Source organism: Mizuhopecten yessoensis, unplaced genomic scaffold, assembly GCF_002113885.1.
Source record: "Mizuhopecten yessoensis strain PY_sf001 unplaced genomic scaffold, ASM211388v2 scaffold7225, whole genome shotgun sequence".
In the NCBI taxonomy this organism is placed as follows: domain Eukaryota; kingdom Metazoa; phylum Mollusca; class Bivalvia; order Pectinida; family Pectinidae; genus Mizuhopecten; species Mizuhopecten yessoensis.
In genome coordinates, this window is record NW_018406942.1 from 12,057 (window position 1) to 84,145 (window position 72,089).

General features: G+C 34.8%; 5 protein-coding genes across 5 annotated transcripts in view; 4 read left to right on the forward strand and 1 right to left on the reverse strand.

The window, feature by feature from the left end:
- The first annotated feature begins 616 nt into the window (after positions 1–616).
- Positions 617–4,539, forward strand: LOC110453275 (M-phase inducer phosphatase-like). Its single transcript, XM_021502163.1, has 9 exons — positions 617–950; positions 1,201–1,347; positions 1,652–1,723; positions 1,865–1,996; positions 2,243–2,392; positions 2,710–2,808; positions 3,104–3,231; positions 3,558–3,675; positions 4,084–4,539. The coding sequence occupies exons 2-9, from the start codon at positions 1,201–1,203 to the stop codon at positions 4,216–4,218; spliced, it is 981 nt and encodes a 326-aa protein (XP_021357838.1). The 5' UTR covers positions 617–950; the 3' UTR covers positions 4,219–4,539.
- A 10,687-nt stretch (positions 4,540–15,226) lies between these two features.
- On the forward strand, positions 15,227–19,203 carry LOC110453265 (M-phase inducer phosphatase-like). Its single transcript, XM_021502147.1, has 9 exons — positions 15,227–15,262; positions 15,759–15,905; positions 16,233–16,304; positions 16,452–16,616; positions 16,849–16,998; positions 17,328–17,426; positions 17,870–17,997; positions 18,370–18,487; positions 18,757–19,203. The coding sequence occupies exons 1-9, from the start codon at positions 15,227–15,229 to the stop codon at positions 18,889–18,891; spliced, it is 1,050 nt and encodes a 349-aa protein (XP_021357822.1). The 3' UTR covers positions 18,892–19,203.
- A 21,875-nt stretch (positions 19,204–41,078) lies between these two features.
- LOC110453280 lies at positions 41,079–45,463 on the forward strand. The gene is made up of 6 exons (XM_021502167.1): positions 41,079–41,152; positions 42,559–42,771; positions 42,929–43,090; positions 43,806–43,881; positions 44,273–44,323; positions 45,242–45,463. The coding sequence occupies exons 1-6, from the start codon at positions 41,113–41,115 to the stop codon at positions 45,273–45,275; spliced, it is 576 nt and encodes a 191-aa protein (XP_021357842.1). The 5' UTR covers positions 41,079–41,112; the 3' UTR covers positions 45,276–45,463.
- Positions 45,464–49,330: 3,867 nt separating this feature from the next.
- Positions 49,331–51,829, reverse strand: LOC110453273 (cytochrome P450 26B1-like). Its single transcript, XM_021502161.1, has 4 exons — positions 51,606–51,829; positions 50,678–51,172; positions 49,846–50,235; positions 49,331–49,585 (listed from the first exon to the last, which is right to left on the reverse strand). Exons 1-3 carry the CDS (start codon positions 51,759–51,761, stop codon positions 49,846–49,848), a joined length of 1,041 nt encoding a protein of 346 aa, XP_021357836.1. The 5' UTR covers positions 51,762–51,829; the 3' UTR covers positions 49,331–49,585.
- A 15,606-nt stretch (positions 51,830–67,435) lies between these two features.
- The window catches only part of LOC110453277, a 23,232-nt gene continuing 18,578 nt past the window's right edge, over positions 67,436–72,089 (forward strand). The window contains exons 1-6 of the mRNA XM_021502165.1: positions 67,436–67,489; positions 68,483–68,568; positions 69,842–70,049; positions 70,664–70,752; positions 71,160–71,266; positions 71,843–72,075. Of these exons, the coding sequence (XP_021357840.1) occupies positions 68,484–68,568; positions 69,842–70,049; positions 70,664–70,752; positions 71,160–71,266; positions 71,843–72,075 (722 nt within the window). The 5' untranslated portion in view covers positions 67,436–67,489; position 68,483. The remainder of the gene's footprint in view (positions 67,490–68,482; positions 68,569–69,841; positions 70,050–70,663; positions 70,753–71,159; positions 71,267–71,842; positions 72,076–72,089) is intronic.

A 72,089-nucleotide genomic window follows, 5' to 3' on the forward strand; every position in this document is an offset into this window, starting at 1 on the left:
ATTAAATAAATTAGGAAAATTCCTGTTTTTAAGTTTAAAACGTCGTAATAACACTGTATAATATTTATCTCATTTTTCCTGTAAATGTTCATTTCAGTATACCATATTTGATGAGATATTTGTATTATGTGTATATTGTGTAAAAAAAAAAGGTGATTGTGCCCGTTCATTTCCTTTCCTATGTGATATAAATTATATGGTAAATTAATCATAATTAACAACTTCGAAACATCGACGAGTATTTTCTATATCGTAATATCACTGTCACTAACGTCAGGTGTAACATCGTATTTATTACACTATGGCAGTGTATTTTATTGGGGTTTTTTACTGTTCTACTAGAGATTATTTATTCGTGACATATTCGTGTATGTAACTATTAATCCAGTTATCATTACCTGTAACGTACGTCGTTGAAAGTTACACTTTTGTTATGATTGCACTGTATCGGAACCTTACGATGTTGGTGTATTGCAGTGTAAAATGCTGTCTCTTATTATCTGTCATTTTGAAGTACTGCACGATTTATGAATATTATTGTATACATGTATCATTGTAAATTTGTAATATACTGTACTATTTGTATGTCTACTCTCTGATGTGTGTTACACAAGGAATAAAACAATCTGAACTAGGCTCTATAGGTATCGATATTGTAAAAACATAAACTGTTGTGTATATATAATCTGAGGTGATGGAGTACCTCTCCCCCGGGGCCCCGGGACGGCTTGGGTGTGACCAGAGTGAGGGGAGTACAGACACCTTGAGGACGTTAATACAAGTAGATGTCGATTTCTCCGTGACGTATAAATATATGTGATTTACCTGTAGTCCATATCACAACTTTATCTTTCATATCATCACCGAATCATCCGTACTCCAGCTAGTTGATAACGAGATCCAGATTTACTTGACTCCACGCTACAGATTTAATCTCTCGACCTATTATTGTAAGTATATACTCGGTTTACCTGGTGTTTTACCTCAGTGTTGATCCAAAGTTTTTTCTATATGACCAAATTATCTATAGACTGAGAAAATCAATGTGTTATATTTTCCAGAATTTAATGTAAAGATTGAAATAAATATCTTTATCATGAAATTTGTTTTGTTTCATCACAATTATGAAATAATGTTTATATAATTATTCTTCAATCAGCCGTTTTCACACAATGATTATTATCGTTCTTTTGTTCCCAGATGACATCCCCTTTGACCTTCACCCCGTGGCGCAACCTTGACTTTGATGACGATGAGATCAAATCCTTGATGACCCCGGAAGTGAAGAAGAATCTCCGTCAGCTGTTCGATGATGAGGATTCTGGACTTGGAATGGATGATGGTGTGGTGAGTATTTGATATTAACAAAGAAAACTATTATTAAATTATATAGTGTAAATCTTCCTAATTCAAAACCTTTACAACGAGTATAATTTGTTTTTATCTTTTACAAAACATCCACCATTTAGATATTTGTTCGTTTATCAAGTAATAATCTTTTATTAGTTTAAGGCATATCATATGTATTTAGTTGAGTAAACGCATATAAATGTTGTGAAAATTAGATAAAATAAAAGAATGAAAATGGTCTCCCTTGTTCCTAACATCTGATCATAAACGTGACTAATTTGTTTCCCTGATTGTGTTTCAGTTCGGGAGTCCAATAGACTACAAAGTTTCTACAAGATTGGATTTCAGCAACGTGTTTGATTCACCAGTACAGGTAAGTACACAAACTTTGTCAAATAATGAGATATACACAATCACTGTTATTTAATTGAGTAAATGAATAAGTATATAACGAAAACTAATGTTGCATGTAAAGGAATAAACGAATTACATTACATAACGTTTTTACTTTTAGGCAGCCAATGGACGTGATACTAGCTTCAGACGATCTCTCCTCTCAGACAAGCGTCCACGTGATGACGATGAAGATTCCTGTTCACCCCCACCGAAGTCACAGAGGAGGGACGAGAGGGCACTGTCTTTTGAGGTAAATAATATAACTCTATCCATTACTCATGTTATATATTTAGAACTAATTTGTATTTTCTTTTTATTTATATTTGACTTTCGAAACTATCCAGATCAACTTAATATATAAAGTAATTTGAAATATCTGAACTCACTACAAAAGTGCGCTGTTTTTAATGTCAACTCTGTGATTTGAAAAGAATAATTTATATCGAATCAATAAAGAACGAGAATACTTTTTATGTACATTTTCATCATTTTGTAGGGCGACCAAACGTCGAGGTCACGTGACGTTAAGACTGCCGTTAACCGATTGGTGGAGGAGGATGATTTAGTGGGGGACGGGACTGACACGTTTTGTCTGCCGACCATCAGGGGCAATCACCAGGACCTCAAGTCTATCTCTGCACACACGGTAAGTTGTTATTGGGTAATGTCTGTTTAAAATGAGATCAAAAGACTCCGCTGATGTCTATTTGTTATTAGATAAGGATATTCAAATTAGGGTAAAACTATGTCATTAACTAATTGAAGACAGGTTTTTATAGCACAACCTGGAAACTATTTGTATATGACACTTCAATGACTAGTGGGATATGTTTTGAAATAAGGGGCTTATGATTTTGCTCATTTGTTTTTAATTTAATATTTCTTGGATGTCTTTTTATTTTTATGTCGTAACTGTTTTCATCTAAAAATTGAATAAATAAATATATATACTTGTATTGACAGATGGCAGATATCCTGACCGGAAGGTATGATGACGTCATCAATGACTACAGAATCATCGACTGTCGGTACCCATACGAGTTCGAGGGAGGTCATATACAGGTGTGTACCACGTACAAGATATTGATAGTTTTTGTCTACTAAATTGTTTATATCGAGTTTATTATAATGTTAACGAACATCGAGCTTAATTTCTGTAGTTAAACACTTTGGTCTGGCAATGTGAGTGCACGAGCTGTGTTAATTTACGCACGTGGTAGGGAAGCCAATCTCATTGCTTGCATGTCTGGTCGAAATGTCTCGAGGGTTATTTTCAGTAAACCATCGTTTAAATGCTGTCCCAAGTTGTTTTAAAAGTATAAGTACTTAAAATTAAATATTTTGTATCTTTCCTCAGAATGCCGAGAACAAGTACACACGTGACCAGGTTCAGCAGCTGCTTCATGAGAGACGGAGTGATGTTACTGGGAAGAGAAACATCCTCATCTTCCACTGTGAATTTTCCTCAGAGAGGGGGCCCAAAATGTAAGTTTCACGTACTTCATGAAATAAACGTTTTTTCAAAAATGTTAGTTTCGCTGCATTTCATGAAGATAGCATTTTTCAAAACCAATAACCTTTTAAAAGGTGTTCGAAGTTAGTGAGTCATAAATAATTCATTTGAAACTCATGTCAAATTAAACACTTCCAAAACTTGATTAGTTGTAATAAGCATATACTACTATAATTATTAGCACTGGTTGCAAGACAATGCTTATACTATTACAATAAATAATATATATGTATATCAGTGTCGACGTTCAATTGCTACCATCTAGGTTTATTCTAATCTGATTTATTTACCTTGATAGGATGCGATTGTTGAGGACCCATGACCGTGCCCAGAACGAGGCTAACTACCCGGCCTTGACCTTCCCCGAGGTGTATCTCCTGGACGGCGGGTTCAAGGCTTTCTATCACACGGACAAGGTAAGTTATATAAAAAAAACATTAGATGTATAATCAAAATATGTTATATATTATACAGTAATTTGTATAAGGTTAGATCCGATAATACTTTCTTGTAAATATAAATGTATTCAATTTTAACCTGCGATATATATATATATATAAAAACTATGATAACACGCCACACTGTAAAAGTTAGAAATTTTATCAGGGATAAATACAGACACAAGTACCATACCGATACTGTATACTGTAATATTACATCAGTGTGTCGGCTAACACACTAACTCATTGGGGACATACAATCACACAGAATGAAACAAGTAATATAATCCAGACGATCAATTCTTACATGTATACTGTTTGAACTTTTTACAAATCAAATAAAGGTAGATCATTTGTTCATCAATTATACAATTATTTTTGTAGACTCTGTGTCAGCCCATGGAATATAAGCCCATGTTACATCCTGGGCACTGTGACGACCTGCGTCACTTCCGGTCGAAATCCAAATCCTGGTCTTGTGGAGACAAGAAGAAATCTGTGTGCCGACGTCATGTTTGAAATTTTATTTCACTCATAACCCGAACGAGATTATGTCAAATATGCCGTGATTTGGACACGATGAACGGAAATTTCCAGTTTTATTGACACCAACTTATTGAAATGACGTAACACCAACCTTGAATTCACAAACATGTTGATGAATGACAAATTGTGATGAAAGTTGTATGCGACGATACGCCAAGTCTACCAGTACAAGTGGCGGTATTACTGGACTATTTTTGAAGTGCTATCTTTAAACTCAAGTGCTATACTGTAGTATGTGATCATTTGTCGTGGTCACCAGTAGGCCGATATTACTTGGCTATTGTGAAGTGATGTGATGCCATTGAAGTGCTTATATCCTGTTATATTTATGCTTTATACATTGTTCAATATTTAATAAATACAAATATCATAATAACAAAGCGTTTCTCTTCTTTTCATTTGCTGCACATACAGTATAATACTAATGTGAGGTAATAATATTATGCTAGAAGGATCTGCTCTTCTGAAGGTGAATTCACGTTCAAATCTTGTTTTGATTTAGTTCAACAGGATTTAATCAAATTTACAGAGTAAGATAAATTTTAATAAAAACGTGCATCTGAAAAATACATAAAAAAAACTAGATACCTATTGTATACTAAACATTTTTTTACAAGTTTTAAAAACAATTACCAACATGGCGGCCATTCTGAACATGTGAATTACTTACGCTCTACTCAACGTCAAAATTTCATCTATGAAGATACTCGATTAATCACTTAATTTGTTATTGTGTCGCCATTAATTTAAGGTACCCTCGCTATACCAGATTTTATCCTACGTTTTATCGGGGAAAATTTGAATTGAAGATATAATTTATACGATTTTATTGTTGCATTCGCAATGCCATTGTCGCCAAATTTCTGGGTACCTGTAGGAGGTGGGAGAAAAGAGTCAACTATCGTGTATATGTATGTAGGATGGGACATTCTTCCATTTGGTGTAGACAGGCAAGGTTCTGATCCCAAAATCTGCACCATAGGGTAGAATTTCCCTACCGCACATACCTACATTTAATAGACTTTATTAATCTACTAATCTTATGACTTACCTTAGACAACGTCAATGGTGTTAATGACAATATGTTAGTGACGTCAGTACCCCGCCTGACCTCGGAGAGTCATGAAATCAATTATTACATATAGTGACGTCACAAACCCTGAAGGTCCTGGCGTCAATTTTCCCCGGCAGAGTGACGCTGATTTTGAAGGAAACGCTCAAAAACATCTTAAACTCGTCGTTTCTTTCGGTAGCTTCAGCATATATGAATTAGATTGGGGATATACATTGGCTTACTGCATACTGCCGCAAATTGAGTTTTACTGGCGATATTGTGGCAGTATTATCAAGATTTATCAGCGCAAATATCAAATACACTGGTGTTATCCCCTAATTAACCTTACGGCATAAATTAACGACATCAGAGGATTCCGAAAAATACGAGATGGAAGCTGCAATAAGATTGTACATGAAGATTTGTTGCAACAGTTTTTTTAATTTTATTTGCCCGTTTTCTGCCTCCAGGTGATGGCAGTTCCACAACTGGTGACGCATTAAGTTAGAATCATTACCTTTTCCTTTTATAAACAGCAGATCAGGTTAGCTAACAATGTGCTATTCTCAGTTCGTAATATTATCTTGGTGAGTTTTATTACAACACAAGTTAAGCACCTGAATCACAAAATAACTAAACCATGGAGTCTAGGATATACACTGTACCTGTTCGATTGTGGAACTACCATCACCATGGCACAAACGGGATTTTAAAATGACCATTCTCTATATTTAAATTCAGACTATACCACAACGTAACTCTGCTAAAATGTTCCGTTATAGTCTATTTATCAGCATTGGTTAGGTAGGCCAGTTAGAAATTTGTCTTTTTAAACTTTCTAAATGTTCTTATGTTGTGTGTACCATTATTGTCTGTTCACATCGTAATAAACCAATGATTGATCGAGTTGGTGTAGTTTAGATTAAATGTTCCAATTTGATACTGACTGCCAGTTTCATGGCGCTAGTATCCCTTGCATTTCCTCTTCTAGCTGACCATCTATGTACTCCATATAGGGGTTGTCGGGTAGCGCAGTGGATAAAGGACTCGCCTTTCATCAAGGCGGCCGGAGTTCGACTTCCCGATCGGACGTGAAAGGTATTCGTATGGGGTCACCTGCCCGACCACAGGGTTTGGCTGCGGGAACTCCGGTTTCCTCTTAAATTAAAAACCCCGCACGCTAACATCCGGGCCAACAAGAATGTTTAATATAAGTTGAAATAATCATGATGTCCATCCCGTATCTCCAATTTTCTTAAACACCGCGTAAGATCTTCAACTCGCATCAATGAACTTTGCTGTTAGGGCACTTAATTAAAGCACGGCTAACCGATTTCATGAGTTCCTTCATTACTCATTTCATAATCAAGTTTTCGTCCAACCACATGCCTATAGATACTTGTTTTAATCACTGCGGTGAATCGGCAATCATAAACAGTTTGTTTTGAACACAAACAAGATTAGAAAAATATTTTGCGAGCTTTCGAAAACGTGTTTCCTTTGTCAAGCACAGAGTGCAAATGACCGGTTGTCGTCTCTAAACCCCTGAAAACAACTCACTGAGCCACAGTGTGCCAAATCAGTAAGGTCAGATGTCAAAAATCAAAGCCCATTCCGTCCCTTATTAGTGGATCTTATTCCAAATGGGCAACCGTTGTAAGTAAGATTGAAGTCGGTGTACTGTAGAAACAGACCGGAAGTGTACAACATTTATTGTACTATGATTTTGTGAAATTCTCCATTCGAAGCACCACCTTTCTACAGTGTCTAACATGCTTTGTAGCTTTTTCTCTGGCGGCGCCATTAACGCAATGTCATCAACATAGAATAATGAATAAATATTGAGTTCATCCATATCGATACCCAAACGCAAACTGTTTAAATCGTCAATTAATTAGTTACTTTATAGGTCAAAAAGAGTCGATGACATTAGCCAGTCTTGTTTTAAGCCCCTTTGTACGGCAAACCAATCATGAACCTCCACACAACATTTGACGTCATTGAATAGAGACACAATGGCATTATATATGCGGCCATGTATAGCAGCGCGTCGGAGTTTAAACCACAGTTAGTTTCTATCCACGGTGTCAAACGGATTGCACAAGTCAATAAAGCACGTGTAGGTGGTTGTTTCGTGGCACCTTAGGGATTTCTGGGGATCTGTTCTTTTTGGTTTTACCATTGATTCATCCTCGATATCTAGGGGTTATGCTCACTTTTGTGCAGAGAGCGAAAATGAGTGTAACCGCTGGATATCGAGGATGTCATTGATTCGGAATAATACCAAACTCAAAACATCGGCCGGTGTTGAAGGGTGATTTCTCTAAGAACTTATTACCAAGCATTTCAGCGTGAATACTGTCGGAACCGGCGCCCTTTTGAATCGCACTGTGAACTTCATCCCTTGTTATAATTGGTATATTTACCTGTTATTCATAATCAGGAGCATCTTTTCAGTTATCATACACATTTTTTTTATCATTCAAAGACAAATGGATATATAGGGGCATATAACTAGACGGGCGCAGCATAGCACGCGCGCGGGGATTTAAAACACGCGACATTTGATTGATCAACATAAAATCATTACGCAATTTATACAAAATACTTTTTATGTTGTAAATGAAAATGACACAAATATTCAGTGCAATTTAAGTGTTTTGTGTAATCCTAGAGTTAAATGATAAGGATGTGACAAGATTTGAAATTGGTATTTCAATGTATTGACCTTAAACCCAAGTGCGCTCTTCGCATAACAGCGTAAACTGAAGTGTACTCTGCAACTCAATTTGCATAATCACGATATACCGCAACAAATTTCAAAATACAGTAGGATTATCCCCTGGAAAGCTATATACCTATCATACGACGGCACTAAAGAGATTGATGAACGCAGCATAACTCGTAAACGTGGTCCAACAAGTTCAAGTTCAAGTTCTTTATTAACTTTGAGTCTTGCGACTCATCAGTGTAACACATATACATGATATATATATATATATATATATTCTCTCATAACATTGACAAATATCGAAAATACTAATAAATACACAGACGAGACAAAACACTCGGAGAGCATAACTACTTATGTTAATAAAGCTCTTCTTGAATTTGCAGCTTTAATGTATTTGGCCAATTTTGCTAATTCATTTGTGTTTTGTCCGTTAAATAACTGAATTAATTTAAACATGCTCGGTTTTTTACAATAGTACTTTTTTAAAAATTTCTCACGTAAATCAGAATAACAGGGGCATTTAAGAATAAAATGAAATTCATCTTCGACATCATCTATATCACAAGCGGTACAGATTCTTAAAAGTCGCGGAATATTTTGATAACGACCTTTCTCTACATTTAAATTATGGGCTGAAAGCCGAATTTTTGTTATTTCTTTTAAGTAACCTTTCATAAACGATTTTCTTAAATAACCCTGTATACCAACTTCTTTGTTAAGACATGTATAAAAAAATCCTTTTGATGATGTTCTAATTTGTTCTATACAATCTTGTCTATAAATATCTAAAAGTCTTTCTTTAATTATAATCAAACAGCTATTATCAATGTTATCTGTTTGCCATATGTAACCTAGACCTATTCTATATAATTCATTCTTGATATTAATTACCCATTTGTCGTTACGCACTAACATGTCTTCATAACATGATTTTAAAATGCAATTATCGGTATTTATAATCTTTATCCAATACTTAAAAATTCTGAATTTCCTCAGCAGTGATAATGGATATCTACCAAGCTCTAAATAAACCATAGCATTACAAGTATTTTTACGCACACCGAGTAATTTTTTACAAAACATAATATGTATTTTTTCAACATCCGGGGCTTTATGAAAACCCCATATTTCTGAACCGTAACACAAAATACTGTTTACATATGTATCAAATACTGATAGTTGGGTTTCAATATTAAAATAATTATTACGACATACATTCATAACTGAAAATAAAGCTTTCCTTCCTTGATCTGCTATTTTTTGCTGTGTTTTTCTGAAAGTGCCGTTGTAATTTAACAACATACCTAGATAATTAAATTCATTTACGATTTCCAAAGGACATCCGTTATATGTCCAATTTCCATTGTTTCTTAAAATACCACCATTTCTAAAAACCAGCACTTTTGTTTTATCTGTATTGACCGTTAGATCCCACTTTTTTGTAAATGCTTCTAAAGAATTTAACATGTCTTGCAAGCCTTCTGGTGTTTCCGAAAAAATTACCATGTCATCTGCGTACATCAGCAGGAACAGATTTAAAGTTTGAATTTCTATCGATGGACAGTTGTCAATTAAAAATTGCATCTCACAGTCATTTACATATAATGAAAACAATAATGGAGACAAAATTTCCCCTTGAAACAATCCGTTTACACAATTGAAGAAGTCAGATAATGAACCATTATACTTAACACAACATTTTACGTTATTATACAAAGACCTTATTAACACTAATAACTTTCCATCAATTCCTTCCCTTATTAATTTGAACCACATATTTTGTCGATTAATAAAATCAAATGCTTTTGTATAATCAATAAAACAACAATACAATCGTTTCTTATGTTTAAGACTCCGATTAATTATGGCCTGTAATGCAAATATAGCGTCTATAGTTGAAAGATTTTTTCTAAATCCAAATTGAGCGTCAGTTATCTTACTGTATTTCTTATCAAATGACATCAGTCTATTATTAATGATTGACGTAAAAAGTTTTCCCAAACAGCTAACTAGAGTAATACCTCTGTAATTATTAGTATTATTTGCATCTCCCTTCTTAAAGACAGGCACAATATTACCTTTAGACCATGTTTCCGGAAAGTGCCCGGATGTGAGTATATTGTTGAATAGAATAACTAAGCATGGCAATAAAACAGTCTTAAATTTAATCATGTATTCGTTTAAAATGCCATCAGGACCACATGCCTTATTTGTATTTAATTTCTTTATTGCACACAATATCTCAGACTCTGTTATATTAACGTCTAACTCTTCAAATGTAACATTTGGACCGTTAGTGTCATGTTCAAGCAAAAAATCGTTAACGTCATCGTTATTGGTTGGGCTGGATATAGCTAACTTTTGGAAATGATCGAAAAAATCGGTTGCATTCAGTTCACTTTTTACATTCTTTTTTCGATTTTTAAAGTGTTTATAGAATGCCCTAGGATTATGTTTTCTCATATAGTTTAACATGTTACCTTGATGGCATTTGTATTCTTTTTTAAGTTTATATTCCAACTTTTTATACATTTTTTTCTTATTAGTAAGACTAATACGATTTTCATCGTTTTTACAATTATTAAACGTGTAAAGGGCGTTTTTATACTCTCTATATAATCGTTTACAATGTACGTTAAACCATGGTTTATCATCAACTCTGTCTGAGTTTCTCACATTATTACGTATAACATTATTACTACTAGTACAAAAAGGTAAAATAAGATTATTAAGTTCACATGCGAACGTATCTACACTCATATCAATACTAGCTTTGCTGAGATCAGATACATTACAGATATCTATTAAACTATCAATATTTCTCTCTAGTACTCTCGTAACTTCCTCTGTATTCGCATCCTTCCATTTCACATTCACGCGCTGTAATCTCTCATGCTGACTCACGGAACACTCATCAGCCACGTTATCTGACATACCTTTATTTACACAAATGGAAAAAATGACCGGACAATGGTCAGAATATATGTTAAAAACTCCAACTTCAATACTTTTAACAATTTCAAAACATGACTCGTGTGTTAATACATAATCTATGACACTCGAACCTCTTGCATTATAAAAAGTAACATTTCCTATAGCATCATCGGTGTGTCTTCCATTTATAATACGTAAACCGGTTGTTTTACACAGAGAGATTAATTGTCTCCCAAATTGGTTAACAGTCTTATCCATGCTTGTACGTTTTTTCATGTTATTATCAGGTAAATAGCTCACGATATTAGATAGGATGTTACAAGATATATTACCAATTCGATCAGATGTAATAAAATCATCAACTTCTCCGGTTCGACTATTAAAATCTCCGATAGCTAATATATTACATGTGTAAGGGTTACACTGTGTGGAAATACTTTCTTCTAGTTTTACAAAAAGATCTACATCATGGTTTTCATAGTAAGTACTATTCGCTGGAGGAAAATAATTGATAAATAGATACGTATCTTTGTCATCAAGTGATAATACACGGGATATTTTAAAAACTACAATACTATCCGTTACATTTTCAACAATATTACAGTAATCTTTTAGCTCATTTTTATAAAATATAACGATTCCTCCCCCCTTTCCATTTAATCTCGGCACGACATGCGCCGTATAATCAGTTAACTCTATGACATCCTCTTTCTTAACCCAGCATTCGTATAAACATATGATATCATGCTTGCAAACTATGTCCAGAAAACCATCCTCCCTTAGCTTGTCAGTAAGAGATCTGCAAACATTCCAAGATATTACTGTCACACTCCCCCCGTTTTCCTATCTCCCGCGTCGATTACCGAATCCTCTATCGAACCTGCCGTTGTGATCATGCCTACTTCCGTTTGGCGGTATCGTGGGTCGCTGTCCTGATACATGACCGTCTGGTGTACGCGGACTGTGGCGTTGTGACGCGGTAAAATCCTCTGCTGGAAGTCGCGGTGATCGAACGCGCTCATATCCAGCTAGTGACTGTCGCGCACTTGGTAGATCCCTATCCCTGGTGAACATGGGAGACTGGACAAGAGGCGAAGATGTCCTGGCGCGAGCTTGTGGTCTCTCGGAACCATCCCCATTCGGCGTCGATGAGGTCCTCCCGCGTTTCTCCCCGCGCGGTGTTTCTGTGTTCGCGCCTTGTTGTAACGCCTGACTGTACGTTACCTGGTCACTTTGTTCCGTTTGTTGGTATAACTCATCACCTGGGAAGTATGGTTCTCCGTAAATATACAGCCTATCTCTGACCATTTGAACACTGTGTCCATTTGCCTTGTGGTGCTTCATAACGCGATACAGCTTTTTGCGTCGCTCCTCCACGGCATCAGGGAACTGTTCCCGAATCCCAAAGTGAGTTCCTTTCAACATATAGCCACTTTTTTCACCATTTGTCTGTCGTTGTTGAAAAGGAATCTTGCTACAATAGGTCTGGTCTTTCCCCTTACGTACCGCTGGAACCGGTGTACATTACCAAAAGGGATGTCTCTTTCAATTCCTAGTTCCCATCGTATGAAATCTTTTAGTTTTTCCTCGGTGTTCTCGTATTTCTGTTCCTGTAGTCCAGTAAATATAAGGTTGTTCTTCATCGATCGACATTGAAGATCCTCAGTCACACAATTCAGGTCATTACATTCCTTTCTCAACATCAGCAGCTCATTCTCGACTTTGGCTCTGGAGTCACAAAGATCACGTGTAGATTCCTTCAGGTCGTCTGCCTCACTTCGTACCCTCTCTATTTCTTTTTCGTTTTGTCCAACTTTCGTTTTGACGCTCTCATAGAACTCGCTTATTGCTTCCGTGCTGACTTCAATATCAGTGTTCTTCTTCCGAATATCTTCAGCATCCTTGTTTAATTTATCAACCTTACAAGCGAGTGATGCTTGAACACTTCCTAATTTCTGAACTTGCGTTTCAATAGTTCCCAGCCTCTCATTTACTCTCTTCATCATATCCACCATTTGGCTCAGTGTCTTACTGATATCAGCCTCTGTATCCGCCATTGCCTCGGTAGTATGTAACAATGTATATTGATAATATATGGTCTGGTCTAAGGATTATACAAAAGTTTGTACATGTGCACGTGTTTCCAGTCGCTAATCTTGAGCAAAGTACATATATGCAGTAGACCGTGACGAATCATCGGTCAGCAATCCACCTTACGCCTTACATCGGTTATATATATATAGCACAGCTCAGGTAAGTACACACATATATATAATATAAATATAGAAGGCATACACGTAGAGTTCAATCAATCTCGATACACGGGTAAATATTCACATATGGTGGCCAGCATGCCTCGTACAGACCTGAAAAACTGTCCGCCACAGATTGGCTATTCACTGGTCCAACAACATTCGTTTAAATTATCAAATCATTTTTTTTCCATTTCTAATGGAATACCGTGGAAATAGGCGTGGTTGTTATTCTCGCGGCAGCATTGTTTTCTTTTCTTTTGATTTAATGTGCATACAACATGATACTAAAAATTTAGCATTCAGACTGCGTCGTATGAGTCAAATGAAGTGATAAATCCCAAAACGACTTTATAAGGCTCTGCCGAAACACACACATACATCGGGCACGGCTGTTACGGCACGATTTCTCACCCGGGTGAGAAGTCGTGTAAGGAGTAGGCATATTACCCGTTGTCATGAGTACGAACACTGAAATTGATTTTTGGGGATTGTGCTATATTTCAAACTTGTTGGAACTTCAATTTTTAGCCCACCCGGTCCAAAGGACCATTGTTAGCGTCGGGGTGAGAAATCGTGCCGTAACATACGGCTGGTACTCTAGACCGCTCAATCTATAATAAGGAGAATATATCGATTTCAAATGGCCGACATGGTCATTTTTTTTTAAACTTGTAAAAAATGGTTTTGTTAACAATTGGTTTCTATTTCGTTGACAGGTTTTTCAGATTCATGTTTGCTTTTAAAGTTGTTCATAATATGTTAAATATGCTGAAAAAAAGTCTTACTACACTAGATCAAAACAAGAATTGAAAGTGTATTAATCTTCAGAAGAGCAGATCCATTATTCAATTCTGGACATCCGACGAAGTTCGGGACGAAACATGTTACTAATCACCTTCCAAATATATACCATAAAAATTAAAAAAATACGTGATGACATTTTTAACTTGGCTCAAAATGAATTACTTTTACAAATGTTGATATAGAGGAAACTTCCAAAGAATTGCGCCAAGCTTGAAATAGGCGATTCCTCATTACTGTTTGTTTGTATCTCTTTTAAAACTGAAATAATATCCTTATTTAACAGACCAGCTATCTTATAACATAACTAACACTCACTGCTTTTAACCTGTTTTTATCCTATAGCAAATAAAAACAAAACAATAAAAGCACTGTACATAACATCGCACTTCATCACAAGACCAAAATTACGTAATCGTCAATATTGACGAAGGAAGGTTTATAGATGAAGATGAAGAAATGTCGAAACACACACACGCACATACACACTTCGGAGACGGCTTAGGATCTTAAATCAGAAGAATATATCAATTTCAAAATGACCGCCAATTTATTTAAAATTTGTTAAAGATGTTTTGTAATCAATAGGTATCTCTTTTTTTGGACAGATTTTCAGATACATAGTTATTTAAAAAAAATCCTTGATCAAAACGAGATTTGAAAGTGTATTAAACTTCAGAAGAGCAAATCCCTTAATCGGGAGAATATATCAATACGTGGGGGACGAACCATGTTACTAATGACCTACCAAATATATACCATAAAAAGATCATCGTGACGATTTATGTAACCTGCCTCGAAATAAATAACTGTACAAATGTTGATATAGAGGAAACTTTCAATTGTATCAAGAATTTTGTCAAGCTATAAAAAAAATCTTTCCACATTAGTATTTTTTGTGTATTTTAAAACTGAAACAATATCCTGAAACAGACCGTTTATCTTATCTATTGTATGCAGCTTATATCTGAAAAGAGAAAATCGCCTTTTTCATTCTTTTATTTGACTTGCTAATGTGATACTGTTGAGTAGGTGATTGAAACCATCCAATAAAAAAACAATTACTTAACTCATTATCACGTAATCATCGAACAATTGAAACGCCTAGACTAATTGTTTATATAAGTAATTATCTACATTTCTGTATGCGCGATAGGTTCCGGTAATGCCGTAAAAACAATTGTGTATGTAAAATCTGAGGTGATGCAGTACCTCTCCCGGGGGCCCGGGACGGCTTGGGTGTGACCAGACTGAGGTGAGTACAGACACCTTGAGGACGTTAATACAAGTAGATTTCGATTTCTCCGTGACGTATATATATATATATATATACACGTGATTTACCTCTAGTCCATATCACAACTTTATCTTCCATACCATCACCGAATCATCCGTACTCCAGCTAGTTTATAACGAGATCCAGATTAACTTGACTCCACACTTCAGATTTATTATCTCGACCTATCATTGTAAGTTTATACTCTATTTACCTGGTGTGTTACCTCAGTGTACACCCAAGGATTTCATTTAAACCAAAATTCTTATAGAGTGGAAAATATGTGATATGTTTTACAGTTTATAACGTTTTGTTGTTGACTTTTATTATATCTTAGTTTATTATAAACTTTACTTATTTCACAAAATACGAAACAAGTTTAATAACTTATATTTATCACTCTGTTATCTTTATTTTCAATAAATCATTTTACATATCAATTTTTATTCTCTTTCACAGATGACATCCTCTTTGACCTTCACCCCTTGTCGCAACCTTGACTTTGATGACGATGAGGTCAAATCATTGATGATCCCGGAAGTGAAGAAGAACCTCTGTCAGCTGTTCGATGATGAGGATTCTGGACTAGGGATGGATGATGATGTGGTGAGTATTTGATATAAACAAGGTTTTTAGAAAAAAAACATTATCTAACTATTCAGTATAAATCTTACTAATTCAATAGCTTTACATCACCTTTGGTTTGTTTGCTATCTTTTAGATAATATCCACAAGTAAGAGATTTTATCATCTTTAATGTAATTATCTCTATTTAGTTAAAATGACATTATATTTATTAAGTAACACAAGAAAATTGTAATGCTTTTGTCTAATCCGTCTATTTCTGAAGTAACGAATATACTGTTGCCAATACGGGTTGTCTCCCTTGTTCCTTACATGTGTGACTAATTTGTTTCCCTGATTGTGTTTCAGTTCGGGAGTCCAACAGACTACAAATTATCTACAAGATTGGATTTCAGCAGCGTGTTTGATTCCCCCGTACAGGTAAGAATGCCAAACTTGTCAAATAATTAGATATTAACAATTACTGTTTCTAATTAAGTTTATGAATAAATATATAAAATCAACAACAGGGTTTTTTTCAGAAAATGCAATAAACGTTTTACATTTCTGTACGTTTTTTACTTTTAGGAAAAAGTAGCCAATGAAAAATTAGCCAATGGACGTGATACAAGCTTCAGACGATCTCTCCTCTCAGGCAAGCGTCCACGTGATGACGATGAAGATTCCTGTTCACCCCCACCGAAGTCACAGAGGAGGGGCGATGGTGTGTCCAGGAGGGCACTGTCTTTTGGGGTAAGTAATTAAAACATTTACTTGTAATGTATCATAAAAATCAAATCGGACAATATATTTTACGGGTAACCAATGTTGAACTGTAATTAGACGGCTACTTAATATAAATAATAGTTAGAAATGTATCCATTCTCTACTGGTTAACGACAACTCTGTGATTTGAAAGACAATGTTTATTATGAATCATTCATCAACAAGAGCATTTTTCATGTAATTCTTATTCTTTCCACAGGACAACTTGATGTTGGAGTCACGTGACGTTAAGACAGCCGTGAACCGATTGGTGGAGGAGGAGGATTTGGTGGGGGACGGGACTGACACGTTTTGTCTGCCGACCATCAGGGGCAAACACCAGGACCTCAAGTCTATCTCTACACACACGGTAAGTTGTTATTGAGTAAGGTTTCTTAAGAATGAAATAGAGGTACTCCTCGAACATTTTTCATTAAAAAGGAATATTCCATTTCAGGAAGATCGATCGAATTATTAATATAGATATGGATACCTCAGAGATAAGTAGCTAATTCTATATAGGTTCATATAGCACAAGCAGTGAAATGTTTATGTGTGACGATGACTAGTAACATGTGTTCTCTGTCACATACATAAGACATGTTTCGAAATAGGAAGCTAACGTTAATATTTATTTTTTTATTTGTTGGTCGGAATTATTTGTATTCTAAAATAAAATATGTTTGCTTTTATTGACAGATGGCAGATATCCTGACCGGAAGATACGATGACGTCATCAATGACTACAGAATCATCGACTGTCGATACCCGTACGAGTTCGAGGGAGGTCATATACAGGTGTGTACCACGTACAAAATATTGATACTTTTGTCTACTCAATTGACTCCAATTATCATTCTATTAATCATAGCGAGTTTGTCATAATGCTAATGAAAATCGAGCGAACTTTCTTTCGTTAACGACTTTTGTCCGGCAATGTGAGTGCACGAGCTGGATTAATTAACTCGCATTGTAGGGGAGTTAATCTCATTGTAGGGGAGACAATCTCATTGTGGGGAGACAATCTCATTGCCCGAGTGGCTTTTCGATATGACTGGAGAGTTATTTCCCCTAGCACAAGCGTTTATAAAACTACCGAATCGCCCTTACACAGACCTGAATAGATTCTCAATATAAGAACGTTAACGTGCAGTCAAACTATTAAGCATTTATTTACAGTTGTCAGGAAATTATTTTGATAAAACCATCGTTCAAATGAAATGTTTTCTATCTTTCCTCAGAATGCGGAGAACAGGTATACACGTGACCAGGTCCAGCAGCTGCTTCAGGAACGACGGATTGACGTCACTGGGAAGAGAAACATCCTCATCTTTCACTGTGAATTCTCCTCGGAGAGGGGGCCCAAAATGTAAGTTTCACGATACCCATTGATTTTTTTTCAACAACGCATTTCATGAAGATTCCATTTATTTAAAACTATTAGGCCACTTCAAAGGTTCCCGGAGTCAGACATAATTAAACCATGTCATTTGAAACTCTTGTCAAATTAAACACCTCCAAAAATGAACATCAGCTGTAAAACATCATATTAGATGATCTAAGTCCATGGTTATAATTAAACATATACTACAAAAGTAATAGCACTGGTGGCGAGACAGTACTTACACTGTTAACAATAGATTATTTATCAATGATGGTGTACAATTACCGTATTGTCACTACTTCAACACCGTCACATTTGGATGTGTCCATTCTAATCCTTTTCATTTACTTTTGATAGGATGCGATTCTTGAGAACCCATGACCGTGCCCAGAACGAGGCTAACTACCCGGCCTTGACCTTCCCCGAGGTGTACCTCCTTGACGGCGGGTTCAAGGCTTTCTATCACAATGACAGGGTAAGTTTTATATATATAACTTATGAACATTAGAGATAGTATCAAAATTTGTTATACATTTTCTTGTTTATACGAATAAATAGTATTCTTAGTTTTGATATTTAATTTCTAGTGCACAAATTATAAAGAAAGAAAAAACATGATAGCATGACACTTTGTAAGTTTAATAGCATGGAATAAAATAAGCACGATCAGTATACTATATTAACATTTCCGGATCAAATTATGATTGGTCACTTGTTTATAAATTCAACATTTTCTTTTTGTAGACTCTGTGTCAGCCTATGGAATACATGCCCATGCTACATCCTGGTCACTGTGAGGACTTGCGTCACTTCCGGTCGAAATCCAAATCCTGGTCTGCCGGAGACAAGAAGAAAACTGTATGCGGACGGCACGTTTGAAGTTTCGTTATACTCATATTAGAAACCGACAATGGTAGATATGGTAAAGATCAGCTGGAAACGTCCTGCTTTATTGACACGAACTTATCGGGTCACATAGAAGCAGTAGACAAACACTGCAAGATATATTAGTTGGATGATTATGTGACAGGGCAAGGTCACTAACAGACCTGACGTTGTTACTGGACTGTTTTGAAGAGCTGTTTTTAATCTCAAGTTCTATACTGTTATATTTGTGGTATGTTACAGTGTATCGTGATTACCAGTTCACAGAACCGACATTACTTGTTTTACTGTAGAGTGCTATACTGTTATTTTACCTGTATTTTTATATCTAATAAATTTATATAACTTTACCATTAATTTTGTTTTGTGTTTATTAATGTACAATAATTTAGACGGAATAACAATGTAAGGTGACAGTCTTGTGCTTATCTTGCCTATTTCACTTTTATTAAATAATTAATATTATATTCATAACGACGTAAAGATAGGCGCAATCTCAAAAGGCTAAAGAATTCGTATTAAACCCGATGATTTTATCGATGTGATTTGGCCAAGTCTCTTTTCATAAATACATATAGTTTTCTGTATATGTCATGTGTAACTCCCGTGTATCACAAGCCCTACTGGTCGGCTTATAAAAGAAAATGAGCCCTACTGGTAGACTTAGAAAAGCAAATGAGCCCTATTGGTAGGTTTATCAAAGACAATGGGCCCTACTGGTAAGCTTATTGAAGAAAATGAGCCTTGCTCGTATGCTTATAAAAGTAAAAGAGCGCTAATTTTAGGCTTTCAAAGAAAATGAGCCCTACTGGTAGGCTTACAAAACAAAATAAACCAAGCACTGCTGGTATGCTAATCAAAGAAAGTGAGCCCTACTGGTAGGCTTATAAAAGATAATGAGCCCTACTGGTAGGCTTATCATAGAAAGTTAGCTCTACTGGAAGGCTTACAAAACAAAATAAACCAAGCACTGCTGGTATGCTAGTTAAAGAAAATGAGCCCTACTGGTAGGCTTACAAAACAAAAACCAAGCACTGCTGGTATGCTCATCAAAGAAAATGAGCCCTACTGGTAGGCTTATAAACGAAAATGAGCTCTACTGGGAGGCTTATAAAAGATAATGAGCTTTACTGATAGGCTTATCATAGAAAGTTAGATCTACTGGTAGGCTTACAAAACAAAATAAACCATGCACTGCTGGTATGCTAATTAAAGAAAATGAGCCCTACTGGTAGACTTATAAAATAAAATAAGCTCTTCTGGTAGGCTTATAAACGAAAATGAGCTCTACTGGGAGGCTTATAAAAGATAATGATCTCTACTGGTAGGTTTATCATAGAAAGTTAGCTCTACTGGTAGGCTTATAAAAGATAATGAGCTCTACTGGTAGGCTTACAAAACAAAATAAACCAAGCACTGCTGGTATGCTCATCAAAGAAAATGAGCCCTACTGGTAGGCTTACAAAACAAAAACCAAGCACTGCTGGTATGCTCATCAAAGAAAATGAGCCCTACTGGTAGGCTTATAAAATAAAATAAGCCCTTCTGGTAGGCTTATAAACGAAAATGAGCTCTACTGGTAGGCTTACAAAACAAAAACCAAGCACTGCTGGTATGCTAGTTAAAGAAAATGAGCCCTACTGGTAGACTTATAAAATAAAATAAGCTCTTCTGGTAGGCTTATAAACGAAAATGAGCTCTACTGGTAGGCTTATCATAGTAAGTTAGCTCTACTGGTAGGCTTACAAAACAAAATAAACCATGCACTGCTGGTATGCTAATTAAAGAAAATCAGCCCTTCTTGTAGACTTATAAAATAAAATAAGCTCTTCTGGTAGGCTTATAAACGAAAATGAGCTCTACTCCTAGGCTTATAAACGAAAATGAGCTCTACTCCTAGGCTTATAAACGAAAATGAGCTCTACTCCTAGGCTTATAAACGAAAATGAGCTCTACTGGTAGGCTTATAAAGCAAAATAAACCAAGCACTGCTGGTATGCTCATCAAAGAAAATGAGCCCTACTGGTAGGCTTACAAAACAAAAACCAAGCACTGCTGGTATGCTAATCAAAGAAAATGAGCCCTACTGGTAGACTTATAAAAGATAATAAGCCCTACTCGTATGTGATGAAAGAAAATGAGCCCTACTGGTAGGCTTACAAAACAAAAACCAAGCACTGCTGGTATGCTAGTTAAAGAAAATGAGCCCTACTGGTAGGCTTATCATAGAAAGTTAGCTCTACTGGAAGGCTTACAAAATAAAATAAACCAAGCACTGCTGGTATGCTAATCAAAGAAAATGAGCCCTACTGGTAGACTTATAAAAGATAATGAGCCCTACTGGTAGGCTTATCATAGAAAGTTAGCTCTACTGGTAGGCTTATAAAAGAAAATGAGCCTACTAGATTGTTGTTTATATCAAAAGGAGCCCTACTTATAGATTTGTATAGTGCAATGATCCCTACAACAGGGTTTGTAAAATAATGGGCCGTATAAGTAGGCTTCTTTATCAAACTGAGATTTACTAGTAGGTTTGTATATCTAACCGAGTCTTACTAATAAGATTGTATATCAAATGTAGATTTGTGTGTTAAAATCAGCTTTATTAACAGGTTTGTGTATCAAAATAACCCCTTCTAGAAGGTTTGTGTATCAAAATAATTCCTACTGGTAGGTTTGTGTATACAATTAAGCATCACTAGTAGGTTTGTGTATCAAAATAATTCCTACTGGTTGGTTTGTGTATACAAATAGGCATCACTAGTAGGTTTGTGTATACAATTAGGCATCACTTGAGGTTTGTGTATACAATTAGGCATCACTCGTAGGTTTGTGCATACAATTAGGCATCACTAGTAGGTTTGTGCATACAATTAGGCATCACTAGTAGGTTTGTGCATACAATTAGGCATCACTAGTAGGTTTGTGTATACAAGTAAGCATTACTAGTAGGTTTGTACATACAATTAGGCATCAGTAGTAGGTTTGTGCATACAATTAGGCATCACTAGTAGGTTTGTGCATACAATTAGGCATTACTAGTAGGTTTGTGCATTCAATTAGGCATCACTAGTAGGTTTGTGCATACAATTAGGCATCACTAGTAGGTTTGTGTATACATTTAGGCATTACTAGTAGGTTTGTGTATACAATTATGCATCACTAGTAGGTTTGTGTATACAATTAGGCATTACTAGTAGGTTTGTGTCTAAAATTAGGCATCACTAGTAGGTTTGTGTATACATTTAGGCATTACTAGTAGGTTTGTGTATACAATTAGGCATCACTAGTAGGTTTATGTATACAATTAGGCATCACTTGTAGGTTTGTGTATACAATTAGGCATCACTATTAGGTTTGTGCATACAATTAGGCATTACTAGTAGGTTTGTGTATACAAATAAGCATTACTAGTAGGTTTGTGTATACAATTAGGCATCACTAGAAGGTTTGTGTATACAATTAGGCATCACTAGTAGGTTTGTGCATTCAATTAGGCATCACTAGTAGGTTTGTGTATACAATTAAGCATCACTAGTAGGTTTGTGTATACAATTAGGCATTACTAGTAGGTTTGTGTATAAATTTAGGCATCACTAGTAGGTTTGTGTATACAATTAGGCATTACTAGTAGGTTTGTGTATAAATTTAGGCATCACTAGTAGGTTTGTGTATACAATTAGGCATTACTAGTAGGTTTGTGCATTCAATTAGGCATCACTAGTAGGTTTGTGCATACAATTAGGCATTACTAGTAGGTTTGTGTATAAAATTAGTCATCACTAGTAGGTTTGTGTATACAATTAGGCATTACTAGTAGGTTTGTGTATAAAATTAGTCATCACTAGTAGGTTTGTGTATACAATTAGGCATTACTAGTAGGTTTGTGCATACAATTAGGCATTACTAGTAGGTTTGTGCTTTCAATTAGGCATCACTAGTAGGTTTGTGCATACAATTAGGCATCACTAGTAGGTTTGTTTTTACAATTAGGCATTACTAGTAGGTTTGTGTATACAATTAGTCATCACTAGTAGGTTTGTGTATACAAATTAGCATTACTAGTAGGTTTGTGTATACAATTAGGCATCACTAGTAGGTTTGTGCATACAATTAGGCATCACTAGTAGGTTTGTTTTTACAATTAGGCATTACTAGTAGGTTTGTGTATACAATTAGGCATCACTAGAAGGTTTGTGTATACAATTAGGCATCACTAGTAGGTCTGTGTATACAATTAGGCATTACTAGTAGGTTTGTGTATACAATTAGGCATCACTAGAAGGTTTGTGTATACAATTAGGCATCCCTAGTAGGTTTGTGTATACAATTAGGCATTACTTGTAGGTTTGTGTATACAATTAGGCATCACTAGTAGGTCTGTGTATACAATTAGGCATTACTAGTAGGCTTGTGTATACAATTAGGCATTACTAGTAGGTTTGTGTATACAATTAGGCATCACTAGTAGGTTTGAGTATACAATTAGGCATCACTAGTAGGTTTGTGTATACAATTAAGCATCACTAGTAGGTTTGTGTATACAATTAGGCATCACTAGTAGGTTTGTGCATACAATTAGGCATCACTAGTAGGTTTGAGTATACAATTAGGCATCACTAGAAGGTTTGTGTATACAATTAGGCATCACTAGTAGGTTTGTGTATACAATTAGGCATTACTCGTAGGTTTGTGCATACAATTAGGCATCACTAGTGGGTTTGTGCATACAATTATGCATCACTAGTAGGTTTGTGTATACAATTAGGCATCACTAGTAGGTCTGTGTATACAATTAGGCATTACTAGTAGGTTTGTGTATACAAATAAGCATTACTAGTAGGTTTGTGTATTCAATTAGGCATCACTAGTAGGTTTGTGTAACAAAATACGCCCCACTAGTAGGTATGTGTATCAAAATAATTCCTACTGGTAGGTTTGTGTATCAAAAATAAGCCTAAATTGTAGGTTTATGTATCATAATAACTTCAATAAGCCCTACTTGTAGATTTGTATAATAAAACGAGCCCTACAACAGGGTTTGTACAAAAAAGGGCCTTGCTAGTAGTTTTGTGTATCTAAATGAGAATTCATAGTAGTTTTATGTATCAAAATAAGAATTAATAGTAGTTTTGTGTATCAAAATGAGAATTAATAGTAGTTTTTTGTATCAAAATGGGAATAAATAGTAGTTTTATGTGTCAAAATGAGAAATAATAATAGTTTTGTGTATCAAAATGAGAAATAATAGTAGTTTTATGTGTCAAAAAGAGAATAAATAGTAGTTTTATGTGTCAAAATGAGAAATAATAGTAGTTTTATGTATCAAACTAAGCCTTACTAAATATAAACTTTATTTATTTTACAACAATTATGAAACAAGTTTCATATCAACTTATATTAATCACTCTTGTTGGCCCGGATGTTAGCGCGCGGAGGATCTTAGTGTGGGAGGAAACAGGAGTACCCGGAGAAAACCCACGTGGTCGGGCAGGTGACCCCATACATTTTCACGTCCGATCGGGGAATTGAACCCCGGTCGCCTTGGTTAAAGGCAAGTGCGTTACCCACTGAGCTACCTGACCACCCAAAGCCCTACTAGTAGGTTTATTTATCACAATAAATCCTACAAAAATAATTGCGTATACTAAGTAACCTACCTCCGATACTTGTATGACGGAAACCTCTTCCGAGAGGTTTGCTTTTCTATTCAAAACTATTTATTAAAGCCTTAGTCATGCCCTTGAATAAGTTTCCAATCGAAGTTACAGCCTTTCGCTGTGGTACGGCAAACCTTCAACAACACATTGTCTATCAATTCTACTGTAGTTATTTATGTAAACTTCGTAACAAAATATATTTTATATTCTCTTCTTCCTGTCTTATACACAAAAAATGATACTGGAGACGAAATTAGTTTTTATTCTACTTTGACCAGTTTATTCTACTTGTTAAAGAAAGGAACATAAATTCATCTCCTATGTCAAAGTGTCTATAAATTATTTGAAATGTTGACAGGTAAAAGTGTCAAAAATGTAAGACAATCAGAAAAATGGTTACTCATGTTGCCACCAAAACAATAGCCCTCGTTCCACAGCAATATCATATACAGTATTGGTGAAGCATGTGTACGGTCTATGTATGAGGAATTATCCTGCAAAATCTGGTATCTTGTATTTTATTATTATTTCTGTTTAATATATGCTGTATTTGCATTTTGAAAATAATTATTAAAAAATATATTCTCCGTGCAATAATTTGTTACTTTGAATCTTTGTATGTGATCTGTGACAGTGACGGAAAAGTGATCATAGATTTCTCGTATATTTATGTTTATACAGTGTTCTGACACCTGCCTTACAATTGTTTAACTCTCGTCATATTTTGTTTTGCTATACGTCTACACGTGACTGTCAGCTCCACAGATATACATGTCACAACACGTCGCATTAAACTAAACTATCAGCTAAAAAAACAAATCTGATGATTGACGAGGATTAAACAAACAATGGCATTATCTACGAGTCATTGTCTCGCGTTAGTATGCGCTGCTTGACCCGTGATTTGTGCTGACCACAACACGCGCTCGGCTTGGACTGTTTAGATGGGTTCTTATTTCGGTATAAAAGCATGCCCCTTTACACCGTTAGCATAATTAGTAGTTTGTAACTTACAGTACTGAAGTGGCTAATTAGAAAACTCTCTACCGTTCTGTGGTGTCTTAACATTTTGGAGATATTTTTAATTATACGTATTCTAAATACATCAATATGCCAAAATACGTAACGGACCAGACAAATGTTGATTGTATGTCCAAATCAGGAATCAAGTTCGAAAGGAAGGAAAACGCTAGCCCCGGAGGACATACGTCATCGTCGGATTTGGAGTCGGTACCAGATGTGGTGGACGCTGAATTGCCAATCATTGAAAGGAACTATAACGGTCGTAACTTCCACATGCAGATGTCAGACAGGAACCTCGCTCTGATACGACGAAGGACTGAAAATCTGCGAAAGAAGGATATAGAGATTCGTGAGCGTTTGGAGAAAGTCCGCCAGAAAGCTAAAATGGTTGCGGAAGGTTCTCCTGCCAAACAAGACGTCAAGTGTTGTTTTGAAACCGGGAGTGAAAAGTATATGAAACAGCCTAAACTCTTTCCTGTTGTAATTTCTCACAATGAGACCGCTTTGGATTCTGGACGGAGTATAGACTCATTTGTTAAATATGAAACCCCTAATGTGATGCATGGAATCAAAGCGAATCACAAAGTGGCAAATGACGTCGTTTCCTCGGATAACTGCGTGACGTCACAGACTGAAACCGGAAGTTTAAATCATGGTAAACAATTAAATCACAATAAAATAGGTGATACCGTTCTAGTGGAAAACAGCGTAAAGTCATGCCAAAAAATCACGAGTGAATTGTGTGGAAATCAACAAAATAACAAAACGGTACACGACGCTGTCTCCACAGAGGAAGACAACATGACGAGCGAGAGTAGACTTGGAAGAGGAGAGCGACCGGTACCAGCTAAACGTCGTATTAGGATGTCGTTGATATCCACAAACGAACAGGAAAAGGTGAAGTCGAAAAAATCATTGAAAAGGATTACAAACGAGCTTGTAGACGAGGAGCCTATCAGGGGTCCTCCAGCAAAGCTGAAGTCGTTTGTCGGAGAAAGGTTTGCTTTTGATAAAATTAAAACAATGTCCACAACTTGTAACTGTGTAAAAGAAGCAAACGCTTTTACCCCAAAGCGTAAAAGCCGGACAGAGTCTTCCATACACCAAAACAGTAGCCTTGTCCAGATGGCTTCACCCACGAGTCTCGGGGTAAGCCCAATGAGGCTTCAACTTCACAGGTCGGCTAAAAAAACACGGATGATTTCAATGCTGGCGTCACCTCTTATTGGAAATATGAAGATGACAATAACGAAAACGATACTAAATAAGTTGAAGAAAGACAGATGTAGCAGCAAAGTATTCTGACGTGTTAGTTGGAGTGATATTGTGTAATGTGACAGGACATTTATGTTATAGTACACTGTGCCAAATGACAATTGTTGTGGAAATAGAATATCCATTCAATCATATGACGTGAATCTTAAGCTACAGAACTGTGCTAATTGTACATACGAATTATAAATTTCTATATATTTTCACTTGAATTTTATTAAAGTATTATTTTATTTACACAAACATCTTTACAAATCTTTTTTTTTTTTTATCTTGGAAGCGTGAGTCCCGACCGTTTACAGCCTGTATAGGTCATGCAAACTTCTGCTGTAATATCTTTTATCATTTAACGTGACGATTTATGGAACCTATAGTGTAGTATCAGAAACATGTTCCACGTGTAGCATGTGGAACGTCACCAGTAACAATCTTATGTCGTCACACATTCACGTCGAAAGGAAACATGGATGTATTCTAGAAGATTTTTTTTTATACACAGGGTTGAGTTGTTTCCATCCACTGTATATATAGCAGGACCTCGTTTGATGTGATAATTGTCTAGAGACACGGTCGGGAACGTTACTTCATGTAGTAGGTGGGTCTTAGACCTATCGCATACATGACTAAAGTAACCGAGATGTTCGACAAAACCTGCAATTTTACCTAGTTAATTCTCTTCTTAACCATAAATGGTCAGTATAGTAATAAATCTCCAGTTCTATCAGGATTTAAATCACTTTTCGAAGACAGTTAGATTTGTTTAAATTATCTTTTAAGAGTAAATTTGTAGTACACACTTACTTAAACAAAATTCAAGTTAGATATCTTCATTATAATTACATGTATTATTGGGAGACACACGGTCGAGAAAGGTCAAATATTCACTAGTGTGATACATTGTAGACACATGGACACGAGAGTGATAAATTGTAGACACGTGGACACTAGAGCGAAACATTGTAGACACAAGGACACTAGAGTGATAAATTGTTGACACATGGACACCAGATTGATACATTGTAGACTCGTGGACACAAGAGTGATACATTATAGACACGTGGACACTAGAGAGAAACATTGTAGACACAAGGACAATAGAGTGATACATTGTTGACACATGGACACCAGATTGATACATTGTAGACACGGGGACACTAGAGTGATACATTGGTGACACATGGACACTAGATTAATACATTGTAGACACATGGACACTGGAGTGATACATTGTAGACACAGGGACACTAGATTTATACAGTGTAGACACATGGAAACTAGAGTGATACATTGTAGACACAGGGACACTAGATTTATACAGTGTAGACACATGGAAACTAGAGTGATACATTGTAGACACAGGGACACTAGAGTGATACATTATAGACACATGGACACTAGAGTGATACATTGTAGACACATGGACACTAGATTGATACATTGTAGACACGTGGACACAAGAGTGATACATTGTAGACACATGGACACTAGATTTATACAGTGTAGACACATGGACACTAGAGTGATACATTGTAGACACGTGGACACTAGAGTGATACATTGTCGACACGTGGTCACTAGTGTGATACATTGTAGACACATGGACACTAGTGTGATACATTGTAGACACATGGACACTATATTGATACATTGTAGACACATAGACACTAGAGGTATACATTTTAGACACATGGACACTAGAGTGATACATTGTAGACACGTGGACACTAGAGTGATACATTGTAGACACGTGGACACTAGATTGATACATTGTCGACACGTGGTAACTAGTGTGAAACATTGTAGACACATGCACACTAGATTGATACATTGTCGACACGTGGACACTAGAGTGATACATTGTAGACACGTGGACACTAGATTGATACATTGTCGACACGTGGACACTAGAGTGATACATTGTAGACACATGGACACTAGATTGATACATTGTAGACACATGGACACTAGATTTATACATTTTGGACACATATATAAAGACAGATAAATACATTTACAGTAACATGTTAATAACAGAACTCTAAACACATATTCATCTGTCACTGAATGCATATTTGAGGAGGACACCGATGAGACGAATACAATATAGTCACATGTACACTTCAAAGATATATAGATTATAGACACATGTACACTTCAAAGATATGTGTATATATATTATAGATAAAGGGATACTTCAAAGATGTATATATATATATATTATAGATAAAGGGATACTTCAAAGACATACACGGATAGATACATGGACGAATAGGTTATAGACACATGGAACTTCAGAGATATATACATTATAGACACATGGAACATCGGAGATATATACATTATAGACACATGGAACTTCAGAGATATATAAATTATAGACACATGGAACTTCAGATATATATAAATTATAGAGATCATGGAACTTCAGAGATATATACATTATAGACACATGGAACTTCAGTGATATATACATTATAGACATATGGAACTTCAGATATATATAAATTATAGACACATGGAACTTCAGATATATATAAATTATAGACACATGGAACTTCAGATATATATACATTATAGACACATGGAACTTCAGATATATATAAATTATAGACACATGGAACTTCAGATATATATAAATTATAGACACATGGAACTTCAGATAGATATATATAAATATAGACAGATTGAACTTCAGAGATATATTAATTATAGACGCATGGAACTTCAGATATATATACATTATAGACGTATAGAACTTCAGATATATATAAATTATAGACACATGGAACTTCAGATATATATAAATTATAGACACATGGAACTTCAGATATATATAAATTATTAGATTAGATTATTTTATTAACCTCGAGTCAACTGACTCATGGGTATAATACATATATTACAAGATAAGTACAACATGTTATGCAATACAATACAGAATAACATATGGACATATGTTAAGAGGAGAGTGACTCTTTACGTACACTTGTTGCCAAATGTAAATATTTTCCAAGATAAAAAAGTTCCTTTACATTATTGGTACTTAATAGTTGAGTTACTTTAAACACACTCGGACTTAAACGATAATATTTCTTTGTGTACTTTAACCTTAGATTTTCATGAAATGGACATTTGAGAATAAAATGAAACTCATCTTCAATGTCGCCTAAATTACATCTAGTACACAGTCGATTATGACGGTTTATATTATTCCGCCTCCCGACCTCAATATTTAAACTGTGAGAGGACAGTCTATAGCGAGTAATTTGACGCTTGAATTTTGATTGGATTGGCTTACGCAAATAAAACTGTAAGTCGACATTGTCTATCAGGTGTTGATATAAATACCCCTTTGAAGAATTTGAAATATTTGTTAACATACTTTGTCGTGAAACATCGAGCAATCTTTGTTCTATAATCTTTGCCGCAATATTAATAGGTAAGTTTTCCTCAAAGATATACTCCAAACCCATACTAGCTAATTCTTGCCTAATATTAATTAACCAGTCATCATTACCACTTATACGCTCGTCATAGCAAGCTTTTAATATACAGTTATCGCTACATTTCACTTTTAACCAGTATTTAAAAATCCTCAGTTTCCTTTGGACTATATGGGGGAATCTACCAAGTTCACAATAAACCAGATCATTATTAGTGCATTGTCTGACTCCTAGAATTTTTTTACAAAAATTTAAATGAACTTTATTTACATCAGGTGCTTTGTGAAATCCCCAGATTTCTGAGGCATAGCACAAAATACTGTTTACATAAGAGTCAAAAATAGTACACTGAGTTTCAATATTAAAACAATAATTGCGTAACGAAGATGCTAAGGCGAACAGTGCCTTTCTTCCTTGATCAGCCACATGCTTCTGTGTTTTAAGAAATTTTCCATTATAATGAAAAAGCATACCTAGATATTTGAATTCATCCACGATATCAATGTTTGTATCTTTATAAGACCACGTTTCATTATTTCGTAAGTTACCACCATTTCTAAAAACAACTATTTTGGTTTTAGATATGTTGACTTCCAGATCCCATGTGTTACAATAATCCTGTAGGGAGTCCAGCATAGATTGGAGACCTTCTGGTGTTTCTGATAGCAGCACCATGTCATCTGCATACATTATCAAAAATAGGTTTATAAGTTGCAGTTCTACACTTGGACAATTGTCTTTTATGAAATTGATCTCAAAATCATTAACATATAAGGAAAATAAAACTGGTGACAGTACTTCGCCCTGTAAAAGTCCAATCTTGTTGCAAAAACTATCACTTAGGACTCCATTATACTTTACACATGATTTAACATTATTATATAGGTCAATCAAAATTTGAAGGAATTTACCTCTGATACCACAATTGATCATTTTACACCATAACTTGCTTCTATTAACAAAATCAAAAGCTTTTTTAAAGTCTACAAAACAGCAGTACAAACGCTTTTTCTTTTTTAGGGACTTATTTATAAGGGTTGTTAAAACAAAAATGGCGTCAGTGGTTGACATTCCAGGTCTGAAACCAAACTGTGCGTCAGTTAGAATACCATACTTTTTTTCCCAATTTAATATTCTGGTATTTAAAACGCCCGTAAAAACTTTTCCAAAACAACTAACTAACGAAATGCCACGATAATTATTGGTGTCATTTAAGTTGCCCTTTTTGTGAATTGGAACAATACAAGCTTTGCACCATGCTTCTGGGAAATGCCCAGACTTAAAAATCACATTGAACAATTTTTCCATACAAGGCAACAAAATATCTTTTCCTTTAATAAAAATTTCATTGATTATTAAGTCCTCACTGCAACTTTTGTTGTTTTTTAGATTGTTTATGACTTTTAATATTTCATCTTTATCAATATCTTTGTCTAATTCATCGTAGATGGCCTCGTCGATATTAGGTTCGCTGTCATCTTCATCACTATTATTACTCATTGTTAGATTTTTAAAATAAGTATAAAAATCTTCGTTTGATAAACTTGAATTTGCCCATTGGCTTGATTTGCTTTTAAATAGTTTGTGGAACTTCTTGGGGTTCGATTTTTTTAAAATTTCCAGCATGTCACCTTCGTGTCGTTTGTATTGACGTTTCAGCTTTAACTCCATTTTCTTGTAAGAACGTTTCGAAGTGATCAATATGTGATGGTTATCATCAGATTTACAATGATTAAATTCTGACAATGACCGCTTATATTTATTATACAATGTTTTACAATTTTCTGTAATCCATGGTTTATCGGTTTGGTGATTTACATTTTTACGGCTATTTACATTAATAGATGCGTTTACCCTCACATCACAAAATGGCAAAGAACAATCATTTATAATCTTGCATATATCATTTACACAATTGTTAACATCCTCGTGACTAGCAAAAGTCACGTCTAGTTTATCGTTGATCAGTTCAATATTGTCTTGGAGACTCTCTAAGACCAAAGCAGTATTTGTATTATTCCATTTGACAGTTTTACATGGTGTCTTTTCATTATCAAAATCAAGGGATGTTTTGTTACTCGGATTAATACATTTTAAATGCAAGTGAAAAGAGACCGGGGAATGGTCAGAAAAAGTATTGAACTGACCAGAGATAAATTTATGTACGCTAGACATATCATATGTATACACATCAACAAGCAAATAATCAATTAGGCTTCTGCCGTTTGAGTTATAAAATGTGAAACTTCCGTGCTCATCATTAGGGTGGCGTCCATTTAGGATACGAAGACCCGATGATTTGCATAAATCGATAAGCTTCCTACCAAAAGTATTAACATAACTATCCATATTTTGACGTTTTGGTAAATCAGGATCCGCTGTATAGTTAATCAAATTTCCCAATGCTTTGGCGATACCATCCTGTAAATGGTCATCAGAAATATAATCATTTCTATTACCAGTTCTGGCATTAAAATCACCGAAGATATATACAGTACCAGTTGATTTGTATTTGGACACAGTGTCTTCAAGACACTGAAATAAATCAAAATCATTTCTATCGTAGAAAACGCTATTTACTGGGGGAAGGTAACAAAACGCAAAATATATATTATCAATTTGCGAATCATTTGTATCTAATTTCAACCATATAATGCTATCATGTACATTTTCTACACAAGATAGTTTACCAGATAGTTCTGATTTGTAAAATATAACAATACCACCGCCTTTGCAATAGGATCTTGGATAAACTATTTTTTCATAGCCTGCTATATCAAAAACGTCATCATTCTTAACTGCACATTCACATAGACAAATTACATCATATTTGACGAGGTACGTTACAAAATCATCGTTACGTAGTTTGTCCAGAAGTCCACGACCGATATTCCATGATATAATGGACAATTCACTCTCCTGTCCGTCCTATCTGGAATATGACCACTGTCCGTTTGACTGGTGATCCATAGGTTCTAATGTTCCACTGTTTCCGCGCCATCCGGGATGAGGCATGGGCTCACGCTGATACCCCTCATGACGATCGCTGGGATTGCCTCGCGACTGGCCTTGAGGAGGCCTACGGTGATGACGTGAGGAGTTGTTACGGTGGCTGTAACTCATGGGACCGTGCCCCTGCGGTCGCGTTTGGCTGCTGGGGCTCTGGCCCTGGAAATGGGTACCAGCGTGGGTGTTGGGAGCATTAGCGTTGCCGTTGGCGACGTTAATGTACGTGTGTTTGGACTGGACGGCATCGCCGTTGTACAACTCCCCGTTGATGTATAGCCTGTCGCGAACTAGTCTCACGTTGTTACCGGCAAGTTTATTTTGTTTTTGAACAGGGTACAACTGCTTCCTACGCTCCTCGATCACTGAAGGGAACTGTTCATATACTCCATATCGCGATCCCGCGAGTCGATGGGAGTTGCGTTGTACCAACAGACGATCCGCATTATAAAGGAACCGGGCAACGATTGGTCGATCTTTGCCCTTGATGAACTTGCCAAAACGATGAACATTACCGAACTCGATCCGGCGATCGATACCAATTTCAAAAACAGGAAGTCCCGCAAAAGCGATTCTGTGTCTTCGTTACGGGTTTCCCCGCCTAGACCAGAAAACACAATGTTGTTCTTCATAGATCTACATTGTAAATCAACCACGGAATACTGGAGCTCGTCGCGATCGGACCTAATGTCATGAAGCTCCTTACTGATCGCACTGATTATCTTTTCCTGTTCCTTGACAGTCACAATGGCATTGTCCGCATTGGAATTGCGCTGTTCTAAAATGTCTATCCTTGAGGATACAAAACTCGCAGCTTGCTCCAACTCCTCTGTTTTATAGACACATGGAACGTCAGATATACATAAATTATAAACACATGGAACTTCAGAGATATATAAATTATAGACACACGGACGCTTCAAAGATTAATAAATTATAGACACATGGAAGCGTCAAAGATATATAAAATAAAGACAAATTGGACTTCAGATATATTTAATTTAAAACACATGATGGACACTTCAGAGAAAAATAAATTATAGACACATGGACAACTTAAGGATATATAGATTAAAGACAAGAGAGTACTTCAAAGACATACCTAGTATAGATACACGTAGATTTAAAAAAAACATACATATTATAGACACTTTCCAGAGACATACACTGTATATAACATAGACATATAGGCATTCCAGAGACAGAGATTGTAAGCACATGGTTACTCCAAAGTCATTTCAGAGACGTCGACATATACATATACAAAGAATTTGACACAAAAACATAGTTATGAAACATATAAAAATGGCCGCTACAAAGTCTTAGATACATGGGCACCACAGAGACGTGAAATGTGAAATATATAAAATAAAAATGAACGCTACAAAAACATACACACGTGGGCGCCAGACATATGCACTATTGACGTATACATGGACATAACACGTGTGCAGACACACGTACATAACAGGGACATATAAAATACACATATGGACACTATACCCCCGAAGACACATATACATAAAACGTGCAAATAAACACTCAAAGAATGAACTATAAATATGCACGTAGACAGATTGGACACCTCAGACATAAATTATTGTCACAGGGAGGCTACAAACACATACACATTTTCGACACTAATGACTTGTATGCCACAGAAACATATAAATTATAGGCACGTCATCATATTCACCAGCACAAAAGTCCATAATTGTAGAATATAACAGAAATATTTACACATTTTCTTCTGACACCGAATACATAATTTACCATCTAGATATAAACGGTTCTTCGATAACGAAATCGTGGCCTGGCTAGGTAAATGATGAGAAAATATAACTTTTTTTTCTCGAAATATACCTGAAATTAGAGCAAAACTTTGTAAAGGTGTCTCCTCCAGCACTGACTGTTGCAGTCTCTCAAATAACATTAATTATTGTCGGCTTACTAGACGTTCGGTTTGTGAAACAAAAGCCTGCCATTTGTTCGACGTCAGTTGCATTTGCCTAACGTAACTTAAAACATGTGATTGTTTCAAGCTACAAAAGAACAAAGTCAACATAAAATTTAAACAACGACCCAACATGTTTTTAACTTAACGTTGAAACAATTATTTATTTACATAATAAGAGTATTCCGTGTTTGACAAAAATGTAACAACTATCTGGATCGCCAGAATACACTAAATATAATAAAATTCTCAAGAGTATATGTGTGTGTTTACATTTCCTTTCATGAAGACAATTTTCCACTTTCTAATGTTTGTCTTTAAAATTGTGATTTCACATTACACTTAATAGACACAGGCACACACTTGTGCTTCCTCTAACAGTATATAGACTTCAGAGAACTAGCTTTGTAGCCTTGGTGGTGGTGGTGGGGGGGNTAACTCATTCTAAAAATTCTAAAAAATGTGAGCTGTACCGAATTCACCGCGGTCTCCTCTATCTACAATGGACCGTTTGCAGATTTTGAGCTTGGCTAACCATATAGCTGCCGTAAGAGTTAAGTCCCTTCCGCCGTTTATTTCAATAGATTAAGTCTAATCGAGCTGTAACATAATAAATTAATACATCAATATATCATTTATAGTTGTAATTGACAGGCTGTGATGGTTACTCGGATAGTTATAAATAATATGTGATGGTTGCCTTGGTTACACTGTGGTCATATAGATGATATGTTATTGTTACCTTAGTTACTTGATGTTTACATTTTATATTCGTAACGATATCGATGGTTGCCTGGTATTTATAACAGATATGTGATTATTTCAAATTCCTATCTTATTTAATTGTAACTGGTATGTGACGCCACTTTATACATATAACTGATGTTTGAAGGTTACCTTGGTTTCCTGGTATTTAAAACTGATATTTGATGATTATCTTAGTAACTTGATTTAAATATAACTGATGCACAGGTATATCAAGGTTACTTTGGTTGTATAAGGAGTATCGTAGTGAACCCTGCTGGTAGACATACAGAAGTTTGACGATACGTTTTCATTTTATACATAATTATAATTCTTCCCTCGTTCCTTCATTTGTTACAGGAAGTTTACACGTTTAGTACCAGACTTGTGACAGCGTTATGTATTTCCCGTATATCTATATATCTATTGTTTATACGGTGACACCTGCCCTTTTATAGAGGTCCTCATTTAACCTGTAATTGTAAGGGAACCTGTCACTCTGATCTGTTTCACCTTACCTATACACATGTACGTACCTACCTGTGACGTAGTGTCACTCTGATCTGTCTCACCTTACCTATACTAATTACCTGTGACGTATTGACACCGTCACCTCCGATCCTGATCAGTCACCTCTACCTGTCAGACCACTTGTAATTGGGTGTCCGTATAGGTCCGAGCGGATAAAACCCAATTATTAGTTATACATAACACCGATTGTCAGTGATTATACAAACATTGTCACCCGTTAGGAGTCATTGTGTCACGTTTACATGAGGTACTTGCTCCGTGATTAGCGATGATCCGAGCACGCGCGCGGCTTGGACCCTTCATTCCGTTATCGGTATAAAATCGGCCAGTTCACACTTTTTCATCATAATTAATTTATATACAGTATAGGAAAGGATAACTAATTATACAGAAGTTGTTCCTGGGAAATCTAGACACTATATACATATATCAACATGCTGAAACACGCATCAGAAAGATGTAAGGAGCAGAAAACGATGGGTGTTAAATCCAGATCAGGGAGCATATTCAAAGGGAAGGAAATGACATCACAAAACGGACGAGCGCCATCTTCAGATTTAGAGTTGATACCGGACTTAGTGAACGCGAAGACCACAGTAACCGAAAGTAACTACAACAGTATTAACTATCACATGAAGATGTCAGATCGGAATCGCACTGTAATAAGGCGAAGGGCTGAGAGACTACGACAGCGAGACATGGAGATTCGCAAGCGTTTGGAAAAAGTCAACAAGAAAGCCAAACCAATTGGTGATGGAACTTCTGCCAAGCAAGACATCAAATCATGTCAGGAAGCAAGTTTGACCTCGAAAACTGATACCGAAAGTGAAAAAAGTATAAAACAACCAACGTTATGTACTGTTATTGTTTCATCAAACGAGATTGCTGTGAATTCTTCAGGAAGCATGGACTTGTTACAGCATGAAACCGGAAGTATGAGGATGGACTATCAAATGAATAACAATATATGTGACAGCGTGTCCTCTTTAAACTCTCTGACGTCACAGCCTGAAACCGGTAGTGTGGAAAATGGTTCACAATGCAATCTCAATGAAACAACTGGTACCGTGTCTGAGGATCAGGAAACCGGAAGTGAAGTACAAGAGAATCAATTGAATCACAAAAAGGCATGGGACGCTGTCTCCGCGGATGACGACATGGCAACCGAGATTAGACGAGGGAGAGAAGGGCGATCGGCACCAGCTGAACACATGATGAAGATGCATGTGACATCAACAACAGACGAGGAAAACATTGAGAGGAAAAGTCCCACGACAAAGATTACAAACGAACATGTGGAAAATGAATCAGCCAGAAGCCCTGCAGTAAAGTTGAAGGCATTCGTCGGGGAAAGGTATTGTTTTAATAAAGCTAAAATCCTTTCTAAATCAACAAACGGGATATCGAAAGAAGAAAATGTTCATACCCCCAAACGTAAAAAACAGACAATGTGTTTCTATCTTGCTGATATGGCATCGCCCCATAGTCTTGGAATCAGCCCAAAGAGAATTAAACTTCACAAATCATCTAAAAAGACCCGGATAGCTTCCACACTGACGTCATCTTTCACCGGAAGTATGAACTTTTCGAAGATGAAGATGAGGAAAACGGTTCTTAATATATTGAAGACAGACCGACGTGCATGTAGCCGCGAAGTATTCTGAAGTATTGATTGTGACGTATTGATTGTGAAGTACTGATTGTGACGTATTGATTGTGAAGTATTGATTGTGACGTATGATGGGACATTCATGTTGTGTTATTGCACGCTGTGCCAAATGACAGTTATTATGAAGATAGAAATACAATTTATTCGTGTTTATTGATATTTATGGTGGTGATGTTTCAAACTGTGCTATTGACTGTACAATTTATCCTTTCATGTTTCTCTAACACTAAATATGTTCATTAAATTCCTTTATCAACTCAAATTATTGTATTTGTTTTTATTTTTTCTCTGAACAACAATTTAGAAAATACTTGAGACCCTGTTTCTTACAACCCATATAGATCCTACACATGTCCGTTTTACTGTGATCATATTCCATGTATAATACGGGCTGCATCAGAAGTAAACTTCTCCGAGCATTGAACGCCGAAACGTTGACAATTAAATATGACCGGGAAATTAAATTAGTTCAATGCTCCAATTGAACGTTTTAAAATTTTAATTATTTTTTTTATACATGTGAAGTGTACCATTACTTTATTTCTCGCACTCACCCACGTTTTACCATGTTTTACAAACTAATGTCATTGTTTGGCGGAGGTACATCAGCTGATGTTATTTTCAACGAATATTACTTTGAATACCTAATTTAAAGTTCAAATTATACATTTGAAATGCAATGGTTTTAGAAACAGGGTACAAATATTCATCAGATATAGACTTTTCTTGAGGTGAGTATGTGGTCATATGAACCTGCGAAAGAGATATTAACAGAGATAAAGAGAAGTCGAGGTTTATATAACCTTTCAGGTTGATATAGCGGGTACATTAACACCAAAATAAAAGTAATTAATTGTTATATTAAATATAAATTATGTTTTTCACCATGACACAAAAGGAACGTTAGAAAATCATCAAGAGAAAGATCCTGTGTTCGGCAGATAGCATTTTGACGTCACAATTGAAGTGACGTTAAAAATGACTAATAATATTAGTAACACCGAGTTATGTCACAAGCCATGATCGCCGACCTCCATCTGATTATTATTTAACTAATGATAATGTTGAAAACTGGTGTCATTTAACATAGACGAAGATCAGCTCAATTGCAACAGAAGGATCCAGAGAGTGTGTTACGGATTATGATTAAGTAGATATTCTAAGCCATATCGCACCGTTCCTCTCGTTTTTCTGTATCTGTAAATTTATTTCTTACACCTTTGATTGAAAACGAGGAGATTTCGGACACCCAAACAACAAAATATGAGTACGGTTGTAAAAGTGTGACACAGAAAAAAATGTTGTAACGTTGATAACGTTATAGGATGAACAGAAAACAAATCATCGCTTCAGTGAGTTTGTAAAAGAGAAGAAAAACTCAAGACAAGATATTGTTCCAGTGAAATAAATAAAATGTAAGAAAACTTAGATTTGGTAAATCTTCACCTAACAAAAACATACATGTACAATTAAGACGAATTCAGTTAATTAGAATGTAACAGAGAATGTAAATATAATTTTAATGTTTCATATCTTGCTTGTTCAAAACATACCTGCAATATAATAATAAGTTTACAAATTTTAAACCGATAGATGAAAAACACGGCAAGTTAGCACATTTATATATTATTAAAATGTGATCTGTTAATTGACGACACACCTATACTGTATACGACCAGGCGTTGCAGCTGCGGAAATGGCCGTTGTAATGTACAACTGACAGGATGTTTTATTATCACTTTATCTATACAAGTGTAAAAAGTCACTGCCTATGATAAAGTACTTAGAAAACGTCTTAATAACCGAATATTAATTAAGGTTCTCACTGTTCGCTTTGCTTGTAACCTTCTAATGTGCACCTGTAGGGATTGATAACGTCTGTAGTTGTGAGGTTAGAGTGCAGGCCTCGGGGCTAAAAGGACATGCAGACAAATAATGGCGGCAATTCACGTGGACATATTTCTCCAATTATCACAATGTCCAGTATGGTGACAGCGTTGTTTACAAACAAAATAATTACCATCAAAGAATGTGTACACACAGGAAATACTGTGAGGGAGGGTGTATCATAAAAACTCCTTTTGCGCGATCAAATTGGTCAACATTGGATTATCTCCCTTCCTCTTCTTCTTTCATTAGAATTTCGATGGAACATCTTCATTATCAGCTTTATTCCTTGTATAAGCGGCATCGAAACTCAACACACAAATGTAACCAGCAGTTGGCGATGTATACTGAAGAATTATATCCTTCATCGATCACCAAGATAATGTTACATAGAATAACGTAAAATACAAATTATAGGTTTATGTAACAATCCCTTCGTATTGTATTTTATCATAAAGTATTAGCCACTGTATCGGTATTGAGCGATTGAAAATAAATACAACTCCTTGGAAAACGAAACCACCGCATGCGTATACAATGTTGTACATTTATATAATATATGTTTCTAGGTGGATCAAAAGAGAACAAAAAATTCACCTAAACATTTAGTTGAAAATATACCCTACCCTGAATCAAGTCGAAACCTATAAGCAACCTTAAAGCCATAGGCTCAAGGGTTAATATTAGTCAGGTGTGATGCAGGCTATGATACGGGAAAGATTGAAGTATATCCTGTTTATCCGATATATTTAAGTGATGTTCTGGTGTGATGCAAGGGGTACATTAAGGGGTCTGGCCATGTGCTAAAGGGAGTGTTATAAAGAGTAGCATATTTGGGGTTAAAAGGACTTTTGAACATATCACTATGAAAAACACAAAAACTCTATATTTAGAACTAATTGTAGGGCAAGGGACACAACCGAGTATCACAAGTGTGGTGAATGGATGTGTACTGGCATAGGGTCTCAGTGTGTGACTTTGCGACCTTCCTTTGAGTTTTATATCGTATCAAGAGTAACGGGAACAATGACGTTTTCTCTGGCTTTATTAGGAATTTCTATTCTACGTAAGTATAAAAGCATTTTTTTGTAATAAGTCATAATTCTTGAAACTATAATTCCATCCAAGTACTTTTATCTCTCAATACTTATCCAAGTTTTTATAAGTTGACTGTTTAAAGATAGTTTGCATATCTTATATCTGTGTCTTTCGAATAAACTGTGTGTCAACGCTAAACAATGTTTTGGATAGAATATAAAGTCGGTAAATAGTAGGATTGTAAATTCTGAAAGTCAAAAGTTAGGATTATATGTTAAATCCGTTATTTAGAGTATCAAAGCAGATTGTTTTGTGAGAAAATGGCTATATGCATGGGATTTTCAAGCATTAACAAATTAACGTCTATTGCTGAGGTTGATTTCAAGATTTATTCACCCGAAAATTCCTATGTTATCTGGCGTAGATCCAAGGTCCGTATGTCAGTATCCTAATTTTGGATGGACATATATATCGACATCCACCTCAGATATTGACAATTATAGATTATTGCTAAATGATACGTTCTGACCAGATAAAACTAAATAATTTCCCCTTCGTTTTGATGAATATTGCAGCGCCGTGTTAATCGCTGACTTGATGATGACGATATAGATTATATAGTTATATTGTATATAAAATATATATGATATGACAATTATATGAGACATATTGTATATAAAATATATATGAAATGTCTCATATAATTGTATTACAGTATTATTGATAAAAGAAACAGTATAAACAAAGATCTGATGAAATTCTCTGTAAAGATAAACCGATTTATAACTGGTAAAAGTAAATTATTCAATCAATTTCAAGTCAAAACTGGAACAAACCGGAATTGTGATTTTGCTGTCAGTGACGTGTATTTATATATGATGTCCCCTTATTTAGTTTGACGTCATATAATGAGGCCTACACAAAATCATTACTGACTCCTTATAGTTCCGTAGAAAGTTTCACCATTTGACCGGTCTTGATTTTAATATACCAAAAAAATATTTCAAAAATTATTCTTAAATCAATGTTTTCCAATCACCTAACGGGACCAGTTACAGAATGTTAAAACAATATCTATTTTCAAATGCTTGCTTTATCTCCCTCCGAGACCAGCTAATGTCTGCTGTAAATTTAGAATATGTAATGTTACATTACAAAACGAATACGGCAGAAGGAATAACACCATTGGAGAAGAAAGGATGTGTAATCTTCGTACCCTTATTGATTTGGAGATGAAGTTCATTTTTAATTAGTTGTAACGATAGTCAATGGTTACAACTGGCCGAATCAACTCTCCTAATCAGAACCATTACATATTGAGAAATGCGTTGCATGTAAAGTTTCTGCACTGTGACCGGTTTATGAGAATAAAGTTTTTGTCATTGGTCAATAAATGCATGGCATTATTAATTGTCAGATTTGTATTTTGATTAGATTTATTAGCGACGGGAGAAGCGCAATCTACCAATGTAAGTGGTATTGTGTCGCCGGTGACAGGAGGCGTTGGTGCTCCTCTTTCTCCTCATTCAGGCACAGCCCAGAAAGTTAAGCGAGCCCATGGATCAGTAACGGACATCCCCGAAGAACGTGAAATAGGGGAGGACGTGACAACATCGAGGGGCGGAATAACGCAGCCGACGCCTGCCGGTATGTATGACAAGAGATTATTTTGTCACGTTTTATATTTGTACCAACACATATATGTGAAAATGATGGAGTTTAAATCACTGTAAAGTTGTTGTTCCTCGGGATATGTTTTATGGACTCTCAGAATCAAATACATTTATGTCAAACGACATTACAGAGGATCCGGTCGAACAACACGACCTCAGTCCGGGAGCGGGAGCCCAGACGACGACCCCTATGAATGGACATACTGCTGCACGTCATTTTGGAACAACAATGCCATACCAGCATCACCCCTTCGCAACAACAGAGGAGGTCGAACCAGAGGACCTTCTACCAGGTAAGTTTACGAGACCCGATACAACCCAATGTTCTAAGTGCTTTTTTTCCTGAAGAAAAAAATGATATATTATAAAAGTGGTGCATCAGCCTTAGATGTAGTTTACACCACGAGCTAATTACATACGAACAATCACTACTTGATATTGGTGTTGCGTACAGTAGGCTTTATGGTCGGTGTTATTGTTGCTTAACTGGCCTTGTGTTTTACTTCCAATTAGAAAGTTTTAATGCTACAGAGTGAAAGCATGAAATGCGTGTTTCGCGTGACAAGGACGCCATTTTATGATTGCGTTTGAATTTCAATGTGCCGGGTTGGTGCTTTAAACTATTATTTTTCTTGTTTGATGGCAAAGCGTTTTCTTGATTTTGGGGTTTTGAAGGCAAATTAGTAGCTGTAACATCTCTTAACGATGAAACTATATCATTTGCTTGCAAAATGTTTTTGAGTTACAAGCATTCATAACAATACAACAGTTATACATCTTAAACCGTTGTGAAGTATGGAATGGTACCGTTATATGGGCTTGACTTAGTCAAATTATATCAAAATAAAGAATGGCTTGGTGAGTATACAACCATATTTGGTTGAGATTTTTTAAAAATTCATGTTTTTATGAGATCATTTACATATCAAACGAAAACAACCAGGGTGGAATATGACCATTCACCTTGCTACTTCTGTCTGGCCGATGATTTCCCGTTTTTTTCCACAGGATTGGGGAACTGTCCACTGTTTGAAGATGTCACAAAGGAGCATCATGTTATCATCCGACACGAAAACTGCGAAATGTAAGGGATACAATTTTGCTTCCAAACTACACCTCAGTAGTTCCTCATCATCTACGCCACGTGGTCGTTCAGTTTTATACCAAATATAAGCTTAACAATTTCATGTAAACGCTGACTATACTCAATAATTCTACCGTAATAGTTTTTGATATTAAGCACCATCTTCTCTGCAGCTTCTTCAATACAGAACATGGATACATTTTGCCAAAAAATATTTAAATCTTTTCGAAAAATAAGAAGATACAAATTGTATACTCACCAGAAATGGCTTGATTTTTGCTCAACGAGGGTAAGAAAACAGTAAATAATGTTATAAGTATGGAAGACAACCTAATTATGTAGGGTACGAAAAAAGGCCATGAAAAAGTAAAGTAAAACAATCCTGTTTCAGATTTGTATCCCATGACGATTCCATACGATGGTTCGGAGAGCCTGGATTAAGGTAAGGACACGGATAGGAAACCTGGGTCTAGTTTCACGAGCGTTCCATAACTTAAGGAAATTCCTTTATATTTCCATATGAAAGCATTATTGCAGTTACGAAAATGCGTAACACAATGGTAGTTTCCTTCATTTCGAGTGTGTTTTCATAGAGCATAGATTGTTTGATTTGATATTCAAGATAATTACAAAATTTAGCATATTATTGAATTTCAACAGATAAGCGCATTGATGAACCGGCACACTTACAATAGAGGCGATAGAAAGCTATATACAGTAGCTTCAATTAACATTATCATAAATTAGCTCCGTATTTAATTCGCAAAAATCGCTAAAATTGGAATACTGCTAAAAACATACGTTTACAGTATGTATACCCATAAAACCTACAGAATCGTCTACTATTCATTGCGCTTGAGGAACTGCAATGTATTCAAACGTTCAATTATGTGCACATTGCTTGCTTAAATGTAAAAAAGTGATTGTAAGCCTTTGTTTTTGTTTCACAATTATAACTATTACTATTATCCATATGTTGTAAAGCGTTTTAAAGTAATGTTGCAAATTAAAAAGGGCGCTATATAAATGTTGTATATTATTATACCTTTTATTGAGAATATTTTTTATCGAAATCTTATGATATTTGATATCAATCCTACATCATGAAAAGGCTAAGACAATACAGTAGTAATGTGGTACAGGTTCTATTTTGTTTTAGAGATACATTTTCACAATCCAGCAAATACGGCTATACATCGTCAATTCAGTTAGCGTGTATCTAGTTCTATTCTAACCAACACTTGGTGGTTGATGATGAAGCCTACACGTTGTTTGTACCATGTCGAGTAAAGGTAGCTTAGTTGTTTACTAGATCTTATCATTATCTAATTTATTAACAAATACCATTTTAATGTTCCAGTCCACCTTCTGTCTACGTACGGAACTTTGTATGACGTCTTACAACAGCGTCTATGTCATGGAATAATCATTGTTGATCGCGCGTAGTTTATTGTGTATGTGTCACAAAAAAGATCGAAATATGTGTTTTGTTAAAGCTTGACAATTACATACGTCAAAAGTGAAAATATGTACTGTTGCTTCACCAATTGCATTTTAGTCGTCTTAATAAATAAATTCCATACACAAGTGTATCTGCCTTTAATTTGTTTATACAATCTGATACCGAACGCGGCGTTAATGGTCTAGCAGACAAAAATGGGGGGTTTCGTGGAAATTACTTTTTGTTCCCTTTCTTGTTGATCGTTTGTGCATTCTACGTACTTTTGATTTATTCATATCTATAGGTACGAAAATGTATTGAAAGGGGCACGTCAAACGATAAGAGTAACAATTAGACATTAGAGACACGAGTATATACTCGGGTACTTCCATCATTGGGGTAGAGGGTACCGTTACAAGTAATTCCACTACAGAACTGTTGTTATAAGGACTGAATTATCTCTACAATAAAAAGCTGCATACACGATTTTTTTTCTGTTTAGAGTACCTGCCCTTGACAAGGTATTCTTCACTGATTACAATATTGGTTTAGTGTATGATACAATGTATGTTCTAATCGACCACTGGGACATGTTTTTGTTTTTGCCTTTGCGTACATTTTTCCAAATTCTAGAGTTTCCATCAACTGTTATCATGCTTAATGCAACAAAAGAGGTATTTGTTACAAACTTTACCTTGGTGAGCTTATTTCGCCTGCCTGTTAACGTTGTTGTACAAATTGTAGCGCTGTTTGATACGTGAGTTACTCCCCTTCCCGCCGTTGTTTGTCAAATATGTGTTATATACTCTCCTTTATCTGTCTCTGTCGTCTGTTGACTTGGACCTGTTCACAGTGTTTTGTAAGGGTTCTAGCTCTTGTCAACCAGCTGGTGACCTGCATATAACCCTGTTATTGTAACGTTGTTTAAAACTAACTCGATATCCTGCACATCTACAATAATGTATCTGTTATAAGTACCAACTACAGAACAGACAAAGTCCGTCCTCATACGACAATGATTGTTGCTAGGGCGTTGAACCCAAAACAAACAAACAAACAATGAACGGGAACTTACCTGACTCTATATGCAAATTCATACTAAATTAATAATAATAGAATAAAATTAATTTTGGTCTCAAGTTAACCTTTCACTGAGATATTGGATCCAGCAACGAAAGAAACGAATCTTGATAATCTTACAAATTATAATTAAATATGATATTACTCGCTGCTCAAGTTTCTTCAGATCCTTTCATAATGGTGTCGTCTACAGCACCTGTTTACTATCAAATTTTCATTAGACGAATACCAAAAAATGCCAAGCCGAACTAACTTTCTAGAAACTAAATCCATTCAAGGATGCTGAACGTGAGACATTGCACTTTGCCAAAAATGAACTACACTTCACAACGCAGCTGTTTCGTCCTTCTGTGGGTCTTAGTCTTCAATTCCGCATTTTGAAATGTTAAAAGTACCACTCTAACATAGCTGAAACGTCAAGCAAATCAATTAGATCAAATTTTGCAAGGTTCTACTCAGTTTGTATAACATTATCTACTATAAGACCCCTTTTTAACAACCTCCTGAGGACAGTCCTTTGTGATAAGCCTTCAAACAATGGAGAAGTATCATTACTGTGACAGATTCCCGCCTATTCAACAACTCTCCGCGTCTTGTCATGTTATCTGCCTGTACGTTTGAAAGTACAAGGCAGGTGAATGTTTTTATGCTCTCTGGTCTCATTCCGATGCATACCAGTATCAAAATATTTTGTGAGTATTGCTACCACCATCAGGAGTATGTTTGTTTTCAGTAGACTATTTCTATAATTAGAATGTCTTATGATGCAATGTTTGCTATCAGTATAATGTTTATATTATGCGACTGTCATATATCCACAAAATGTTTGATATCAGTTGTATATTTCTATAATTAGAACGCTTTATGAATACAGCATGTTTGATATCGGAGGAGTATTTATATAATCAGAATGCCATTTTCGACAGAATGTTTGATTATTAAGTAGATAATTTCTATAATTAGAACGTTTTATTTCGACAGATTGGTTAAAATCAATGTTTAATATCATTATCTATATTTAATATCATTATATCGCTATGTACCATTACAATTATATATAATATATATACATATATATTCCATGTTTGTAAAATACAGCTAAATGTATCCGGCACCACTTGATGTACAACACGTCGAAGAAAATAATATAGAAATATCAATATACCTGATATACCAAGTTATCAATAGACCTCGTCTATATTAAAGACGCAGATACAAAATGTCAACGAATTGTTATTGCATTTAAGAACACAATTACTTCTTGTCTGTGTTCTGTTTTGGGATTAAAATATGATGAGAAAATGTTGGATCACCAAAGTAATGAAGGTCGTAAAGTCTATGCAGAAACATCCGAGTTAGCATCTTACAGACTAACGATGTAACATTTTTTTATTTCGGTTATTCCATTGCACGTTCAAAATAAAAAAAATCTTTAAATTAGCTTCAAACACAAATTGCCTAATTTTTTTTTTTTTTTTTTTTTTTAATGACAGCATTTTTATTTAGAGATATATACCCTCTTAACGAACTAAATTTTCTGCATAGTTTCTTTCTCATAAATCACAAATACCCTTATGGTACTCTCCGCCACTTTATAGTAAGTAGCGCAACACACCATGAAAGATACTAATTTCACAGTTATGTATAACTCACAAATACACATCCCCTTCTCAAGCTTTAAGATTCAGACTACAACGACCTGTCTCCCCTGATAAAAAACACCGTTGTATATTACAAGTTCCCGCGCTGGAGCATGGTTTGTTACGTAATGAGGATGTGCAATGAGTATAGGAAGTAGACCACTCCTACTAAACACATTGACATTTAAGTTTAAATATCATTCCGTTCCTAACACATTAGAGATAGTTAACCTTTCACAGAAATATAAAAAGATACATCGATAACAACAATGGGAAAAGACAATTGTAGATGCACTGCATTGCTGTACATATTACGTGTGTACGTGCAGTCGTAATTCACAGCGGTCAGACAAAAACCAAGAAAAGTAATGTAAGTATATTTGTTTTTATTAAAAACGACAAATATAAAACAAAATGTCACCGGTACAATTAAATACTATAAAAACGTCGGGACAGTACCCGGTTCTATAATCAACCCACAAATACATTTAAAAAAATAATTTTTGTTGTTTACTGTAAAGCGTGAATGATAAATACTTGAATCAGCACTTGAGGATGCATTTTGCAATATTTATCGCTATTATTTACGGAATAAGCATCCACGATATATTGAAAGTAACTAATGAATACGGAAATGAATCCGTAGCAAAAATGAAGTGATTGCAAGTTAACAACAAAATAGCTGAACATACGAAAATTATTTGAATAAATAGACCATTTGTTCGTTCATACATGTATATTCAATAAATATTTCATTTAGTCATATTCCACTCATCAATCCATTCATTCCCCTCTGACATTCACGTGTATGTCCATCAGACACCACCCTATATGGCACCTCTCGGATATAAAAACATTTCATATTGCCTTCTCCTTCGAAAGCATTTTGTTTGTCCACTACGGAAAGTCTGTGTAACGCTGTCATATGAATAAAAGTCCCCTTTACGATATAAGGACATAGCAGACGTCCATATGTCGAGATTACGAGATTCCATACGTCCCTTTCCCTTTGCATAAAGCTATTTGAGAACGTAGCCGTGCCGACATTTTTATATATAGGTAACAATACATAAACATAACAGAAGACGTTCTGTAGGACAAATCTCAGATCGAATGTCTCTTGAAGGCTCACGTAAGTGTGACGTTATATTGCTAATCAAATCACCGGTATCACAACACCCTTCTACTGCTACCAAACACGCTAGCATGCTTTACCGAATTTGTCGAAAAAACATGCATGCAATGTATGTTTAGGTTTTGGAGCAGGAAATAGAACGAGTTCAGGATCTTTTGTAAGGAACTTCCAGGCAAATCTGTTACAGAGTTGTCGTGTAAACAGTCTTAGTACAACCATTGCGTAGTTCTTTCCTGGGCAGATCCGGAGACCGCCCCCGAATGTGAGGAATGCCGCCCTGTCTTTTCCCTCGGGTGCTTGGAGCCACCTGTCGGGGTTGAACTCTAACGGGTCAGAGAGTGTGACGTCATTCTCGTGTGTGTCACGGAAGCCGCAGATCACTGTCCAGTTTTTCGGAAGAGTGTATCCCTGAAATGGATGAAGCGACGTCAATAATGATAAAATCAAAATTTAAACGTGAACTTGTATACAAACGTCGATACATTGCATTATCTGTGGTATCAAGGTAAGAGACAAATTTTGTTTTCACTGTTTATTCAATTACATTGATATTGGCATGAGATTAATTGATGCACGTAAAATATTAATCATTTCAAATTTTTGTCAACTTTTATTATTTAAATCGAGTATTAATTTTCTATAAACGTTAATCGCTACATTGTACCTACCTACATAACAATAGACTTGTTCATTTTTCGGTAAGCTCCTCCAACAGGGGGCGTTACTCTTAAAGCCTCCTTCACAACGGAATCCAAATAACTCGGTCCTGACGTGTTGTCAATGCCTTGACTTTCGATATCCTCGCGAACTTTCTGTAGCACTGCTGGGTTACGAGTGAGGTGGTAGATGATGGCGAACGCGCCACTACTGACAGTCTCGCTGGCGTTCCACATCAGTTCCACGATGGCGTCCAATAGCCTTTCGTCATCGGGGCGCGCGTAATCGTCAAGGTCGGCACCGTAGGCCTGCAGCAATGATGGGAACTCACTTACTTTTCCTCCTTTCTCTTCTATAATGGCGGCAAATATTTTCTTCAATTCTTTCTTGGCCCTCAACCCCTAAAAACAGCAATAACCACAGTTTAAATAGGTTATATAAGGAGTTGAATCCTTCATGATGCATATCAAAAATATTGATTATATTGAATGTATAAAACATAGAACTGATGAACATTCTTTTCACAAAGGAAAATCAATTATCTTTTATTGCCAGCAATTTAAAAGGCATGTGTCATTCAATGCATTAGATCTTACCATCGGAGTTGTATGCATATACATTTTGGATATTTCGTAACTCTGATTCCATTAGAATATGGGTTTTTTTATACCCTATATATGTTTTTTTATTTGTCAGTGAAATATAAAGGTGATAATCAAGTTTTTTCACAAGCAAATCTTTGGCAGCTGTTTAACTGCTTGTAATGTTTTGCCTACAGTTATGTTAACATTGCCATAGTATTTTTCTACTGCGTGTGTTACAATACCAATCGTACACACTTACCTTGTATAAACCAAACCCCGGTAGGTTGACTGGCAATGAGAAGATGTTGTCGGTGAACTGTTGGTACAACTCTTTGATTCTACGATTGGTTTCCAGGAGTATGTCAATATCGACTAGGAATTTTGCCGCCATTTCGGTGAAGAGTGCTCTAATTTCCAAGTAAATGTCGACAGAGGGTTCCGAACTCCATCTCAGCATGTGGTCATCGATGAGGTCAACAAATCCAGAACGATGTTTCCTGAGAAACTCCGGCGACAGATACTGCATTAACTGAACCTTGCGACTTTTGTGGAGAAGTCCTTCAGACATGCTTAATGCATTAGGTCCAAGGAGTGTCCGAATGGATGACGGATAGCTGGATTTCACTGTTTTGTTTTCGCCCTGAAGTATCTCTCGGACATTTTTATTACCAGTAACGCGAATGACAGGGTTTCCAAAAAGGTGGGTCTTAAATATTCTTCCGTAGAGTCTCCTTCTCTCCCGGAAAAAGTTAACCTGGAATTGAAGAAGAAACATTATATTACCTAAAAGTGATGCAGAGCGAATGTTACACACATGCTGCAAGTAATATGTTAGCAGACAGGTATCGTTGGAATAAGGTATTATTATGACAATGTTCAAAACTATGCTTATGTGGATTGTGGATTGATTTAATCACTTGGTTTGACGAGTTATAAACCTGAAACATAAGAAATTATAGTTAAAGCGTAAATATATTTTAGCGGGACAGTAATCAATGATTGTTAAATAATACACATAACAATTGTATTTCTATTTTTTTCTTATCTTGCATTAACATAATCATTAGTATATCTTAACAGTAACTTAAGACATATTCAACGGAATCATTTACTAGTGTTAATCTAACTAAACTTCGAACAAAACGGTCTCCATCAGTGGCTAAGTCTAGTATATAATACAGACTTACCTTCTGTACGGCTAGCTTGAATGTCTCCCCTATCACGGGCCATCCTAGAGATCCCGGGGGTAGGGATGGTAACACAGTCCCATCCGTGTCTCTAGCCATCAAATACTTCATAAGAAGGAAAATGACCAGGAATATTAAAAACGCCGTTTCCAACATGTTGATATCAGGCTTTAGGGTAAAATTATTAAAATGTCCAAAATAACCTTAAGTATGAGAACTACGTTTAAAACCAGAAAGTTTAAAACTAGAAACATTTCGAAACTTACCTCTATATATACGGCGGTATAGATACGTCATGGGTGATATTTAAACTTCAATTTACGTGTACTTACTGCGTCACCGGGGGGTTAGAGGTCAGCCGACATCCGCGGATGAACCCTTCAGTAGAAGTAAACGACCCCTGCATTCACGCTCGGTACATATACTATTTAACATATAGGGCTTACATAACAGCTTTTTTTTCTCGAGGTCGTTGACCATGAAGCGAGGCCAAACACTTATTTTCCAATATCTACATATGATTTACAATAAACGACAGATGTTTTGAAACAAGAAATACAAAGACGTACACACAACTACAGACAATCTGACCGATGATATCAATGTAAAGAAGGTTATGTGGTATATATAGAATGCTTAATTATTTAAGAACAAAATACATAGTTTCATTTTAGACTCATACAACACACAGTGATAGTATCAACCGTCAGAATATTGATGTTAATTACCGGGGTAATAAATTAATTATGTTAATTCATATAATGTAGCACGTGCTACTGTTGCCTACTGGAGGTCATGTTGTTTACTTTAATAACTGGAATGTGTTATACAATTTATTAATTTTGATTATAAGTCTGAACGGTATTACTTTTGATTATTTTAATGCATGGTATAAGTTTGAACTATAAAAGACATGCCATTAGTTTTAACTACAGCATGCTAATAATCTAATATCGAATATGTTCAGAGTTCAAATACAAATTTGAGTATTTCAATTTCAATAAATTTTATTGTCAAAGGACAAATGGATTGGGCAGCAGGCATAGGCTATTTAAGCCCTTTCCAAACATAGTAACAGACAGTGGTACAAGCATAGACATATACATTAGAACCCTACAAACACATATAAACAAGTTGGTATTGTCAAATTAATAATCAAATTAGGGGAAACAACTACTAATACTCATTTTTATTATAATTGAATCGAATGGTTTAAGTTCTAACCTTTTATTTTGATATTGAAAAGACATATACAATATATACCGGTATATATATATACACATATTATGAAGAGAAAAGAAAATAGTTTATTGATGGAGCTGCATGTATAAACATTTGATGGGATTAAATTACCGCACCCAACAGATACAGGCCAAAAAGTCCATTGTATCACACAAGGCCATCCACTGATGAGTTTGGATATTCAATCCCACCAAATAGTTTAATTTATGCATATTAAACACAGGTTAGATTTATAATTACCATGTTGTAAAGCTTTATATTCTTATTTATGTAGTGGTTTCCCAATTTTTTTTTAATAAAATAGTATAACTGGTCTTCTGAACCCCAGCCCCCCTCACTAACAATGATTAAAAAGTAAACAATGCAGACAAATAGGAAATATTAATATTAATATTCATGTAGCATTTCTGGATAAAATTTGAGCATTTTAGCTTGTAAGTTAAGTAGCTTGTCCTTACAAAACGATACAGTATGTATGTATTGATGTATGAATGTACGTATTAACGTATGTATGTATTAATGTATAGTTTAAACTACAGCATGCTTGTATCTAATATCGAATATGTTCAGATTTCAAATACAATTTTTGTGTATTTTAGCCTGTAAATTAAGTAGCATGTCCTTACAAAAAGACACAGTATCAAACTCCCAAATTAAACAGCAATATTATAATATCTGTACAATAAGAGGTATATTAATAATGTCCTCGTAACGCAAAGTCAGTAGATCTATAAAACGAAGTGAACTGGAATTGTCATGGCAAAGCTATGATGTAAGATATGTATAAAATGCTAGACTAGTCTTTACAAAGCTATGATGTAAGATCTGTACAAAATGCTAGACTAGACTTTACAAAGCTATGATGTAAGATCTGTACAAAATACTAGACTAGTTTTTACAAAGCTATGATGTAAGATCTGTACAAAATGCTAGACTAGACTAGTCTTTACAAAGCTTTGATGTAAGATCTGTACAAAATGCTAGACTAAACTAGTCTTTACACAGCTATGATGTAAGATCTGTACAAAATGCTGGACTAGACTAGTCTTTACAAAGCTATGATGTAAGATCTGTACAAAATTCTAGACTAGACTAGTCTTTACAAATCTATGATGTAAGATCTGTACAAAATGCTAGACTAGACTAGTCTTTACAAAGCTACATTTTGTATGTTGTGAGTTCTGTACAAAATGCTGGACTAGTCTTTACAACGCTATGCTCTGAGATCGTTACAACGAAATCGACAGGAAGAGTCCTGTACAAGCTTTGTTCTGTGATAAATGCCTTGTCGGTATCACATTGTTGATGTGAACATCATTATTCCAAACCACGATGATTCCAAACGTAACTTATTATATCTGTTATCTCTACTGAGTGTGAACGGGAATATAAACCAATAGATACGACTGAAGAACAGGAAGGTTAATTAGGACTGGTTCTGTTGTTCCTATTGTAGAGTTATATTACCTACAAGCATCCAAGGGCAATAAAAAGTGTTAATTGTATTATAACTAATAATGACAACTTTACTAATTGTAGTATAGCAATGATTACTTTACTAATTGTAGTACAGCAATGTTTACTTAACTAATTGTAGTATAGCAATGATTACTTTACTGATTGTTGTATAGCAATGATTACTTTACTAATTGTAGTATAGCAATGATTACTTTACTAATTGTAGTATAGCAATGATTACTTTACTAATTGTAGTATAGCAATGATTACTTTACTAATTGTAGTATAGCAATGATTACTTTACTAATTGTAGTATAGCAATGATTACTTTACTAATTGTAGTATAGCAATGATTACTTTACTAATTGTAGTATAGCAATGATTACTTTACTAATTGTAGTATAGCAATGATTACTTTACTAATTGTAGTATAGCAATGATTACTTTACTAATTGTAGTATAGCAATGATTACTTTACTAATTGTAGTATAGCAATGATTACTTTACTAATTGTAGTATAGCAATGATTACTTTACTAATTGTAGTATAGCAATGATTACTTTACTAATTGTAGTATAGCAATGATTACTTTACTAATTGTAGTATAGCAATGATTACTTTACTAATTGTAGTATAGCAATGATTACTTTACTAATTGTAGTATAGCAATGATTACTTTACTAATTGTAGTATAGCAATGATTACTTTACTAATTGTAGTATAGCAATGATTACTTTACTAATTGTAGTATAGCAATGATTACTTTACTAATTGTAGTATAGCAATGATTACTTTACTAATTGTAGTATAGCAATGATTACTTTACTAATTGTAGTATAGCAATGATTACTTTACTAATTGTAGTATAGCAATGATTACTTTACTAATTGTAGTATAGCAATGATTACTTTACTAATTGTAGTATAGCAATAATTACTTTACTAATTGTAGTATAGCAATGTTTACTTTACTGATTGTTGTATAGCAATGATAACTTTACTAATTGTAGTATAGCAATGATTACTTTACTAATTGTAGTATAGCAATGATTACTTTACTAATTGTAGTATAGCAATGATTACTTTACTAATTGTAGTATAGCAATGATTACTTTACTAATTGTAGTATAGCAATGATTACTTTACTAATTGTAGTATAGCAATGATTACTTTACTAATTGTAGTATAGCAATGATTACTTTACTAATTGTAGTATAGCAATGATTACTTTACTAATTGTAGTATAGCAATGATTACTTTACTAATTGTAGTATAGCAATGATTACTTTACTAATTGTAGTATAGCAATGATTACTTTACTAATTGTAGTATAGCAATGATTACTTTACTAATTGTAGTATAGCAATGATTACTTTACTAATTGTAGTATAGCAATGATTACTTTACTAATTGTAGTATAGCAATGATTACTTTACTAATTGTAGTATAGCAATGATTACTTTACTAATTGTAGTATAGCAATGATTACTTTACTAATTGTAGTATAGCAATGATTACTTTACTAATTGTAGTATAGCAATGATTACTTTACTAATTGTAGTATAGCAATGATTACTTTACTAATTGTAGTATAGCAATGATTACTTTACTAATTGTAGTATAGCAATGATTACTTTACTAATTGTAGTATAGCAATGATTACTTTACTAATTGTAGTATAGCAATGATTACTTTACTAATTGTAGTATAGCAATGATTACTTTACTAATTGTAGTATAGCAATGATTACTTTACTAATTGTAGTATAGCAATGATTACTTTACTAATTGTAGTATAGCAATGATTACTTTACTAATTGTAGTATAGCAATGATTACTTTACTAATTGTAGTATAGCAATGATTACTTTACTAATTGTAGTATAGCAATGATTACTTTACTAATTGTAGTATAGCAATGATTACTTTACTAATTGTAGTATAGCAATGATTACTTTACTAATTGTAGTATAGCAATGATTACTTTACTAATTGTAGTATAGCAATGATTACTTTACTAATTGTAGTATAGCAATGATTACTTTACTAATTGTAGTATAGCAATGATTACTTTACTAATTGTAGTATAGCAATGATTACTTTACTAATTGTAGTATAGTAATGATTTCTAATTGTAGTATAGCAATTATTACTTTACTTATTGCAGTATAGCAATGATTACTTTCCTAATTGTAGTATAGCAATGATTACTTTACTAATTGTAGTATAGCAATGATTACTTTACTAATTGAATTCTAACTTGGTTTTTAACATGAAGCCCGTATGCAACAAATTAATGCAAATTATCAGCAGATGTACCTCTGGATATGCTTTACATCTCTGAATTGTGAAGTTCATATAATTTTAAAATGTTTTAACAGTTTCAGCAGTAGTTTAGACCAACTCGAATTTCTAACGTGTTGGCCCCTAGCATCACCAATGAGATCTAGAAGGAAAAAATGCGATACGGTGAAGTGTAATTCATTTTGGCATACTGTACGTGTGTGTGTCGTACGTTTATCTTTAAAACAATGAAAAACAGTAAGGTTTGCCTATGACACATAACGCGGAGTCACTATCCGGGCCCTGTAAACAAAACCTTGGGGTTACAGGCCTGTGCTGGTGGCCATTGACAGGAGGCTACGGTTCACAGGGCTAAGGATCTCATTATAAAGTGACTACCCACCGACGCAATCACTGCCGTTCACTGGGTCGAGAGGTCGGACAGAAGGCAACTCTAGGGGTGATGTACTGGCGGTCGAGTGTGGTTACGGGGCACGACCTTCGGCTTACAGGTGCTATTATCATTAGGTATATACACCTCTCAGCCACAGAACTTAGTTATTGATTACACAAGCAATATTTTTGAAACAAGTTTGACTTGAAAGGACAGTATTGAAAAAAAAATCGATTCCGAGTATTTCGAATGGGTAGCCGGACAGTTGGATGCCATTGTGTTCATGTAGATATTAAATGATACGTCCAAACTGTTACTTTGGACAAGCCTCAGGGTTGTTAGTAATACACCTAATACTTATGGTTCTTTGCAGTTGTTAATGAACACAAATAAACCCAGGTGTGAACGACCCGAACATTCTTAGTCTACGTGTTTCACTGGCTATCTATAATACCACAAATATTGAGATACATTGTTTACTTGATGTGTGATGAACGTTAAGCTCGGGCAGGTGAATCCTACAGTGTATAGATGTTGTGGTTTATTAACATACATCACGAGGTATATTTGTTATACATCACGAGGTATATTTGTTATACATCACGAGGTATATTTGTTATACATCACGAGGTATATTTGTTATACATCGTGTGGTATATTTATTATACATCGTGTGGTATATTTATTATACATTGGGTGGTATATTTATTATACATCGTGTGGTATATTTATTATACATCGTGTGGTATATTTAATATACATTGGGTGGTATATTTATTATACATCGTGTGGTATATTTAATATACCACACGATGTATAATAAATACACCACACGATGTATAATAAATATACCACACGATGTATAATAAATATACATTGGGTGGTATATTTATTATACATTGGGTGGTATATTTATTATACATCGTATGGTATATTTATTATACATTGGGTGGTATATTTATTATACATTGGGTGGTATATTTGCTATACGTCATGTGGTATATTTGTTGTTGTATATTTGCTAAACATCGAGTGGTATATTATTGTACATCATGTTGTATGTTTTTAATATATCATGTTGTATATTTGTTATACACCATGTGGTATAATTAATATACATCCGATGGTATATTTGTTATACATCGTGTGGTATATCTATTAATCATCGTGCAGTATATTATATATCGTGTGGTATATTTGTTATATATTTGTTTTACAGTGTATGATTAATATTTGTTATACATCGTATGGTATATTTGTTTTACATCGTGTAGTATATTTGTTTTACATCGTGTGGTATATTTGTTAAACATCGTGTGGTATATTTGTTTTACATTGTGTAGTATATTTGTTATACATTGTGTAGTATATTTGTTTTACATTGTGTAGTATATTTGTTATACACCGTGTGGTAAATTTGGTAAACATCGTGTGGTATATTTATTAACTATCGTGTGGTATAATTGCTAAACATCGTTTGATATATTTGTTGTTGTATATTTGCTAAACATCGAGTGGTTTATTATTGTACATCATGTTGTATGATTTTAATAAATCATGTGGTATATTTGTTATACGTCGTGTTGTATATTTGTAGTACATCATGTGGTATAATTAATATACATCCGATGGTATATTTGTTATACATCGGGTGGTATATCTGTTAAACATCGTGCAGTATATTATATATCGTGTGGTTTATTTGTTATATATTTGTTTTACAGTGTATGATTAATATTTGTTATACATTGTATGGTATATTTGTTATACATCGTGTGTAGTATATTTGTTTTACATTGTGTAGTATATTTGTTATACATTGTGTAGTATATTTGTTGTACACCGTGTGGTATATTTGTTATACATCGTGTGGTATATTTGTTGTACACCGAGTGGTATATTTGTTTTACATTGTGTAGTATATTTGTTATACATTGTGTAGTATATTTGATTAACACCGAGTGGTATATTTGTTATGCACCGAGTGGTATATTTGTTATACATCGTGTAGTATATTTGTTTTACACCGAGAGGTATATTTGTTATACATCGTGTGGTATATTTGTTTTACATTGTGTAGTATATTTGTTATACATTGTGTAGTATATTTGATAAACACCGAGTGGTATATTTGTTATGCACCGAGTGGTATATTTGTTAAACATCTTTTAATATATTTGTTATACATCGTGTGGTATATTTGTTTTACATCGTATGGTATATTTGTTAAATATCGTTGGTATATTTGTTATACAATTCGTAGTATATTTGTTTTACATCATGTGGTATATTTGTTATACATCGTGTGGTATATTTGTTAAACATCGTTTGATATATTTGTTATACATCGTGTGGTATATTTGTTTTACATCGTGTGGTATAATTGCTAAACATCGAGTTGTATTATTGTTAAACATCGAGTGGTAAATTTGGTAAACATCGTGTGGTATATTTATTAAATATCGTGTGGTATCATTGCTAAACATCGTTTGATATATTTGTTGTTGTTTATTTGCTAAACATCGAGTGGTATATTATTGTACATCATGTTGTATGTTTTTAATAAATCATGTGGTATATTTGTTATACGTCGTGTTGTATATTTGTTATACACCATGTGGTATAATTAATATACATCCGATGGTATATTTGTTATACATCGGGTGGTATATCTGTTAAACATCGTGCAGTATATTATATATCGTGTGGTATATTTGTTATATATTTGTTTTACAGTGTATGATTAATATTTGTTATACAACGTATGGTATATTTGTTATACATCACGTAGTATATTTGTTATACATCGTATAATTAATATTTATTTTACATCGTATGGAATATTTGTTATACATCGTTTGGTATATTTGATTTACATCGAGTGGTATATTTGTTTTACATCGTGTGGTATATTTGTTATACATCATGTAGTATATTTGTTATAAATCGTGTTAATACTATTTGTTATACATCGTTTGGTATATTTGTTATACATCGTGTGGTATATTTGTTATACATCGTATGGTATATTTGTTATACATCGTATGGTATATTTGTTATACATCGTTTGGTATATTTGTTTTACACCGATTGGTATATTTGTTATACATCGTTTGGTATATTTGTTATACATCGTGTGGTATATTTGTTTTACATCGTGTGGTATATTTGTTTTACATCGTGTGGTATATTTAGTATTCATCTTGTTGTTTATTTTAAAGCATCGAATATATAACACTGAAACACATGTTTTTGATATATGTAGCGGCGATGAACGGCAACATACTGTGTGTAAGTCGGAACAAAGAGACATATTAAAAGACAAGTATTACATTTTAAATGGTTGTTCCGTTTGTTTTAACTCTAGAGACGATGAACGATTAATACAATACTACAAACGTTGGATAATGCTTATGAGTTTTAATGCATTTATTTTATCTGGAATACAGTTGCATACATTATACCTAAATGAAGTCATATGATTTCTATCATTACCTAGGTTATTATTACAGCGTTCGATATTATGTTTTATACTTTTCGTACTAGCAGAGTTAATGAACTCGAAGTGTTTGTGTACAGTTGCTTAATGTACAACTTCTATTTTAATATATGAATATTTATCCGACATTATTCTTTATTTGGGCTTGACATTAAATTTTCTATGTGTTCACCAATAGAGTTGGTGAACTATTTCCCCCGGAAGTGTGTTATCGAGTGTTATGAATGGTTTATTTATCTACGTAGTGATAGGTTGTGTATGACCAGTAAATCGAGGGTATTAAGAGGTAATATTGTAATAGTAGGCCATGAAAACAAACTGGAAGGTGTTCCTTTGTGATACCTCGGGCAAGAAAGTTTAACCTCTCAGTGCAGTATTGAGAGTAAAGAGGAGTCTGTCATATCTTGTTCGACAATATTTACACGTGCTAATTCACAAGTTTTTTTTGTTTGTTTAAAAACGTAACTATGTATGACATGCAATGTACTTTTTACACATTAAGCTTAAATCGATATGGCGTACGTACGGGAACTTAGCCTAGTTACTGGAATATATAAATACTTAACACTGTTCTTGACTGAGATTTGACTTAAATATACTGAGAGTTCATTTATACTATAGAGACATTTATAAATACTCTTCATATAAGATAAGTCTGATATTTGCCTTAAAGTTACCTCCCTTAACGGCTTCACTATATCTATATTGATTTAATTTCGAACAAAGTGCTCTTGTGTATATGTCTTCATTTGGTATCCCAGCTCAAAATAGCAATCAGGAAATATGTCTTAAAATCAATTGCATTGTGCGGAACCTGTTTTGTGAAAGGATAACAATTTCAAAGTGAGATAGCAAATAGCCTTAATATATCTTTATATAGTGTACAATTTTATCAATGGCATTCCTGACCGCCGTGTGGTAGGATAACATACATGTACACACATGTGAGATGCCCCTTGCTTCAACTGTGCTTCACCTAACATTGCGTATTAGCATGGTAAGTCTAGTCCTTGAACTGTGTCTGAACCTCCCCTTATAAATGGTCTCCGACCTCAGAGACCTCACTGATACCCCTACCCTTTACTAACTGAACAGTCGGTTCCTCACCGTTCCACAAAGATATAATGATTGGAGATTTATAAACAAACAATATTTATCCGAATGTTTTTCTACTTTATGTTTGTGGAACTAAAATACATAAGTGTTATTCATTTGCAATTTTCATAGGGAGGCGTTTAAGTGTAAGTGTTTGTTTCCAACACTGCTGCTGTTCGATTTAAATGCATGATTCGGCTTAAAGTGTCGTTTTTAAATGCCTGGATATCAGCAAAATAATGTTAACAATAATGCACTTCTACACTGTACACGTGTGTATGGACCTGTACAGACAAACACAACGGGTACACAGCCAATTCGTTAATGTACAGAGGTCATAATAACAACGTCTTATTCTGATCAATATCGAGAGGATCGAGAAGGAAATTTTAAAACTGGGGACGAACATAAACTTCCGAATAGTAATGGTGAGATATATATTTCAGCTTCGAAGTATAAATTAAACATTTAAACTAGCGTGATATTAAATGTGGAAATAGTGCATCTAAAATATCTTCTTTGCGAAATATTAAAAATCATCTTAAACCCGTACTTATAAACCATAACATGACAATTTGGTTCTCATACTAACGCTAAAGAAAGAAGCCTCATAACAAGAAGATGATATAGTTACCCATAGTTTGTAAACCCTTAACAAGTCATATTCCAATATCCCAATTAAACATAGAAATTAAGATAAAACGATCTTGTAATTAAGTTATGAAATCTTACATAGTGACGTTAGCGTTGTCAATATTAGGGCATTAAGGCTGTCTTTTTAAAATTAGTTCACCGGTATATGACATGTCAGACTCTATTACGACATTACTGAATGCCACAAAATGACAAAATGTCTTAAGTTTTTACCTCGATCATACTGAGATTAATTTCTCTTTTACAACTGAGGAGAGACACACACTGACTTCAAATAAATATAGATGTGGCCATGCGAAACCACTAAAATCATAGTCAGAAACTTCCACGATAATACATATCAGCAAATCGTGATTAAAAAGCGAATGTTTTTTTTTTACCTAGACTGAATAATGAAATTAAGATGTCATTTCATATCATTCTGTGGTGTTCTTAATGTGCCATGCATGTTATAAATGTTGAAAATGAAAAATGTGATACAACACGAAGGCACTTGTAAATTGGGAAACTAATTATATCTAATATATTTGTATCTATATTAACAGTTATTGTTGTAACTCATACCAACTCGGACTAATCAGAATATGGATAGCGTGTTTAATGCGTGGCTTAACGCAGACATGAAGATAAAACACACGAGACTGTCATGTAAAGATACATCAGACAGTACTGCACAAGTCAAAGATTTTGTTTTTGTTTGTTTGTTTGGGTTTTACTTCCTATTCACAGCTATGGTCATTTAAGGACATGCCAGTTCACGGTGGTGGAGGAAAGCCGGAGAACCTGGAGAAAAACCAACGACCAAAGAAATGTCACTTAAAACAACAACAAAAAGTCGAAAACCCAAACTGTGATTATTTTGATATAGCCGAAACAATAACAGAAAGTAGGGAGCAACTAATAAGTCTGTGATAAGGTATCAAACAGAAAAAGAAACTACTCTAGTAACCTAGCAACGACTTAAGTTACCTATAGTAACGACTTTAATATAGTAGGGGAACTGATATGAGGGACTATTGCTAACCTTGTGAGATTTCAAGGGTAAGACAGGTAAGAACACTGATCTAGGTCATATTCCTACCGTGGTTTACAGGATACTTCTCATTTGATAAAAGTGACATTGACACTATTGATAAGAATGAAAATATTGTGCAACTGATGAAAGTAATACCACTCTCCACAAAGAATCCTCAAAACTCCAATGGTCACGCTCGCTAAATTAAGCTCTCTGCTACCCACATCCTCGATATCCAGGGGTTACTCTCACTTTCGCTCTCTCGAAAGTGAGCGTAACCCCTGGATATCGAGAATGTGCTACCCTGGAATATGTCGTGGTAAAATTGAAGGTTCAGTGTGCAACACCTTGTGGATGGGACGAGAAAATTAGTTTGATCTTATGATGTGTATTAAAAGAATCTCGCGGTCGAGTAACGGTATAATAGACAAGCTTTGAAGTCGTTTGTTACTCCTTTGTAATCTTCAAAGGACAGGTATCAGCCTAGAGATAGATCAGCTTTCTTTACACTAGACCAACCAAATAACTAGCCGCGTGCCTTCAATTTTGCTATGACATATCCCAGGGGCGCAGAGAGCGAAAGTGAGCGTAAACCTTGGAGTATCGAGGATGTCCACAGAGAAAAATAGATTAAAATCCTTACTGATTAAAGTTAAACCACTCTCCACAGAGAAAGACAGGTATATTGTCTGACGTCCTTCACTTGGATAAAATGAACAGTGCTCTTTCCAGTACAAAAGGAGAATTTAGTGACCGATCGAAAATCGTTTTTGGCATCCTCGATATCCAGGGATTACGTTCAGTTTCGCTCTCTGCACCCTTGGAATATGTCATAGCAATATTGAAGGCACGCTGCTTGCTATTTGATTGGTGTCAGGTAAAAAAAAGCCTGACCAACCACTAGGCTTATACATGTCATTTGAAAATTGCAGAGGAGTGACGTCCGAATTCAAAGCCAGTAAGTTTTACCGTTATGCGACCGCGAAATTCTTTTGATGTACATCAAAGGATCAAACTTGTCTCCTCGTATCATCCAGAAGGTGGCGCACACTAAGCCGTTGATTCTGCTATGACATATTACAGGGGTGTAGAGAGCGAAAGTGAGCATTTGGTGGTCTGTTGTAGTTATAAGACACAAGCTCAGTCCAAGAGAAATACCATGTGCCCTTGAACTTAGATAAATATGTATTTGTTGAACCTATTGCTGTGTAGAAAAGGAATCAGTTGGTACATTTTTGATATAAAAGCAACTAATTTTCACCCAAAGCGGAACAAAAATCTGCTCTGAATTCTTTCAATTTTAATGGAATTATATGTGCTGAGTTTGGTTCGAAGAGCTTACAGAAACAAAACAAAAGCAAACAAAAATTACACATCATTAAAACAAGGCTGATAGATGTATATCCCAACCGAAATTCTGGACTAAAAATCCCGAAACAGAGCTACAAAACCTCAGCCTGTTCAATGTCTTATACAACTCGTACAACAAATACTTTATTTATTTTTATTTTTTTATTTTTCATTTTTTTCCAGTACATGTACAATACACATGACATCATCACACATACACACATGTTGAAATAGTGAAATCATCATCATCATCATCATCATCATCATCATCACTGCTATAGTAACATCATATATCATCATTCCATCATCGCTATAGTTGTCCATATATCATCATCATCATCATCATCATCCGTACATCAGTTTTGAAGAGAGAGAGGAAGAGAGAGAGAGATTTAATATGTTGTGAGAAAACAACTATTTGTTCGAGAGAGAGAGCGAGAGAGAGAGAGAGGGGTGATGTAATAATGGAAACATGTATTATCAGAATATATTATAATAAGAGTATATAGTTGTGAGTTTGGCAAGGGGGAAAAATACACACATAAGAGGAAACAAATGAGAAAAAAACCCTTATGTAGCACCAAGTTTTCCCCAGTTCTTCCATTCTTTTTCAAATCTTTCTTAAGCAATATCTCCTTTGCTAATTGCTATAGATTTTTTTCTTCACATTATAGTGGTCTCTTAATGTGTTGATCAATGCATTTATATTCAAGGAGCTACAGTTTTGTATGAAGACATCGCATTTTATAAATATAATGTTTAATAATGATGAGTATTTCATTATCAATCTTATTAATTTTTATATTTTGTGTTAGAAGTCCAAAAAGGCAGGATTCTTTATTGAAATTAAAAGGAATAGCAAGTGCATTTAATAGAGTTTCAAAACTAAGATGGAGATGTTGAACCTCTTGGCATTCCCACATGATATGTATAATAGTTTCAGTCTCAGAATTACGAAGTATACAGAGTGGAGATATAGCTAAACGAGTTTTAAATAAGAACGAGTTTGTTGTCAGAATATGGTGATTCACTCTATACTGAAACCATTGAAGTTTTGTGTTTTATTATATCATTTTATCATATTAGCAATTAACTAATTAGAGGTATTGTTGCGACTATCCGACTACCACAGTGCGACATAGCAAATATAAGTGTACCGAAAACAAGACATACGTTATATATAGTGGCATAATCTTAGAAAAATGATTGTCACGAAAACGCGCCAAAGTAAACAGGTGATCTGGTATTTTCCCCTACTTACCAAATCCCTACACTGCATATCGTAAAAGGCGAGTACTGCTTAGCCCCCTGTGGAATCTGGGGGTTTCTTCTGTATCTTCTTCTAATGGGACATTGGAGAAACCAAATCAGATCTGTTGCCCCCAGTTGCAACATTTTGAGATCTTTGTTTTCTTTCTACTTACTACCAACCGTTTGTCCTAGTGTCGTGCTTGGTAAGACCTCGGTTTTGGCCTTTTTGTTGAACGTTCGCTTAAATGGGATAGAAAATGGGTCTGTCCCCAGGCCCGAACATACCAAAGTTCTTAAAAATGGTAGTCGCTATTCCCTGCTAAGTGTTCAGCATTTAGGGAAATGGCAACAACTGCTTCACCCGTTGCACATAACTTGGCTCATATCAAACATGAAGACACACGGACAGCAGTTGGTTTGGTATCTTTAATTGATCAGACTCGCAAGCCATTGGGTGTCATGGTGAAAGGCACCAATGTAATTAATAATGTACTAAATGAATCCTGACAATATATCTAAATGACAATAATAACTGTTACTTCGCGACAAAATATCCATAGCAATTTTCAATATTACATGTAACAACATCATATTATGTTCACTCAAAGACGCATAACTCTTACGTCACGCAACCACAATTAGTACACTACCCATTTTTGGTACACCATAAGAAAATGGTTCGAATATACAGGGACAGTATATACGTCCCTGGAATATAGTGCTTTAAAATTAGAATGAAGCATTTTCCTCTGATAGTTTCACAAAAGAGATATTTATCAGCATTTCCACCAAATGGTTTTGTTTCAGGAACATTCTAAGTTACACGATGTCTCCAAACTGAATATATAAGAAAAACAGTAAAAACGACGTATTTTGAAGGGGTATGTAACCAGATGATATAAAAGTGTATATTGTAGTACGTTCAGCATGATATTTATAAAAGCAATATATATATGTGTTGTAATCGACACATCAATTAACGAATAAAAATAAAATCAAGTTTCATAATCTGTGATATGGTGTACCAATTTGGGTACTAATCATGGCCGAAAAACGGACGGAATCTCACTGCGTGTTTAGCGTTTTATTTTCAAAAACAAATTACTTATAATTATATTAGAATCAGAACTTTTTCTGAAAATGAACCACCATTGGTAGTCTTTGTCAAGAATCCAGAAACATTCCAGATACAAGATCTGAGATTTTAAATATCACTGAAAAACTGTGAAAGTTGTACCAAATGTGGTAGCGTGACGTTACGTTGCTTGATTTCAAAACACAATTTAACGTTAAACCTACATGTACTTGTGATTTGTATTCATTTGGTATTGAATACTGTTAATATTAATCTCGTTAAACAAGAGTTTTTCTTTTATTAAATAACAGACAGGTCTAGTGATACTATGTCTGTAGTGATATTTGCATGTCCTTAAAAGCTCCATCATTGCATTTGAAAATAAACCAATCGGTTTGTCCACATAAAGGAACAATCCCTGGTAAATATGGATCAACTACCTAATGGAAGGCACACTGAAAAGTCATCATCATCTCCCCGTTTGTTTTTGTCAAATTATGCATGCATATTACAAACGCCAAATTTACGCTGATTATAAAAAACACTTGAATTTTAGCGCGCACCTGTTCAGGTAAGACGAATATGCCTTGTAGGTAGCTCATTTTGATTTATAGGTTTTTATTCAGCAGTAATAATACATATTTTCAAATAAGGTCATGTTTAATATGTCTGTTTGCTACATGGCTGTTTACTTCATATGATCATGCGCGATAGATCTGATAAACGGATATATGCTAGATCAGCTGATTTTCAATCATGCGGGACGATATATTGTGTCCTTTTAAATCCATACATTTCACGGGACATTTGAATAACGTCCCTTGATTTACCATTAAACATGACTGTTTTAAAACAATGTGAAAAACAATATTCAAAAGACATGTCACGACCTGATGAAGGTTTAAAAAATATATTATCTGGGATACGAATTTATGACTGTAATATAATAATACGCTGATTATAATTTGTTACTGTCGGTTGTAAAAGCCTTAAAAGGCTTGTGTTGCCATGTTGAAAAATGTACCGACTATAAATAATGTTTACTTGATTTGATACTATACTTTTCATTTATACTAACAACAAAACTAATTGTGTCAATGTCGGATGACACATTCAAGGTACTTTATTCGTCTCTGTTGAAATGTCACCAATGTTGACACATTGTACCAGACTTATAATAAGATAGTAATCTAATTCCGTGATTGTACATTCTAAGTCCTGTTTTTAAACACAATTTACCTCAAATTATCTGTATCAGTATGTAAACAGATCATGATCTGGACTGGACATTAGTTTGAGCAGGGACACATCCCTGGTTTGAGTAGGGACACATCCCTGGTTTGAGCAGGGACACATCCCTGGTTTGAGTAGGTATTGATATAGAAAGCTAAAGCCTTAAGTTCACATCCCTTGTTCAGCCCAAACAGACATCATTTTGACTGATAAATATCATCATAGTCATTAAAATGTCTAAGTCCCTTAAAATTCTGGTGTTTTAATAGGTACTTAGGGATTTATTTATATGAACTAGTTATATTTGTACATTTGTATTTGATTACAACAGGATGGAGATGAGTGAGGATGAGGATCTGGCCACAGACAAAGAAATGAATGACACTCAAGATCTTCCTGGTTCTGACAATCCAGAGAGTAAGTACATGTATATAAGAATATTATTTAAGTATGAGTATCTTTTACAATTCTTTAATGCATATGTATAAAAGCATTGATCCCTGTACCACGTACTGCCAAAAAACATATCTAAATATTGGTAACTGTTTTTCCTGACTTATGAAGCTTTGATAAACTATTTCTGAAAGAAAACCAAACCTTGCAAGACTTTTATGAGAAATAATAAAGATGAAATGAACAAAATATAATCAAAAACAGTTCATTGAGTGTTAAAATTTAGGTGGGCCAGAGGAGGATTAGAATGTTGTGCTATCGCTCTAGCCGACTGAGCTATGTATTAAACCTGGTCGACGTAAGTCTCCAGGCCATGATGGCCCAACTGTGATACTTAACTGCTATAGTATATACATTTTATGCAAACGGATGTTAAGGAAAGGTAACGGAATATAGGAAAAAATAATGTGCAGTGGTACAGTGGTACAGGGATCCATTAAATGGTAGATTACAAATTGGGTTCTCTAGATCTGTTAATTTTCACAGGGGATTTTCAAGATTTACTGTGAAGTAGAATTCAATGAATAAGTTGTCATAAACAGTCAGCCTGTAGTGAGTTTTGAATTGATAGAGTGTTAAAATCAATTGCAATGCTTCTTGATATTTGAGATATATAACTGTTTTTGAAAGACATAAATATTGGGGCTAAAATCAGGCATAAATCACAAATTCTGACCCCTTTATATACATGACAAGCTTAAGCCTCTAACATTTTGAGGGTCAAAGCAATTTTAGGAGGTCATACCCCCATATGGACTGAGGTAAACCAAAACCCTGATATATGTCATAAAATTTGTAAGGACTGATCATAACAAAGTTATGTAAATATGCTGATAAATTAAATTTGTATTCCATACACAGAATGTTATCTATATATAGATCCAAAACAAAATCTATAAATACATGTAATAGTTTTGATATCACTTTGATTTCAGTGCATAGAATGTGGCTATGTATTTTCAGTAATAAATTCAAACATCAAAGCTTTATTTAGGAAAATCAAGAAATTCAGATAAATGTACACATGTAACAATGAAATACTGTTATTGATTTTGATGAGAGTTTTCTCTGAATATCACTCTTGCTATTACAATGTATATATATATATATACATTTGTAGTAATGTTCCAATCAATTGTTTGACTGAATACAATGCATTTCGAATCACATGGAATATTTTTGACTCTAGTACTTGCCTTTATCTCAACCTGTAAAAGTTTATATTTACATTTTATAGATGAGATCACTATGTCCTGTGTTATAACCAACACCATCATAGGCATAGACATGATAAATGGGGATGACCAGGGGAGACAACCCACCAACCTCGGCGCGACCTTAGTCAGTCGGTCAGTCCTGAACAGCTGTCTGGACAGTCTCAGACCAGTGTTGAATGAACACCTGGATTTCCTGCCAAAAAGCTATACATTTTGTACCAAACAAGGGTAAGAGACTGGTAAGAGTGACTATTCCCGTATAATAATGAAATAGTCCACAAAGATCAGTTGTCTACAGCGGGTAACATTTACACAGTAATACCATATAGTAATACTGTCAATAATCAGCTAATGGAAATATACGAAGGGTTAGGGGTAATAGTGCCTCTGGGATCTCTTTTTGAATTAAGCAATTGTATTTGAATAATTTAATCAAAATATATCACATACTATACATGTATAATCAATAGGAGGAAAAAATTGAATCTGAAGCACAGAGCTTTTATATAGTTACTACATTCCTCCCTACAATACTTACTACGGTATGTTAGCATCTGCATTTATATAGAGATAGACAGTAAATAAATCAATAGTGACAATTTTGTCTGGATAATTTGAACTACCAGTGTATTCAAAGTAGTATTGATAATACATTATACTACATGTATGAACTCAATTTTACAAAAGTAAGATTGAATAATTGATATAATTGATTGTATAAATATGTTGATGCCTAATTTTTGTTACTCACTTGACTTACTTCTGTATATTCTTTATATTTAGTGTAAGATGTGCTATCCTATCAGATACAAAATGTCCAATATGTTTTACTTTTTCAATAGTTGGTCAATTAGCAAGACTTTGGAGAACTCTATAATGGTCAGAAGTATCTTATCAGATGATGGAACAATCTGTATACAGCCGAGCCATGGTAGGTACTCCCTCCAATATCTAAGTTACAGCTAAAACCGTGTAATGTGCACTTATTTCTCAATCAGCTTGATGATACGTTGTGTCTAAGGTATAGGTATTACGGTCACACTTTATTATTACCCCTGGATTTGACCATTCAACAATAATTAAGACAGGGTATATTTTTTGTTGTAGCATTTGTCATATCAATAAACTTGACTTCAATATTATAGTAATTATAATATAAGCAATTGAAACATCAGCATTTCTTTTGTAAAATTTTATGTAGATCCTCAGTTTGGTTAAACAAATAATGTTTGTTTATACTATAAAACACAATATAAGGTAAGTAATTCCTACAGGTCTAAAAGTAAATGATTTGCCTATACATTGTATAGACCATTGATACCTTTAATGTTTTTGTAGATAAACCAAAAGTTGGAATCAAGTCTAAGAATGGAGAACCCGTAGGGTTTGTGTTTGTGGAATACACATGCACTCTGGCATCAGTCAGAGACATCATTCAAAACCAGGTATAGTATCACTAATAACTAGTTAACAGAGATATATGACTGATCCTTAAAAATACAGTTAATAGAGATGTGTGACTGATCCTTAAATATGACCATCAACAAAATGATGCAGAAAGACATTGAAGCATGGTTTTGATTCTCATGGACAAGGTTTGTATGTGGGGTTAATAGAACCTCCTTAAACATCCGACAGTAAAGCATTTTTGGAAAATAGGTAATACAAGAGATATTCCAGAACATTTCCTATCACCCTAACCTTCTGTTATGTTTGTATTAAAGTCAATTGAATGTAAAACAAATTATGTTCATTTCCAAAGCACATTGACAGTGGCTGGTTATTAACAATCGTCACTGAAATCTACCTGTAGGTAAATGTTGGTGTCAGTGATAACGACAGCCCACAAAGTGGTGTGTTACGCCTGTTCAGAAACACATCTGTCAGATTTTGGTACTCCAATTTGGAAGTTTGACGGGGTTATTAATTGAACATTAATTTTGTTCATACATAATGAACCATAAGTGAGAGTAGCAGTTAGTAGATAGTAGAAACCATACCTGTACTCTCTGCCATTGTAGCTATTTCCCAGAGGAGATAGAGTGAGCAGTAGAGGTGAGGAGGGATTCCTGTTCCTCGACCCTAACGGCTATCCAGTGTCAGGTGGTCAGGAGGCCACACTGACCTTGTTTGACATCCTCCTTGGTAACTGTGTCCTTGTGTCCATCAACATGACCAGCGGTCTAGATCTGGTAAGGTCAGAACTGACCTCCCCGGAGTACGAGCCACCTTGTAAACGACCTAGATTTATGGGGTAAGGATTGTGAT

Bases quoted from the DNA above. Each gene is read 5' to 3' on its own strand.
- LOC110453275 (XM_021502163.1), top strand. From the start codon at position 1,201: ATGACATCCCCTTTGACCTTCACCCCGTGGCGCAACCTTGACTTTGAT. The intron at 1,997-2,242 runs GTAAATAATATA...ATCATTTTGTAG, and splicing joins AGAGGGCACTGTCTTTTGAG to GGCGACCAAACGTCGAGGTC. The intron at 3,676-4,083 runs GTAAGTTATATA...TTATTTTTGTAG, and splicing joins CTTTCTATCACACGGACAAG to ACTCTGTGTCAGCCCATGGA.
- LOC110453265 (XM_021502147.1), top strand. From the start codon at position 15,227: ATGCAGTACCTCTCCCGGGGGCCCGGGACGGCTTGG. The intron at 16,617-16,848 runs GTAAGTAATTAA...TTCTTTCCACAG, and splicing joins GGAGGGCACTGTCTTTTGGG to GACAACTTGATGTTGGAGTC. The intron at 16,999-17,327 runs GTAAGTTGTTAT...TTTTATTGACAG, and splicing joins AGTCTATCTCTACACACACG to ATGGCAGATATCCTGACCGG.
- LOC110453280 (XM_021502167.1), top strand. From the start codon at position 41,113: ATGACGTTTTCTCTGGCTTTATTAGGAATTTCTATTCTAC. The intron at 43,091-43,805 runs GTAAGTTTACGA...TTTTTTCCACAG, and splicing joins ACCAGAGGACCTTCTACCAG to GATTGGGGAACTGTCCACTG. The intron at 43,882-44,272 runs GTAAGGGATACA...ATCCTGTTTCAG, and splicing joins CGACACGAAAACTGCGAAAT to ATTTGTATCCCATGACGATT.
- LOC110453273 (XM_021502161.1), bottom strand. From the start codon at position 51,761: ATGTTGGAAACGGCGTTTTTAATATTCCTGGTCATTTTCCTTCTTATG. The intron at 51,173-51,605 runs GTAAGTCTGTAT...CTTCAATTCCAG, and splicing joins TCAAGCTAGCCGTACAGAAG to GTTAACTTTTTCCGGGAGAG. The intron at 50,236-50,677 runs GTAAGTGTGTAC...TGCTGTTTTTAG, and splicing joins CGGGGTTTGGTTTATACAAG to GGGTTGAGGGCCAAGAAAGA.